At 41.3% G+C, this 72,089-nt stretch overlaps 2 protein-coding genes across 4 annotated transcripts; both read left to right on the top strand.

Moving 5' to 3' along the window:
* Positions 1 to 38,347: 38,347 nt before the first annotated feature.
* Positions 38,348 to 45,743, top strand: LOC114274647 (serine hydroxymethyltransferase 7). 3 transcript variants are annotated; one of them, XR_014360963.1, is made up of 5 exons: positions 38,348 to 39,699; positions 43,095 to 43,500; positions 44,623 to 44,724; positions 45,124 to 45,637; positions 45,679 to 45,743. XR_014360963.1 is itself a non-coding variant. In XM_028216616.2 (4 exons), the coding sequence occupies exons 1-4, from the start codon at positions 38,686 to 38,688 to the stop codon at positions 45,342 to 45,344; spliced, it is 1,743 nt and encodes a 580-aa protein (XP_028072417.2). In that variant the 5' UTR covers positions 38,348 to 38,685; the 3' UTR covers positions 45,345 to 45,743. The 3 variants fall into 3 exon arrangements, 2 of the variants coding, with proteins under 2 accessions (XP_028072417.2, XP_028072418.2); XM_028216616.2 differs by having other exon boundaries at positions 45,124 to 45,743; XM_028216617.2 differs by lacking the exons at positions 44,623 to 44,724; positions 45,124 to 45,637; positions 45,679 to 45,743 and adding an exon at positions 43,610 to 43,764.
* A 10,873-nt stretch (positions 45,744 to 56,616) lies between these two features.
* On the top strand, positions 56,617 to 57,267 carry LOC145813706 (uncharacterized). Its single transcript, XM_082909581.1, has one exon. It carries the CDS (start codon positions 56,617 to 56,619, stop codon positions 57,265 to 57,267), a length of 651 nt encoding a protein of 216 aa, XP_082765707.1.
* Positions 57,268 to 72,089: the final 14,822 nt, after the last annotated feature.

Below are 72,089 nucleotides of genomic sequence, written 5' to 3'. Positions count from 1 at the left end.
AGGTGGGACGCGTAAGATAGCGCGAATAATACAATGCACAAAACAGTGCGATACGCTAAACAGCGCTATTGATTTGAAATGCATAAGATAGTGCAAATAATAAACTGCACAAAACAGTGCGATTGAGGTGCTCAAAATAGCGCGAATGTAAACTGCACAAAACAGTGCGATTGAGGTGCACAAAATAGCGCGAATGATAAACTGCATAGAACAGTGTGATTGTGGTGCGCAAAATAGCGCGAGTGATAAACTGCACAAAACAGTGCGATGGCGGTGCGCAAAATAGCGCGAATGATAAACTGCACAAAACAGTGCGATTGCGGTGCGCAAAATAGCGCGAATGATAAACTGCACAAAACAGCGCGATACGCTAAACAGCGCGAGTAATTAGAAATGCACAAAACAGTGCGATACGCTAAACAGCGCGAGTGATTTGAAATGCACAAGACAGTGCAATTGAGATACAACCACAAGATGCACAAGATAGTGCAAGTGAGATACAAAGTGTAAGTGCACAAGACAGTGCGAGTGAGATAAAATGCACAAGAAAGTGCGATACGCTAAACAGCGCGAGTGATTTGAAATGCACAAGACAGTGCGATAAAATGCATCTTCTATGCAAGTATGGGGGCATTTTCCATGCAGAAGATACAGGCATTTTCTATGCAAGTATGGAAGTACATTCTATGCAATATTGAAAGCAAGCATATTCTATGCATGAAACAAGCAAAGCATATTCTATGCGGAATCGAAAGCAAGCATATTCTATGCATGAATCATAACGATGCGCGGCACGCATGCCACAACAGTGTATATGAAAGTTCACATTCTATGCAGTAGAGGAGCATCAAATATGTACTCTGGTGCCTCTGATTTACCTCTTAGAGGACTTTGCAACAGACTTAGCTCAAAAAGGGCACACCCTGCTCATATTGGTGAGAGATAACATCTGCTGCTGCTTTAATTGCCATTCTGACTTGAAGCATGCTTAAGCTTGGAGTAGAGGCACACTCATTCTTCGGAGCACTGAAAAGGCCTGAAGAGGTACATATGGAATGCAATCTTAGAATTTTCTGAAGGTGAAACACACTCAAATGCTCAAAATTTTCCCTCTTTTCTTTTGCTTTGCAGTCCGAAACTTATATAGCTTCAGATAGGTCCTTGTTTTACTGTTCACACTTATCGGGGGTGGACCCTGCAGTTTTATGAAAGAACAAATCCTGTTTTGCACAAATGTGGAGAATGTCACAGCACTCTGAGCACAAGATGATTTTTTGAAATTGAGAAATGAGTTCTCGATCGAGTATTGAGCCTACAACTGAACACAGCGAAAAAGACTCAATAATGGAAAAAAAAAGGTAAACAACCTAAACACATCGAGACACACTCGGACTGACTCAAAGCAAGAATCAAGACAAAACAAAAGACACAACACTCAGACGTGTTACAAAGACGAGAGACCTCTCAGTACGCGAGGAGCCAGTTTCTCCGGGTATTATTTCCCACACTTTTCTTATTTGTGATTCTCACATCACTCGGCCCTCAGGCTCTGTTTTTTCTGAAAAAGCCCTTTCCTCACTTTTTCTCTCTGCGCACATCTCTCTATTCTTCAATCTCTCATTTTTTATCCCTCCCCTGGGTGGTTGATGGATAAACAGAAAGTTGTGGGCTCTTGCCCCTAGCATTCCGCTAGATTCTTCTTCTTCTGCACGCGGCTAGTGAGTTTCTCCCACAGAGGGGCTGTGCTACAACTGGGTGTGTAGCAAATCTGCAACTAACATCGGTTGACGATGCTCTGCTGGGGAGTTTGGACGTGATCAGATCTGTCCAGATGAAGGAGTGAAATATCTTGATCCATTCCAGTTCGTGCTTCGCACTTGGCTTGATACCTCGTTGCTTGGCGGGTGAGAGAACTTTCAGCCCTTTTGCTGTTAACTTCAGTTGTGCCCTTTTCTGGCAGGTAGAGTGCCCTTCTTGGCAAGTATTGTGGCAATGGGGAAAAGACAGAACACCTGGCTCGACTGTGCCCCTAGTTCATCATTTCGACCATTTTTTGTTTTTTGGCTTTCTACTAAGACAATTTTGACCAAAATGAGAGTTTGATTAACATGCTTGTTCAATTTTCTGATTTAAAATCATGCAAGTCAGGTTATGAGCACTGAAAATTTTCCTTTTTTGGGTCCAAGAAATGGTCCAGTTTTGGAAAAATTGAATAATTTTTTAGAGAAAATTAGTCAACCTCATTAAAAATTCTCAAAAACTATTTTTGCAAACGGCCACTGCTCAACGGGCACGGAACCCGCTCTTGAGATGCACAACTTCAGATCCGAAGGAAAATTGCCCCGTGCTTGAAGAGAGCTTCCTGGCAACGGAAAGTTGCCCCTTGTTTGAACGGCACCGCAGTGTATTGAATCGCAACGGAAAGTTGCCCCTTGTTTGGATAGCACCGCGACGTATTGTAGTCAGTCCTCAGAGTGACGAACACAACCAAATTTTCGGATTCAGAGAAAGCAAAGGTGATCAAAACCATTACATGGACACAGTATTTTACGACTGGACTTCAGAATGAAGTTGCCTACGTATCCCAAAGATGGGAATCAAGCCTCACGTAGTTCGGGGTTAAGGTACACTCAGGTATTAACCTCTCATTTTTCGCTCTAACTTTTGCCAAGGTCGCCCTTTGCGGGTTTTCAACCTTGCGAGCTATGTTTTTCTTCTTTTCAATTTTTGTGTTATTTTCTTTCTTTTCATTTCTTTTTTGATTTTCTTTTTTTGTTCTTTTCTTTGCATTTTTCTTTTTTGTTCTTTTGTTCTTTTCTTTTTTTTTGTTCTTTTTCTTCTTTTCTTGCTCTAACTTTTGCCTGGGCCGCCCTTCCGGGTTTTCGGCCCAGCGAGCCTCTCAAGGGTAAAAGTATAGCTTTGTCCATGTTAAATGGTTTTGAGATCCCAAAGTCATCTGAATTCAGAAGAATGGCTGTTGTTCGTTGACGATGCAAGAGTCCATTCAATGGAGGGTGAATTTACCCCTAGTGTTTGTGGATAGGAACTCGGTTGTCCTTCAACAATGTCTTCTTCTTTCCTCCCTTCTGGGGTTTGGCATTCTTGCCGATCTTCATCTTGGACTCTTCGAGCACATTTGAAATTCTTGCCCCTAGTTCGAGGGGTGCTCCTGATCTGGCTTCGCAAGCTTCTTGATCTGACTTTGTTGCCGCTAATTCACGGGTTGCTCTGGATCCGGCCACACAGGCCTTACATTGTAGTTGACCTTTGAACTTTATGAGTTCTAGTCCAAGGTTTGAAAATGAGGAGTCGAGTCTCGAGGCTGAGAGCGATCCTAAGCTGCACAATCTCAAAAGCAATTCCACACAGGTCTTCGCAGGATCGCGTAAAACATTTTTTTTGAAATCTTTTAAGAAAGCGACTAATCGCTTGCGCTGAAGACGGTGTGGGACCAATTTGGATCAAGCCAGGATCCTTCTCAGTACTCACGTTAACAAACATGATTTCATTCATTAAGGGCTTAGCACGCCTCTCTTTCTCTCAATTTGATCAAAGTTTTGCAAATCCCGAGGAATTCCTTCCCCTTTGTTTTCATCACAATGTTTAAAAGGTTTTGAAAAACTTAGGTCAATGCAATGATTTTCAAAGCACAGAAAAGCAGGTGAAAAGCACTGTCGTTTCATTCAGAACTTCTAGCACAACTGGCACAAGGCAAAAGCGAACACAAGAATGTGAAAATCTCTGGTGTTCATTCAAATCTGTTGGCATTACTGGCTCCAAGACAGAAACAGACTCAAAAGAAAGCAAAAAGACAAACACAAAACAAAACAGTGATGCCCGAGGTAACACCCCCGGAATCACCTGACTCTAACAAAACAGGACTGACTCGGTACAACAAGACAGACCTAACTGACTCAGTAAGGAAAGACTGACTCTATACAAAACAACAAGACTAACTCAATGCCCAAGTTAGAAAGCACAAAAACTGGTGTTTGCGTATTGCTCAGAATAGTGCGTGCCATTCTCACGTCTGGAGTTTAATCGAGTGCCACCCGCAGCTGGTTCATCCCCCGATCATATGGTCACATTATCCCCCAAGTTCACCGATCCAGTGCCGATAGACTTTGCTGAGCTCGGCGGGAGGATGACCCTGTTGTCAATCAGATCTTGCACTTCGTGGTGAAGACGAGAGCAATTGTCGGTAGTATGACCAGTTTGTTGATGGTACGCGCAGTACTGGGTAGCATCATGTGTAGCCGGAAGAGGGTTCGGTTGAGGCCGAGGCTCAAGGGGTTTGAGATGGCCTTGTCCAACAAGGATCTGGAGAGCTTTGGACAAAGGCATATAGAGGGCATGGAAGACCCTCCGACCTCGGGGTTGGTACTTCAAGGCTTGTGGATTTTTACTGGGCGCACTAGCAAAGGGATTGGCAGGTGCTGACCTGGTTTGCCGATCTCTTCCGAGTGGAGGATTAAAGATAACAGGATCGTCTCTGGTATGACAGCCCTTCTTCCGATGTTCCCTTTGATTCAGACTGCCCCTAACTTGAGTAGCGAAAGTGTCATCCACAGCTTTTGTAACAACTGCGAGGACTTGCTCTTTGTTCAGTCCCTCAGCTTTCAAAGCCTTAACTGCGAACAGGAGATGTTCATGGGGATCCATGCCCGCCCCTACCTTGTTCTTTCCACTCGCCTCCACTTTGCCAAGGGATTGGCCTTCCTCAAATGCAGCCCGTCCCAAGATCGGGGAGCCTTTTGACATGAAGTTCCCGGTATGTGGTGTGGTCGATGATGGAGCCAATGTCCCGGAGGCCAGATCTGTCACGGTTCTTTGAAGACCTTTAATCATTCCCATCAACTCAGAAGTAGTGGGTTCACGGGTTTGAGATGGTTGAGGTTCAGGTGCACCCATCATGCATAAGTCCATGCTTTCTGGGATAAACACCTCAGGCTTGGGTAGATGGGCCGGGGTGATGTATATGCTGGGGTCATAGGTGGATGGCAGTATATGGATGAGATTGAGGTAGGCAGGAGATGTTTGGTCATTGGGGTTTGAAGGTGGAGCTATCATCTGATTGTCGATGAGATTTTGGATCTCATGACGAAGGCGGTAGCAACGGTCGGTGCCATGACCGCGCTGCTAATGGTACATACAGTACTTGGAGGGGTTATGTCTGGCTGGGAGTGGGTTAGGAAGAGGTTGAGGATCGAGGGGTTTGAGATGCCCTCTTTCCATCAAGGCTTTTAGTGCGCTAGTCAGGCTCATATAGAGGGGGGTGAAAGTTCTGCCTTGAGCTCGGGCTGGGCCGACGGTTTGTAGGCTTGGTTTGGCGAAAGGGTTGGTTGTGGTGACTGTATTGATTTCAGTGGGTTCGGGAATAGTGCTACTTCCAGCATTGGTACTCCTTGAAATCATCCTCTTTGTCGGTTCCCTTGTTCTGGGAATGATCCCACTGTTGAACGCATTCTCGATCTGAACCCCCAGTTCATGCAAACTTTTGAAAGTGAATAGCGGAGCGACTATCAACTTTTGTAACATATCATGCTCAAGGTTTCGCACCATCATCTGCACTTGATCCCTCTCAGAAGGGCGGCGATCTGTCATCTGTGTTGCCTTTGCTCTCCACCTCGCAATAAATTCTACAAAAGGCTCTGTTAGGTTCTGGCGGGTTGCTTCAAGCTCTTGGATGGTCATTTCAACTTGGGTATTATAGGAATACTGATCGACAAAGGCCTCAGCCAATTCTTCCCAATTTTGCTTCACCTTGTCCTCTAACTTAGCGTACTAAGTGGCTGCTACACCCGACAGGGTTCTTCCATACAGAGAGAGTTTCTGTGGCTTAGTTAGACCCATCGGCTTCAAGACATCCAAGAAAAGTCGGATATGTACCATTGGATCTCCAGACCCGTCGAAACGGTCAATATATGGCATTTTGAATCTGTCTGGGAGCCGTACGGCAGACTCGGTGTACCCATCCTCAATGTCGGGAATGAAGTTAAGGCCCTGTGCCTTTTTGAACTGCTTCTCAAGGTTCGCAATTTTCACTGCTGTCAGATCGAGGTCATTAGCATCAAGGGGATAAAGTCTCTCATTAGGCTGCACCAGGGGTCTGAAAACTCGAGCTTGAGCTAACCCTTCTCGAGGATTCGAACACTGCAAATCTTCAATTGGCGGAAGTGGGTCAAAGTTCGGCTGGGGTCCCAAAGCTGGATGTGAAGCAGATGCCCCAAATGGGCACTGCGTTTTGATACTAGTCTCAGCCTGCATGGCAGTTCCCTGATTTAACGCTGCTATCACGGCCATAAATTCTTCCGAACCCTGTGCCATCACGGGTCTGCTGATGATGTGACTGGTAACTGTCGGATCAGATGAACCAATGAGCCCTGTCTGGCCCTTCTTTGCCTTGCCTTAGCGAAAGAACACTGGTTGCCTTTGAATTGAATCTCTGACCTAACAAAGTCTATCAGCACTAGTCCAATGTACCCGGGGGATATCGGAGCCTTCTGAAGCTATGGTTCCCAGACTACCTTGCAAAAGAGAAAATATGCAGCATCTCAGCCTGATTTCACCAAAATAGATATGAGCATAACAGGATGACTGTGCCCTCTACTGAATTCTGCCCCCAAAATTCTGCCTCAAATCTGATACTCTTGGGTAAAATTGATTCTTTACATTCTGATGCCCGCAGGCCTGATACCCAGACTTGTAAACTGATACATGCTTTCCCGTAGAGACGCACTCTAAAAGCACATAGCAAGCAAGTGAGAGCCAAAACAACCCTATGTTGGGGTAGGGTTTCCCTGTCCTATTTTGTCAGGAGCTAGGGTTTCACTACGCACGCAGCGGTTTCAAACAACCTATATCGGGTAAGAAACCTGTCCTAGTTTGGAATGGTCACTATGGATTCCGAATATGCACCAGGTCGAAATGGTCAAAAGGGTGCCCCGGTAAAACCGGGGTTTGTGTTTCCATACTGGCAGAGCCCACAACCGGTTAGCCTTATGGTCATGTCTTGACAAGACAAGCCTCCGGCAAACCGTTCAGGAATAGCAGATGGCAAACACGGTGTCCTAGGCGTACCAATGCAAATGCAATGCAAAGAAACACATAAGTGTAGTCAAAACCAGATATCATGAGTTCGAGTCAAGTTCTCTAACTCCCCAGCGGAGTCACCAGAAACTGTAGAAGTCCCCGAACGCCCTGGGAGGGTGAGTCCCGTTCTGTCCGTATGGGGTTCACTACAGTTTGGACTCTCAAATTGTCACAATTTTAAATCTGAACCAAAGAGTCCAAATCCGGCAAATCATTTTGAGAAAATAGATTTTGAAAGAAGTGCCAAACATGGACTACTTTGCCAGATACAGAGTCGCCACCTAAATATTTTATTTTGGGAAAATTTAGGAAACCATGACTCGTTTGCCTAAGGCCACGTGTCCGTCATCACCAAAGTTGCCTCGGCTCGGGAACTTGGGTACGATTGGGGAAGGTCACTTCGTGAGCACCCCCGCTCGCCCGATCAAAGATCGGCCTCTACTAACCATGATATCTATTTTTTAAAACATTATGCGTTCTTATTCCGGTTATTAGCCTAGATTTACTATGTGATGCGCACAGCATACAAGTATAGACTGGATTGTCTGAATTGGAACAAAACATTTCATATTTATTTTTTTAAAGTGGTTTGATGGTGTTACCCGCAAGTATGTTAAGACGTGGATTTGCCGCCCTCGGGGGGCTTAGAAAAACATGATTTTGCCACTATCTAGTGGGCTTAAAACACACATTTGATGAATTGTTTCAATTCAAATAACCCAACCTTCACCCACAGTCATTCAGACAGTTATATCACATAAGCAATTAGCCTCATGGTAAATATGCTATCATGGCAGTCACTCACACGCATGCAAGGATGCTAAAGCATAAAACTTACCAAGTACTCCAAGCCAAAACAGAAGCTAATTAGAAATCCATGCATGATCCTAACTATACAAAGATGCCTAATGCAACACATGCAAAAATGTAACTATAGCAGGCTCGGCTATTCTAAACATGGCATATGAAATGCTACAGCTAACACGTATTCAACTTGGAATTGAAAATACGATGCAGTTAGTATGATGCGCCGAGCTCGGTGCATGCAAGACAGATGAATGAATGCAAACATGCTATCATACTGTATGCTAATTGAAACATGCCCTAATCTAACCATCATAAGCGGTTGGAAGACATACATCACACACATGCACACTTATTACAATATTGCCTTCGCGCAGAGGGTCCGAAAGAATAATACAGTCCCGAATAAATAATTACAGTCCAAATAATGTACAAAACCCTAATTAATTAACAAATTAATTTAGGAAAGCAATAAATTGGCATGCAAGCCAGGGACTGCCTCAACTCTGCTCCGGATGATGGATGATGCATGCTTGAGTTGCCTTGTGTGGAAATCCACTGCGATGCCCCAATTAGCCTCTGTTTGCAATTATTCTCGGGATGCGTGCCAAGCTTCGGAAGGCTGCTGATTTCTAATTTGCTACAACAGAGAGCAACAAAGGGGCATGGCAAAGTATTTTCACATATGTATGCATAACTACTCTTCAGGGAGTGTAGTCCTCGATTCTCGTGCCACCAATCACGCATCTCGATACATGATGGCCGAGGAGTCGATTTGCACGACTCAATATGAAATGAATGCACATATGGACACAACAAGGCCTAGACTCCATCATGGATAATCCGGAGCGTCGGCGATCAGGAATTGAGACACGTTCCGTCACTCGAAGTATGAAATGTACCTCGTTTCCCGTGCTTGGACTAATTCCTATCCCAAGCACAATGCAATATGCATGACATGCATGAATGCAACTAATATACAACCTAGCATGCACAATGCTATGAAATGGCATACACAATGCACGATGTAACATGGCATACACGATGCTCTAACATACTACCTAGCATACGCAATGCTATGAATTGAAATGGCATACACAATACACGATGGACTTACACCAATATGGGTGGACCTCAGCCGCATTCACATCAATGGCCATTAGATGAAAATGAGACACTCGAGATGCGTGCACGAGGACCGAACCTAAGGCACAAATGCCACTCTAACAAAGCATGGCAAGGTATGAAACATGATATGCAAACATGCAAATTTCAGTACCAAAATCTGATGCAAAACAGCCCCGAAACATGGAAACATGGCACCCGATGCATAAAATGAGACCCGAAACTCGAAACTAGGCGCATGGAATGACTTATAGCTATACAAAGCATGCATTATTTAAATATGAAGCATAAAGAAAGAATCAAGGCAGTTCCAAAACATGCATATTTCCAATTTTAAGCAAGGCCAAAAAGTGAACACAAATAGGGCTAAGTTAACATGCAAAAATGGCCCCAAAAGAGAGATAAAGAAGCAAGTAGCAGCTTCTGGCCCAAAAAATGAAGAGCCCTTTAACAAAGTTGAAGAGGGGCTCAAAACAAGGTATTTTACAGTTTATGGCCGAGCCCAAAACAGTGCACAAGTAAGCTTAAAATACTATGCAAGAAATAGGCCTAAAAGAAGGTTTAAACACAAAGTATAAAAAGGGAGCCTCAAACAGAAAAAGACCTTTGATCAAACATGAAGAGGGGATCAAAATATGACTATTTTCAGTTCGGGTTGGAGCCCAAAAATACAAGCACAAGGGGAAAACAAAACATGCAAAAATAAGGCCAAAAGAGGGATAAATAGGCAAGTGACAAAAGGAAGCCTTAAACAGTGAAGAGCCCTTCAACAATGTTGAATAAGGGCTTAAAATAAGCTACTTTTCAGTTTATAACCAAGCTCGAAACAATTTAAAAATGAGCCTAAAATACTATGCAAGAAAGAGACATACAAGAGAGGTAAAGAAGCAAGTGCAAAAAGGAATCCTCAAACAGGGAGAGGCCCTTAAACAAACATGAAAAGGAGCTCAAAATAATGCTATTTTCAGTTAGGTTCGGAGCCCAAATATGCAAGAAAGAGGAGCTAATATATTGAGCAAAAATAGGGCCAAAGAGAGGGATAGAAGACTTACCCTTGAAGACCAATGCTTTAACAACTCTTGGCTTGAGAAAATGTGCTCCTTGTCTCTAGAAAACTAGCTCCAAGTGTTGGAAAGGATGGTGGGGAGGTGGTGCTATGTGGTGGTGTAGAAAGGGGCAAAAAAAAAACAAAAGGGTTTTGATGCTTGGAATATAGAGAGAGAGAAATTAAATGCAGGAGGCTTAAAAAAAAAATTTTCTAACCCAAAATGTAGCTGGAGCTGCTGGTTTTATAGAGGGAGGAATGGAGGAAAAGGGGGGGGGGGGAAATGGGGGGGGAAATCAATTCAAATTTCCCCCAAAAAATAGGCCTAAAAGAGAGATAAAGAGGCAAGTGGTAGCTGCTGGCCTCAAACCGAAGAGAGCCCTTCAACAAAGTTGAAGAGGGGCTCAAAGCAAGACACTTTACAGTTTACATCAAGCCACGAAACAGCTCATAAATAAGCCTAAAATACCATGCAAAAATAGGCCTAAAAGAGAGTTAAAGAGGCAAGTGATAGTAGGAGACCTCAAACAGTAAAAGGTCCTTAATCAAACATGAAAAGGAGCTCAAAATATGACTATTTACAGTTTGGGTCGGAGCCCAAAAATGCTTGCAAGCAAGGCTTAGATATAGAGCAAGATAGGAATAAAAAAGAGGGAAAAGAAGCTTACCCTTGAAGACCAATGGACCAGCAGCTCTTGGTCTGAGAAATGGTGCTCCTAAGCTCTAAAAAACAGCTCTAAGTTGTTGGAATGGATGGTGGTGGGGTGTATATCAAAAACCGGGGCAAACAGAGGTGGTTAAGCGGTCCCGAACCGAGGCACACGGCCGTCGGCTCCGAAAAATCGGAAACCGGGCTCCAAACGGAAAAAATGGCCTACGACCACGAAACGTAGCCTACGGCCACTGAGAGATGATCTACGAGACCTCTCCCTCCCTTCGAAAAGAGAAAACAGAGAAAACGGAGCCTGGTTCGTAAACCGAGGTAGGACACGAAAGAGCCCGGAAGTCCGGAGGCAAGGCTCGCAGCCGAGACTCTGAAACCTCAGAACGAGCACAATATGCAACATCACCGAGCTCTCAATCGGTGACGTGTGAGTCTTAAGGTCGGTCAAAAATGGATTGTCTACACATCCATACGATTCAGTCACAAGTATCTCAACCATGCCCATCTAAGCCGTCCACACCAGCCAAACGGCCACATCAGACCGGCAAAATTAACTTTGACAACGCAGATCTGGAGAAGCTGATCCTCTCCTACAACGATGCTCTTGTTATCGAGTTGCGAGTAAGCAAATTCATTGTCGAATGCATTCTGGTTGACGAGGGAAGCACATAAGAGATAATGTACTACAAGACGTTTCTGAAACTTGACTTCACGGATTTAGATCTACTGCCATCAGCATATCCCTTGTTCGGCTTCAACGCGAATCCAGAATACCCTTTGGGCAAGGTCACGATTGCGGTACGTGCAGGCACTAAGACGTTCGACGTGGAGTTTCTGGTTGTTAAATTGCCATCGCCGTACAACATCATTATGGGAAGAACTTGGCTGCATACAATGCAAGCCGTACCAAGCACCTATCACCAGCTACTCTGCTTCCCAACATAACATGGCATTGAGCAGATTCGAGGCTCTCAAAAGTCAGCAAAGGATTGCTACCTTACTGCTTCCAACAAAAAGCCAAGGGAACTGAAGGTCAATTCAATTAAAATTCCAAACCGGGAGAACCTCGAGGATGTTAGAAAACCCCCCACTGATAAGGCAACTGAGGATCTCGTGCGGATTGAACTCGCGCATGAACTAAATAAATTCTTCTTGATCGACCCCTATCTGAATGTCGACGAACGCCAGGAGTTAATTTCATTCTTAATCTGCAATAGTGATGTATTCGCTTGGACGCCTTATGAAATGCTGGGAGTGGACCCTAGCATAGCATAACACCATTTGAATGTAGACCCAAAGGTTAAGCCTATCATCCAAAAGAGTCACTGATCAGCAACCGAGCATACTTCGACCGTTGTCGAAGAAGTTGACAAGCTCCTAGAGGCCGGCGCAATCCGCGAAGTGAATTACCCCACCTGGTTGTCCAACGCTGTTGTTGTAAAGAAGAAAAATGGGTCTTAGCGTGTCTGCGTGGACTTTACGGACCTGAATAAGGCTTTTCCCAAGGATTGCTTCCCTCTTTCCCGAATCAACCAACTGGTGGATTAAACTGTGCATCATCAACGTATGAGCTTCTTGGACGCATACAGGGGATACCATCAAACAGCCATGCATCCTGAGGATCAGGAAAAAATGGCATTCCTCACTCCGAGGGGCACTTATTGTTACAAAGTCATGCCCTTCGGCCTGAAGAATGTTGGGGCAACGTATCAGAGGCTTGTCACCACCATGTTTAAGGAGCAACTAGACCGTACCATGGTGGTGTACATCGATGATATGGTGGTAAAGTCCAAAGAAAAGCATGTCCACTTAGCCGACTTGATCGCAACCATCGACATCCTCCGAAAATACATAGTGAAACTTAACGCCTTAAAATGCATGTTCGGTATCGGATCTGGCACATTCTTGGGCTATATTGTGAACTATCACAGAATAGAGGCCAACCCGAAACAAATTACAGTAATCTTGGAACTTGGCTTCCCTCAATCAGTCAAAGAAGTACAGAAGTTGATGGGGATGACCACAGCCCTCAACATATTCATTAGCCGTTCTTCAGATCATTGCCAACCGATTTTTCACACCCTTTGACAGGGGAAAGCATTCCTTTGGACCCTCGAAGACCACCCTAGACGGCTTAAAAGCTTATCTCATTTCAATATCGCTCTTGACAACTCCGTCGCCGAGTGACACATGCATCCTGTACCTTGCGGTCTCAGATCGTGCAATCAGTGCCGTACTGCTCAAAGAAGAGCTAGGAGAGCAACGACCCATTTTCTACGTTAGTAAGGCAATGGTGGATGCTGAGACACGATACCTACCACTGAAAAAGTTGATTTTGGTCCTAGTGGTGGCCGCTAGGAAATTAATGCACTATTTCTAGGCCCATACAATAGTTGTGCTAACGGACTACCCTCTCTGAACAGTACTTCGCAGTGGGGAATCATCAGGGCGCGTCTCCAAATGGGCGTTAGAACTCAGCCAATATGACATTCAGTTTTCTCCTAGAACAGATATCAAGGAGCAGGTTTTGGCTGACTTCATTGCTGAATTTACTGGTCGTCACGCCGACTTAAAGCTAGAGCAACCGGCCTTCCAACCCCAACAGGAGTGGAGGATGTGTGTTGGAGATATTTGGCAGCTGTACTGCGATGGTTCATTCAACCAGCGTGGTTGCGGGGCCGGAGTAGTGATTATGACTCATGAGGGTGCCGTAATCGAGCATGCGGTCAAGCTCGGCTTCGACGCATCAAATAACGAAGCCGAATATGAGGCTTTGCTTATCGGCTTTCGTAACGCGCTTTGACTTGGTGCTAAACAGTTACAGGTTTTCTGTGATTCAAAGTTGGTTATCAATCAATTGAAGGGGAAGTATACAGCTGAGAATGACCGAATAACAGCATACATGAAGACGACAAACTCATTACTCGTGAAGTTTGACCACCATGAGCTGAATCAAATTACCCGCGACCAAAATACCCATGCAGATGCTCTTGCTTGCTTGGCTTCTGCCATCAATTTGAAGGTTAAGCAGACTATTGAGATGGGATTCGTCAATAAGCCGAGTATTGGTCTCCCGAATTTCGTTTGCATTAATGTTATTGACTTGGGGCTGAGTTGGATGGATCCAATTACCGTATTTTTATCTTCACAATAGTTGCCTGCGGACAAGAAAGAAGCCTATAAACTGCGGAATAAGGCCCTACGCTACTATTTGGACCCCCACGAAAAGCTTTACAAAAAATCTCTCTGAGGGCCATATCTGGAATGTGTGCACCTAGACTTGGTAGAGCATTTCTTGGCTAAAACACATGAAGGCAGTTGCAGCGCCCATTCTGGAGGGCGTTCGCTAGCCCACCGAGCTGTTACCCAGGGGTATTACTGGCCTACCATGCGGACTGATGTAGAGAACTACGTAAAGAAGTGTTAGCAATGCCAAATATTCTCTCCCTTGACTCATCTACCCACAGAAGAACTGAACTCCATCACTAGTCTTTGGTCTTTTGCTCAATGGGGTTTGGACATCGTCGGACCACTGCCAAGAGCTCCGGGAAACAAATGATTCCTGATTGTTGCAACGGATTACTTCATGAAATGGGTCGAGGCGGAACCATTAGCACACATCCAAGATGTAGATGTCAAACAGTTTGCTTGGAAGAACATTATAACCAGATTCGGCATACCGCGAGCGCTCATATCCGACAACGGCACCCAATTCAACTGCGGTGTCTATTGTGAGCTGTGCGACACATAGAGCATAAGACCATACTTCTCCTCACCAGCCTATCCATAGAGCAACGACTAAGTCGAGGCCTCCAATAAAGTGATCTTGGATAGAGTCAATAAACGGTTAGAAAAGGCCAAGGGCAAGTGGATTGAAGAGCTGTCTAGTGTATTTTAGGCCCACCGCACTATTCCAAGGCGACCTACCGGTGAAAAAATGTTCGTTTTATGTTTTGGGACTAAAGTTATTATTTCTTTTGAAATCGGCATGCCCACTCTAAGATCAAAAGCATTTGACACATGATAGAATGACATGATGTTGGCCTTGGATTTGAATTTGATTACGGAACACCGTGATCAGGCTCTTGTGCATATGGCACGTTATCAGCAATAGCTCGCCAAATCATATAATCAGCGCGTACAGCCGCGCCATTACGTCCCCGGAGAGTTGGTTCTCAAGAAAGTGCTTCTTGTCACTAAAAATCCGGCTGACGGCAAGCTGGGCTCCAATTTGCATGTCCCATATCAGATTGACTCAATTGCTGGGGTAGGAGCATATCGACTCTTGGACATGGTTGGAAAAAAGCTTCCCCGACCATGGAATGCCACAAGCTTACGCAAATTTTATCATTAATCGACATAGGAACTGTCCATGCTTTTTGGCTTTTTGAAGTATGTAGCAATCACGTGTTTATCTTTTGTGTTCCGCTAATATATACATATTTATTCTGTTCATTAATGACTTTTGCTTAGCTTTTATTTGCTTGGATCTTATACAAATGGCAAAAACGACTCCGAATTCGGAGCACCCCTCGTGCCTGGCACGATCGGCCGAATAAGACTCCGAATTTAGAGCGCCCTTTATGCCTGGCACGATCGGCCGAACAAGCCTTCGAATTCAAAGCGCCTCTCGTGCCTAGCACGATCGGCCGAATAAGACTCCGAATTCCGAGCGCCCTTCGTGCATGGCACGATCGGCTGAACAAGCCTCTGAATTCGAAGTGCCCCTCGTGCTTGGCACGATCGGCCGAACAAGCCTCTGAATTCAAAGCGCCCTTTGTGCTTGCACAATTAGCCATCAATTATAGACTCCGAACTCGGAGCGCCCCTCGTGCTTGGCACGATCAGCCGAACAAACCTCCCAATTCGGAGCACCTTTTATGCATGGCAGAATTGATCATCAATTAAAGACTCCTAATTCGGAGCGGCCATCGTGCTGGACATGATCGGCCGAATAAGCCTCCAAATTCGGAGCGCCTTTTGTGCTTGGCATAATTGGCCGTTGATTAGATACTCCAAATTCGATGCAATTATTAACCTTTCATAAATTGGCATGATGAAATTGACGGAATAACAAGTAATCAATTTTTTCTATTTTACATTCTATAAAGTGCTCTTGCAAGTGCCATATATCATATTGGATCAAAGAGACAAACACGATATATACCAAAGTCCATGACACACATTTATTAAAGTAAAATCAAAAGAAATACAAATGTCTAAATCCATTAAGCTGCTCAAGCTCTTTCAAAAGTCGCCACAGTCTCCTCGTCATCAGCCTCTCCTTCATCATCCGTTTTCTCGGCGTCATAAGCCTCAAACGGAAATTTGTAATTTTGGTACAGGGGCGATGCTGAGTCAATACCTGCAGCTTGAAGCACCTTGATCCATCCGTGTTTGAACCTGCATTTCTCACATCGACATAAATCATTGGCCAGCTTTTCCTTGTTCTTTACAATATCGATTTTTCGCCCATCAAAGAAACCTTGCTCATAGGCGCGCGATTGTATGGCCTCTTTGGCAAATACAGCTACCGTGTCTCGATCGGCAATAGCGTGATTAATCAGCTGCTGGTTCACTTTATCAGTAACAGCTATAGTCACCGATACCAAAGGTTGTTTTTCGGCAACCCTGGCTTTCTGCCATTCACTCTTAGCCTTCTCTGCATGACGTTCCAAATCACGAATTCGGCTGTCCTTCTGCGTTATCTCTTTCTAAGCGGTCCACAAGCGCATGTCGGTCTTGTATGCATAGTAGAGCCCTTTGAGGGACCCATGGACACCCTATCTGAACACTTCGTAGTCACTGCGCCTAATCATGGACTGCTGAACTTCGAGCAGAAATATTTTCCTAGCAAAATCCACTGTCACACTCGAATCATGAATGATCGAGTCTACCTCAGTCACGGATTTGTTGCCAATAAAGACAACGAAGCTTAAAGGGTGTGGCGGTTTACTTAGCTTGTGTCGGCCAGACCTTTCGCTACTTTTTTGTTGTATCTCACCTCTGTGCGTTTTCTCCGCCTCACCTCTCCTTGGTGATCTACTTCAACGACGAGGCGAGCGACGTCTCTCCCACTCCTCTGAAGGTACCATACTCACTCTGGCAGCATCACCACCCTCTTCGTGATTTATCTCTGCCTCTAGTTCTGCCAAACTTTTTCCTTTACCTTTGTTGTTAAAGAATAACCTACTAGACATATGTATACACTGTTCGCTGCACATGGCTTCTGCCTTCACTCTGTTCGCTGATCACCTCGTGGTTTGATAGTACAACATTTTTGGGGTTGCGCATTGTCTATTTAACGATGCCCCTTACATTAATGACAGTGTAGCTCTTACGATGTGCCCACGGTCACCGAAATGCACACCTCGCCATTACTTCGGCATTATGTGCGTCATTAATGATAGTGGCAACCCATGTTCAACTGGGGCAGAGGTAGATATATGAATCTATTTGGTCTCTTCCTTCATTCGCTGAATTTCTCCGCTGCCCTTAGCTATCAACACCACTGATTTATTCGGCATTACGTGCGTTATCAACGGCGGTGGAAACTCGTTCAACTGGGGCAGAGGCAGATATGTAAATCTATTCGACCTCTTCTTTCATTCGCTGTATTTCTCTACTGACCCACTTGAACGTTCACTGATCTTCCATTTATTCAGCACTACGTGCATCATCAACGGCGGTGGAAACCCGTGTTCAACTGGAGCAGGGGCAGATATGTGAATCTATTCGGCCTCTTCCTTCATTCGTCGAATTTCTCCACTGCCCCACTGAACTATTAAAGCTGCTAGTCTTGCACATATTCGGCACTAAGTGCATTAGGCACTCCCTATATTATTTGAACATGGTCGAATTAGCTACCAAGGTTAGCTTATACTGGGTAGCCTTGTTTATTCATCATTTAAACATTCATTAATATTCGAACAACTTGTTATCAAAACAGACATTTTTATTTATAAACTGTACTTCAAACATACGCCACTTTATCAATGAAATTGACTGACTTCTACAATAAAAAGCATACAAGTACAAAGAAAGCTTCAAAAACAGCATCAAAATGGCATCCTTATAGGAGAACAAAATAAAACAAAGTACAAACAAAGCTAAATTAATTATCTTCAAACTCCTCCGGATCGGATTCCAAGGGCTCCGCCTCCAACTGCTCATAAGGAATTAGTTGCTCAAGCGTTACGTTGGCAGCTACCAGTGCCTTCAGCCAGTCGTGCTTGAAGCTGCAGTTCTCAAACTTCAGTGCCTCGTCTGTATATAGCTCTTTTGTTGCCGTTTTTTCGGCTTCGTATGCTTTAGTCGTATCGACCTTCGCACGTGCCTGCGTTTCTTTCGATTTCTCCAACTCGGCTTGTAATTTGGTGTTTTCTTCCTTGGCCAACTTCAATTCGCGGTCTATATTGTTTGCCCTTTCTTCGGTGGCCCAAAAGAGCAGATCGGCGTGCTTCGTCCTCTCTTGTGCGGTGTCCGTTCTCATCTGTTCTTCATAAGCTCTTTTGGATTCAGCTTCTATCTTCTGTGTCGCCGTTAGAAAGTCGGCCATAGAAGTTTTGACCTTGCGTTTTTCCTTTGGAAGCTCGTCTTCCAAAACGTCGAGTCTCTCCATGGCGTTATAGTGTTGATGGCCAATTTCTGCGATTCTCCCTGCCGCCTACCAAACATGATATAACAAAGTTAGTAGTCGGCACAAGAACGATGTATACAATCTAAAGCGACTTACCAATATTGCCGATTGTGTCGCCAAAGCAATGGAAATGACGTCTAGCTCGGCACGAAAGGTGGCCCTGTCAGACGAAAATGAAAGCGCCGACGCAACCCTTAATGTGATGGCAGGATCTTTGATGGCTAATCCGTTGGCTAGAACTGGCAAACTCTTTATCCTGGGATGGATGATGAATGGCTCGGTTGAGTTCAGAGAAAATGCCTCAATCCTTTGGCATTTGTCAATTGGTTCTTTTGATGATTCAACAAGGGTTTCGGCGGGCCATTTTTTACCTCTTTGCTCAATCTGATCAGAGCCTGAAGTTTCCGTTTGTTGCTGACTAGGTACTTCGACAATTACACCCACAATCAGCTGTGTAGTTTCTGGAACGACCGCTGGAGGGGGAGTTTCCAGACCACTTCCAATATTGGCTCTCCTCCTTGCTGCCATTTTTTCGGCATTCATTCGTCTGGCGAATTGGTCAAGTGACTCTTCACCCATCTCTTCAGACTTGGCCCCAGGAAAATCTCCTAATTCAGTGAAAATATTGTCTTCATAGAGGCAACTGCAACTTGGCTAGAAGTAGAGGGTTGGCCGCTACCCTCCGGGATAAACTGCTCAAAGGCCAACTCAAGCTCCCTGTGTAACAACCTTGACCCATGATTAACGTTAACTCATGCTTAATTACGCCTAATAAATAATTGAAGTGAAATGTTGCATCATATGTTGCCTTGTGTGTGCATATATCTGTTTAACATAGAAAAATATGTTCATGTTTTCATTTCGGTTTGCAAATTGAAGGCCTTATCGGCATCCGATTTAGAAATTGACTTGATGTATGTGTTAATTAGAATTTTTAGAATTTTATGATAGGTTCAATTGAAATTCGATTTAGAACGAATAAATTAGAATGATTTAGTGCCCACTTATTTAATTATTCTCAAGTTAGCCTATATAAGGCTTCTTATATGCCTTTATTCTTTCTTCCTTCTTTATTCAACATAATTGAGCTCTCTCATACAAGAAAAACGTGAGAGGGTGAGAGAGAGAATGCAATTGAGATTAAAAGCTGGGATAGGAGAGAAAAGCCAAGAAGTATTGGAGATTTGTAAAGAATTTGGGAATTGAAGCTCCCTCACTTGTGTAATTCAAACTTCAGGTAAGAGAATTAGACTTTGATCTTGTAATGTAGTTCATTAATGTATGAAAACAAGTGAATCAAGTGAATTCAAGTAGGAATTGAGCTAGAATTGAAGGAAACTAAGCCATACCATGCATGTATGCATATTTTCTCACATTTTGAGTTTAATTTCCGAGGATTCCCTCATGCATGTCTTGAATTCACCTTAAGTTTAGGAAATGATCAAGTTTCATGTTGTTTTGTATGTAGGTGAGCAGGCACGTGACCAGGCCCAGAGTTGATGGCCTATGTTTCTGTTTTGTTAGCTAACTATCGTGCCTCCTGAGAAGGTTCCTTTTGAGAGGATTATGTCAAGGCTTTAGTTGAGCTTGTTTTGTATATCTGTGCTTGGGCTAAGTACCCTTTGACCCTATCTGTGTAATTGAGTGATGTAAGATTAATGTATTTTTGATGTCACATCTGTATATATATAAGTTTGTTTTGAAATTTTATGTCCCATGTATGTCTGTACAACTCTATGGACTATGTTAGTTTTGTATATTTGCTTTCGCAGCCCTTATCTTATGTTATCCTATTTAGAGGCCTTTGGTAATCCAAGAATTACTGGTTGGTTATGACGCTAAACCTATAGGGGCCGGTTTGAGTTGTGACACCCTGTTTAAATCTTGGTCTTCTAAATGGGCTTCTGGTCCAGACTCTTCGCCGTTTGCACCATCTTCTTCTAGACGGTATTCGGGTCCAGCCTCCTCGACGTCTGAACCTTCGAGGCCAATATCCCTAAAGCTTTTGAAATTAGGGAAAACAAGTGCCGTCAGTTGCTGTTCTCCACTCGGCATAGGAATATGGTCGGCGGTCGAAAACGTTGAGTACGTGGGATCGTACTTTAACAGAATATGAGTGGTGCATCCTTGTCCTTGAAGATTTGAACGCCCTTTTCATTTAAGGACCGTTTTCACCTGACTCAGAATGGCTTCGTCTACCGAACGAAGGGCTCTTTTTAAGTTGTTACCTGTACACAACAAATTGGGTGCACTGTATTTTCAAGCCGAATAGATCTAATTTTAAACCAACTGTTCAGCCACGTGGCTCGCCTTTTCGTGTTGGCACAGGGTCTTGGCGATCCTCTCCCTCGCCGAATTCCCAATTGCCTCAAACGGTGACCATAACATCGTCAACTCTTTTTCCAGAGCTGGCAAGCATAGTCACCAAGTGGTGATCTATATCCTTGGCTCTGAGAAAATAACACCCCTAACGACCGGTTGATTTCGCGATGACATAGCAGTGCTGAATAATCGGAATCCCCAGGTTGAGCCCAAGGAGGCGGTTCAGTTCTACCAAACTCATGATTATACGATAAAAGTTCACATTGGGTTGAGAAAGCAAGAGACCCCAATAGCGCAGGATAGTCCTAAGGAAATGGTGTAAAGAGAAACGGATCCCACCCTCAGCAATTGACATAAGGGGAAAAATGATGGTGTTTGCATCTGTCCTCTCCATATGTGACTCCCTAATTGTTTAATTAATAAAAATAAATAAATATATGTATATAAAAAAATAGTATATAATTATGTTAAGACTTGGGTTAAATAAATAAATAAATAATAATAATAATAATAATAATAATGATATTACAAATAATAAGAAGTAATAATGATAATGAGGATAAGAATACTAATAAGGTCAACTTAAGCAGCAACAATTAATGGAATAGATTTTCAAATTTCTGGAGCAGCGGTTATTGGGCCATCTGTGCCATCTAAGCACTTAGGGGAAGGTGAGTCATCAATCTTGATTCATCATCACAGGGTGAGTCATCACCCTGAGGCGTGTATAAAAAGGGGGAGGGGGCTGTGAAAGCCAGTGAAGGAGAGAAAAAAAAGAAAAAAAAAAAGAAAGTTCTCGAAAAGTCGGAAAGAAATACAAAAAAAATGAGGGGAATAGTAAGAATTAAAATAAAGGTGAGTTATATTATACATTGAGTCACTATAATATATTTCACGTATGTTTTGGGTTACCATAAATTATTTTACTCAATTTATGTTTTATAACTTATAGTTATATTTCAATTACGTTAATTATTTTCTAAACACCATTTGCTTAAAATGAAACCCATGGATATGTTTGTTTAAATTTTAGAAATTATTTGACAATGATTTTGTAAACAATTATTTTCTGTAAGTACCACTACAGAAGTCCCATGCCTTGGGGGACTTAAATAACCATTGGCCTTTATTTGGCCATTTTGTGGTCCTCTGTTTGTCATGAATCCATTGACCTCTGTTCTGATTGCCACTCGTGTGACCTCTGTTCTGTTCTGTTCTGTTCTGTACCATGGCTATGGTTATTTATTTGCTTAATTTTTGTATTTCAATTTCTGCTACTTAAATAATTTATTTATTCAAATTATGTAAATATTTAGCTTAACTAACCATCCATGGTTATTTTTGTGTTCCCAATACTCTTAGCATAATATTTCTCACTTTGTTGTGTGCTTATAGTTGTTACCCTTTTAGGTGACTAGATGTAAGGAAGACCCGTAACCTCATGTTGTGGAACCTGAACAAGAATTGATGCTGATCCATTATTTTTTATTTTTTTCCTTTTTATTTATTTATTTATTTATGTATGTATTTATTTATGTATGTATGTATTTATGTATGTATTTATCACTGCATAATAAAAAAATAAATAAATGCCCTATAGATGTACTTTCTTTTATCAAAATAGTCGAATGAAGTAAATTTTCTGTTTAATTATTTTCTTACTTCCATTTTGCCTCCGCCTGCACCATTTAATTTATTAAGCTTAGGATTACTTAGTAAATTGCGATTCCAGCTCTAAGCCCCTGGGATTGGGTCGTGACACCATATCAACCACACTGTCTACAACGAGGGACAGTTGGACGTCATCTGGAATGGAAAAGCGATGGAGGAAAGCGGCAATTCGCTCCCCAAAGAGGAGAGCTTTCAAATGAGTCGCCATTCCAGACGAAAGGAAAGATTGTCACGACCCAACCCCAAGGGCTTAGGGCTGGAATCACAACTCATTAATTTATTCTAATTGTGGCAAATTAAATGGTGTAGGCGGAGGCAAAAGGAAATAAAAATAATTAAACAAAAAATTTACTTAATTTTACTATTTTAAGAAGAGAAAATACATCTATAAGGCTTTTATTATTTTATTATTCAGTGACCGACCTTGAGTAAAACAAATGGGAGCAAAAATAAAAAATAAAAGAAAAACAAAATAGTGGTTCAATGTCAAATTCTCGTGCGGGTTCCACTACGTGAGGTTATGAGTCTCCCTTACATCTCGTCACCTGAAAGGGTAACAACTAGAAGCACACAGCAGAGTGAGAAATATTATGTCAAGAGTATAGGGAATACAAAATAACCATGGATACTTAGTTAAACGAAAACATTTGCATAACTTAATTTGAATAAACAAATTGTTTAAAGTGGAAGAAATTGAAATTCGAAAATTATGGAAATAAATAACCAGAACCACGGTGCAGAACAGAATAGAACAAAGGTCACAGGAGTGACAATCAGAACAAAGGTCAATGGATCCATAACAAACAGAGAACTACAAAGTGGCCAAACAGAGACCAATGGTTATTTAAGTCCCCCAAGGCATAAGACTCCTGTGATGGTACTTACAAAACGTAATTGTTTATAAGGTCATAATCAAATATTTTCTAAAATTTAAACAAACATATCCATGTGTTTCAATTTAAACAAGTAGAGTTCAAAAATTAATTCATGTAATTGAATTATCAATATAATTTATAAAACATAATTTGTATAAAATAAATTATGGTAAGTTAAAACATACGTAAAATATATTATGGTGGCTAAAGATGTAATATAACTCACCTTAATATTGACTCTTAGCCTTACTTTCCACTATCACAATCTTCTTACTATAAGTTCCTACCTCCAGTATCTTGCATGCCTTTCTTTTCTTTTCTTTTTTCCTTATGTTCTACTCCTCCCTATTTATAGGGAGGCAAATGTATCCTCAGGCCAATACGTGGCACAACTCAAATACCCCTTAGATTTGATCATAAATCACCATAGATTTATACTTATCTAATGAATATTTGTGATAAATGCAATTTAGCCCAATTCTCTAATATAACTATATAAACATATTAATTCCTAATTAAATTACACTTTATCGCATACCAACAGAAAATTAATTATTTATTGTACTACCACACTCACTATTATTATTATTATTATTGGTTATGGTATTAATTAAATAATTAGGGTGTCACAAAGATACACAAATAAACAAAATACAAAAAGGGATTGAAATGCGAATAAAAGAGAAAGAGAGAGAGAGAGGGACTTACAGGTTAAAGCGAAAGAGCGATAGGAAGCAAGAGTTGCAAATCGTAGGAGTCTTGTGAAGCAGGAAGAACATAATGAGAAATGTCAAAGAGCCAAGGTTCAACACATACGGAGGGACAATTTTTAAATCGCATTAAATGAATGTCAAAACACGAAGGGATGAGAAGCAATGATGATATCATATCTCGTCTGTTCTGACGCATCAACACTAAAAAGCGTGCAAGCGCCGTATTCCCGACTATTGAGGTTCGTCAAGTCTGTAAGCTGAAAAAGTAGACACCGACCATGCCAAATAACGAATGTTAATCGGATGTTTGGGGGGCAATTGTGGTGGCTGAGTAAATGGATTATTATTATTATTTTATTATTTATGATTAAGTGCAGGTCAGATGGCCGAATACAAGTCGGCCATGCCAGGTTAGGCCAGTGGAGAAGTCAAGTACGAACAAGTTATGAATGTCGTAGAAGTCGACTATACCCTTTCATATACGGAAGGCCCAGGGATAGGATCAAAGCCTAGAAAGCAGTGGGCCCATGGATGACCCCTAGAGGAATCATTATAAAAGGAAGAGCTATGCTCAGAAAAAGGGGATCGAGAAAAAAGTAATAGAGAGAAGATTAAGAGGTTCTGTTTGGACGAAAGAGTATTTCTAAATCCATTTCACCACATCTCTTTACAAATCCAACCATTGTCTCCTTTATTATTTTCAACCTCCCACTACCTCATTTCCCCACCTCTAGTAATATTTGGTCTCGTTTTTTTGTTTTCTTCTCATCCTTCAAACCAATTTTGATCCTATCTAACCTAGAGCTAAAAAGCTCATTTGGGTTTGATTTTTTGACTTTTGTAAAAGAAAAAGTAAAATAATTATAATTTGAATATGACATTTTTTTTAATTAATTTTTTAACATTTTTTATCTTTTTATAACTAAATTAACTTCTAACCTCAAAAAAAAAAAAAAAAAAAAACCCTCATGCCAAGGGAGGCTTAATAATCCTCTTGCCTTAACAACATATTTTCTTTTGCCGCATCCCATTAGCAACTCCCTTTCTTGAACATTGTTGCGATTTTTTTTATTTTTTTATTTCCTTTTTCCAATCTTTTGCCGCCACCTTCTTTCAGTCCCAACAACCCCTCCTCCCAATTTAAAAAATGCTACAAATGTGCATTTGTCATTATAAGAAAAGTTACGTTTTTTTTAATAAAAGTTATGATTTTTTTATGATAAAAATTATAATTTTTGTAATAAAAATAATGAATAATAAAATTATGATGTGTATTTAAAAGTTATGTATAATAAAAATTATATTTTTGATAATTAAAATTATACATTTTATGACAAAGCTATACATTTTGCCATAAAATTTTTACTTTTTGACGTTCCCTTGGATTTTTTATTTTGAGAAATACTAAAGCCTCACACTTTTAGACACATAATTTGAGAGGCAAATTATCAACACTCCTGGAGCTTTTAGTAAAATACAGATTTTTTATTGAGATTTGAGAAATTACAAATTATTTTCGGAGGTTTATATTTACTGTGGGGATATATTTTCTGAATACCAACACGTGGCATGGTGACGCCGACGTGTCAGCCGAGGTGCCATGTGCCCTGGTAGTTAAGCCGAGGTAATCTCAGAGAAGCCGAGGTCATCTCCGAAGATATCGGAATCCGAGATAAGGGACAAGAGTCCTAAGGCAAAAAGGGGACTTAATCAAGATAAGGATAAAGCTCTTAGGGAGTTTATCTTTATCTCTTAAAGAGTCCAGAATAAACAGTAAATCAGAGTTCATAGAAGTCATACTTCTAGTGGGACTTGGATTGAGTATATTATAAAAGAGAGGCACCCCCGTGGGTCTAAGGTATGTAATATATACTTTGAGTATTCAGTTTAGTACTTGATTATCTTTGAGAGATATACTGACTTGATCGTCGGAGTGCCCCCGGGTGGAAGAACCACCGCCGGAGCTTTTTCTTTCTGTTTCAGGTTGCTTAAGCCATCTATTCTGCTTGTGCTCTCCAGCTGATCACTAGACGGGCAGTGTGGTCAGATTTTCACCCACACAATTTGGCGTCGTCTGTGGGAACGAAGGAAGAATAGATGGCCAATAACGGACAACAGGAAAATATTGGGGATGACGCTCCCACTGGGAGTGGCAGACCAATTAACCTTGACATCGAAGGAGATAACCACAATGCAGAAGCCCGTGGCCAGGGTCACAGAGAGAACAACATCATCCCAGAAGGCGACACGTCAAAAAGAGCAAACCAAGGAAAGTACTACAATGAAGATAACCTCCAGGTATGGAGGGACAGGTGCCTCCGGAGGGATGAGGAAGTGAAAGAACTAGCAAACAAGTTGGCGGACCTCCAGTCAGTCGTCAACTTCATGATACAGAATAATGTTATGCAGCCACCATACCCGCTGCAAGATACGCCGATGCCGGCAAACAACACTCAGAAGGATGGAAGAAAAACAATCCCCGAGGTCCCTCAGCATACCAGAAGCGGAAGGCATTCTCACCGGCCTTCCAGGGAAATCGGACGGGAAAAGCCGAGGCAAGAAGAGTCCCGAAGGACACACCACATGAAGAATCCAGACCCCAAAGAACATCGACATGTTCAGGGGCAAGTACTCCATTTTGACACATCCCATGAAGAAAGATCCAAACGACCCCACCACGAGGCCGAAAGCAGTGTACCAAAAAGACTAAAATCCAAAGACAGCCGAGCTCCAGGGAGGAGCAAAGAAGACTTAAGGGACTACCTCAAGAGGAGGCAGCAGAATGCAGAAGCCGAGGTAAACTCCCCAGTAAAACCGAAGACGGCCTTCTCGGTGGAACTGGACAAATTCGAACCGCCCAAAAGATTCAGTATGCCGAGGTTTCAAATCTATGATGGTAAGTCAGATCCAAACTTTCACGTTGGGCTATACCTGAATTCAATGGCGTTATATAGCGGGAACGAGCCGTTGCTCTGCAAAGTATTCCCCTCATCCTTTGGGGAAATTGCATCTGATTGGTTCCACAAGTTACCAAAAGGAAGCATAAAGACATGGGAAGGCTTGGCCGAGATGTTTGTGGCCAGATTCGTGACCAACAAGCTGCAACCCCTGAGGGTTGATGCTTTAATGGCTCTACGAATCACCAAGGAAGAAGGCCTCAGGGCCTATGCGAAGAGGTACTACGAGGTGTTCAACCGAATACCCGAATGCAACCAGGAAGTAGCAGTCGTATCCTTTAAGAACGGCCTGAAAGATGACTGCCCTCTACGGAAGTCTTTGGCAAAAACATTGCCAAAAAGCATGGAAGAACTCATGGCAAGAATTGAGAAATACGCCAGGGCCGAAGAAGATACATCGGGAAACAAAGAGGTGAAACAAGAAAAGGGAAACGGCTCGCCAAAGCGAGGCCGAATCAACAATGGGCCGACCAAACAAGAAATAGAATTAAGAAATAAACAGGCGGTAACCACAGTATTCCAGATCCCAATCCATAAAATCTTGGATCGGATTCGAAATCAACCTTATTTTAGGGCTCCAGCAAGAGCACCAGGGGAATTCATGGGAAGGAACGTTGGTAGACGTTGTGCCTACCACAATGAAGAAGGGCATCCAACTCAAGGTTGCAGAGCCTTAAAAGCACACTTGGAAGACCTAGTAAGACAAGGCCTTCTGAGGGACCTGGTCGATGAGGCCAGAACAAGGGAAGAACAGGCAAGGTTGCCTCAAGCACCAGCGGCACCCCCTCTCCCAGCACAGCTACCACAAGCAGGAGAACCGAGGGTGGTTAATGTGATCCACTCAAGGGTCAACGAAAACGAAGTAAGAGGAGAAACACAGAGGGTAAGACATTTACAGCATATCTATCAAGTCGGGGAAAAGAGACATCGGCCAGAAGAATGCCAAGGGCCAATGATAGCCTTTACTGAAGCCGACCTCGAACTGGTCCAACATCCGCATAATGATGCCTTGGTAGTATCCCTCCAGGTTGGGGAGTGCCAAGTTAAACGCATCCTAATAGATCAAGGCAGCTCCTGTGACATCATGTATGTCAGATGTTACAAAGAGCTAGGCCTTCACCCCGATGACCTAGAACAATCAAGCGGCCCGATGGTCGGCTTTAACGGAACGCCGATATGGCCACTGGGTGCAACAAGCTTAGAAGTACAAGCCGGCACTAAGAAGATCAGGACGGAATTCCTGGTAATTGACACACCCTCACCATACAACATCATACTGGGAAGGCCGTGGTTGCATGCAATGGGGGCAGTTCCCTCGACGCTGCACCAACTACTCCGGTTCCCAACAGAGCATGGGATTGAAGAAGTCAGAGGGGATCAACTACAAGCCAAAAATTGCTCCATGGCAGCAATAAAGTCCACCTGTAGTATACGGGAGCCAAAGAAAGCAGAAGTTGAAGATGAGGACATGGAAGTCCTTGAAGACGTCGGGAAAGAACCAGCCGAGAAAAGCGAAGAGGCGCTAAAGAAAATCCTCGTCCAGGAGGGCGACGAAGAACGATTTTTTCTTCTCGGCTCAGGCTTAGCTAGAGAAGAAGAAAAAGAACTGGAAGATTTTTTAAGGGCAAACATAGAGGCATTCGCCTGGACACCTTATGAAATGCCTGGCATTGACCCCGAGGTCACTTGCCACAGTCTGAATGTCGACAGATCGGCAAAACCTGTGATTCAACGAGCCAGAAGGCCGACGTTAATGCACGTCGAAGCAGTCGAGGAAGAGGTAGACAGACTCCTTGAAGCCAGGGCCATCCGAGAAGTCCAGTACCCAACGTGGCTGTCCAACACAGTAGTAGTAAAAAAGAAGAATGGCAAGTGGAGGGTTTGTGTAGACTTCACCAGCCTCAACAAAGCTTGCCCGAAAGACAGCTTTCCTCTGCCCAAAATCGACCAACTGGTAGACGCCACCTCGGGACATGAAAGGATGGCACCACCAGATTGCTATGTACCCACCAGATGAGGAGAAAACCGCGTTCATCACCCCGAAAGGCCTGTACTGTTACAAGGTAATGCCTTTTGGGCTGAAAAACGCAGGAGCAACCTATCAGAGGTTAGTGACAAAGATGTTTAAACATCTAATTGGTAAAACGGTAGAAGTTTACATCGATGACATGGTCGTAAAGACCAAGAAATCAGAGGGTCATCTTGCCGACCTAAAAGAGGTCTTTGACATACTCAAAAGATATCGGCTCCGACTCAACGCCTCAAAGTGTGCCTTCGAAGTTGGGTCAGGTAAATTTCTAGGATATCTGGTAACAAGAAAAGGCATTGAGGCCAGCCCAGACCAAATCAAGGCCATCCTGGAACTACAGAGTCCAACATCGGCAAAGCAAGTTCAAGTACTCACTGGAAGGGCCGCAGCCCTAAACCGATTCATCAGCAGAAGCTCAGACAAGTGCAGACCCTTCTTTAACCTGGTGAAAAAAGCCACAGACTTCCTATGGACGGAAGAATGTGAAGCTGCCTTAGCCGACCTAAAAAAGTACTTGACCACAACCCCGGTCCTCTCTAACCCAGTCCCAGGGGAGGAATTGTTTTTGTACCTAGCAGTCTCTGAACACGCAGTCAGTGCAGTGCTAATCTGAGAGGAAAAAGGGGAGCAGAAGGCTGTCTATTATGTAAGCAAGACTCTGGCTAACGCAGAAACAAGGTACCTACCACTGGAAAAATTAATGCTAGCCTTGGTAATGGCCTCAAAGAAATTGAGCCATTACTTTCAGGCACACAAGATTGTGGTCCTAACAGAGCACCCACTGAAGTCCTTATTACATCAAGGAGACTTAACAGGAAGGATAGCAAAATGGGCAGTAATACTAGGCCAGTTTGACCTAGAATTTAGGCCAAGAACAGCAATAAAGGGCCAAGTTTTGGCCGACTTCGTCGCAGAACTCACACCGGAAGCCATCACACCTCGGGCTCCGTCGAGCCAAGATGAGCATCGGCCCAACAAGGAAAAAGAATTCCAGTCAAAGACAAAAAAGCAAGAGAAAGAAAAACTTAGACCATGCAGCATCTACATCGGTGATTCATTCAGACTATTCGTCGATGGAAGTTCAAACCGCCAGGGAGCAGGAGCAGGAGTACTGCTGATATCTCCAAATGGAGAAATTGTAGAACAGTCCATCCGTCTGGGGTTCAAAGCCTCCAATAATGAAGCAGAATATGAAGCATTAATCGCACGGCTAAAGCTAGCAGCAGCAGCAGAGGCAGACGAGGTAATTGTTTTTTGTGATTCACAATTGATTGTTAACCAGTCAACAGGAGAATTTGCAGCCAGAGACGAAAGAATGTCGGCATATGCAAAGGAAGTCATCCGACTGGCAGCCCTATTCCAAAACTGCAGATTACTCCAAGTAAGCCGAGATGACAACACCCACGCCGACGCGTTAGCCAACTTGGCCAGCTCAATTCAAACTGGAAAAACAAGGACAATCATGATCGACTACATGTCGGCCCCGAGCATAGATAAACAGAGCACCGAACAAGAAGCAATGTGCGTGGGCTTTGGACCAAGCTGGATGGATGCAATCATCGCATTCCTAAAAGAGGGGAAGCTGCCAGAAGACCATAAAGAAGCACATAAAATTAGGCTGAAATCGGCCAGATTCAGTCTAACAGCGGAAGGCCATCTCTACAGGAGGTCCTTCACTGGACCACTTTTAAGGTGCGTACATCCTTTGCAGGTTGACGATTTCCTTTACGAGATTCATGAAGGAATTTGTGGAAGCCATGCAGGGGGCAGATCGTTAGCCCACAGGGCCATTACCCAGGGGTATTGGTGGCCCTACATGCAAAAGGATGCCGAAGCCTATGTAAAGAAGTGTGAACAATGTCAAAAGTTTGCACCTTTGATACATCAGCCAGCTGCCGACCTAAACCCAGTATCCAGCCCTTGGCCGTTTGCCCAATGGGGCATGGATCTGGTTGGACAACTTCCCCAGGCAACTGGGCAGAGAAAATACTTGCTGGTAGCAACAGACTACTTTACAAAATGGATAGAGGCAGAACCTCTTGCCAAAATCCGAGATGTGGACGTCAAGAATTTTATTTGGAGAAACATAATCACCAGATTTGGGATTCCAAGAGCAATTGTTGCCGACAACGGGACACAGTTCGACAGCAAACTCATCAAAAACTTTTGTGCAAAATTCAAGATCAAGAATTATTTCTCAACACCAAGTTTTCCTCAAAGCAATGGGCAAGCAGAGGCATCCAACAAAGTAATCCTGGATGGAATAAAGAAGAGGCTCCAGACAGCAAAAGGAAAGTGGGTGGACGAATTGCCCAACGTACTTTGGGCATATCGGACTACGCCGAGAAGATCAACAGGAGAGTCCCCCTTTGCCATGGCCTATGGCACAGAAGCAGTCATCCCATTAGAGATCGGCATCCCAGGGATCAGAACCCAGAGAGTAGAGAATGGCACCAATGACATACTCTTAGCCCGAGACCTGGATTTATTGGAAGAACGAAGAGAGAAAGCTGCAATTCAGCTCGCAGTATACCAGCAACAGCTTGCCAGAGCTTACAACAAGAAGGTTAATCCAAGAGATTTTCAAGTTGGCGACCTAGTCCTAAGAAAAGTCGTCGGGAACAAGAAGGATCCCAGGGAGGGTAAGCTTGGCCCAAACTGGGAAGGACCCTACAGAGTTACTTCAGTACTAGGCAATGGAGCATATCGGCTTGAGGACAATGAGGGCAAAGCATTGCCCAGACCTTGGAATACTTGTAATTTGAAATTTTTCTATCATTAGATAAAACATCAATGTTTGGCCGATATCATCAATAAAGTCTTTTTCAGAATCCTTTCAACATGTTTGATTGATAAAGTTATGCATATTGAAGACATATCAAACTCAGGCAAAGCCAGGCCGAGCTGATTCCTTATCTTCACTTGTTGAAATTTGTCGCAATTTACAAGTTGAAGTTAAGCCGATGTTATTCCTTAATTCACTTGTTGAAATTTGTAGCAATTTACAAGTTGGAATTAAGCTGATTCCTTATCTTCACTTGTTGAAATTTGTAGCAATTTACAAGTTGAAGTTAAGCCGATGTTATTCCTTAATTCACTTGTTGAAATTTGTAGCAATTTACAAGTTGGAATTAAGCTGATTCCTTATCTTCACTTGTTGAAATTTGTAGCAATTTACAAGTTGAAGTTAAGTCGATGTTATTCCTTAATTCACTTGTTGAAAATGTAGCAATTTACAAGTTGGAATTAAGCTGATTCCTTATCTTCACTTGTTGAAATTTGTAGCAATTTACAAGTTGAAGTTAAGCCGATGTTATTCCTTAATTCACTTGTTGAAATTTGTAGCAATTTACAAGTTGGAATTAAGCCGATTCCTTATCTTCACTTGTTAAAATTTATAGCAATTTACAAGTTGAAGTTAAGCCGATGTTATTCCTTAATTCACTTGTTGAAATTTGTAGCAATTTACAAGTTGGAATTAAGCTGATTCCTTATCTTCACTTGTTGAAATTTGTAGCAATTTACAAGTTGAAGTTAAGCCGATGTTATTCCTTAATTCACTTGTTGAAATTTGTAGCAATTTACAAGTTGGAATTAAGCTGATTCCTTATCTTCACTTGTTGAAATTTGTAGCAATTTACAAGTTGAAGTTAAGCCGATGTTATTCCTTAATTCACTTGTTGAAATTTGTAGCAATTTACAAGTTGGAATTAAGCTGATTCCTTATCTTCACTTGTTGAAATTTGTAGCAATTTACAAGTCGAAGATAGGCCGATGTTATTGCTTAAGTTTTCATAGCAATATGTGGGTTGTTTAAACCCAAGGGAAGATGCTTAACACTTGTTGAAATTTGTAGCAATTTACAAGTTTATGTTAAGCCGACATACGATCACCCGCTGAGGTACACAGAAAGTTACAGGTTAAAATAAAGGCTAAGTATATTGCTCATTACTTGTTGAAATTTGTAGCAATTTACAAGTAGGTAAGACTAAGATAACCGTTTAAAACTTGTTGAAACGTAAGAAGAAGCTTGCAAAAGTTTACATTCCGAATTATATGTTCTATACTTGTTGAAATTTATGAAAAGATTGCAGGACAGTTTCTTGCCGAAGTAAAAGTTTTATGGTTATACCCGAGGTATGTAACCTCGAGAAGATTGCACAAAAGATTTTTTTCTAAGTACAAGACTATGCAGAAATAGTCAACAGAATATCACAAGATTGGAACATCCAGAGGAAGAACTGTTGCAGTTACATATTGAAGAAACCACGTCGGCCAAAAGAAAGAGTTTTGCATTAATCCAGAAAGTAAAAAAGGACAAAGCGCAAAAAAACAGAAAAAAAGAAGGAAAAAAGTACAAAGGACAATTTTTTCAAGATTCTTCAGTATTAGCCACTGCAGGGACTGGGACCTCGGATGACTCTGGTGGTACCTCCTCGGCCACTTTCTCCGCTTCTATCTCGGCATCAATCTCAGCGATTGTTGACTCAACACTTCTTTCTACCAAGAGAAGATTGGACGATAGTTGCCCAGTGGCAGTCTCCTTGGGTGCCCCCTCAGCCCCATCACCCTCCTCATCCAAAGTCAAGTCCATAACCTGCTCAGCAGGAGGAGGGGACTTGGCTTCGGCAGCATTCTTGGGTCTTCTCACCAAGGCGTCACCATCATCTTTTTCTTCATCTTCATCAACGGCCTCGGCCTCAGACTCTGATTCACCTTCAGAAGGAGGAGGAGGAAATGGTAACGGAATAGCGTCGGTCTGACGCAATGGCGAGTCAACAGGAAGGTCAAGCTTCTTTATCAAGGACATCCAACCAAGGAAAAATCCCCTGTTGCATGCCTGCCTGACTTGAAGCTTGTAGTCTTCTGCGACGTCGGCCATACCTTGATCATAGGCCTTTTCGTCGGCCTCTTTGATTTCGGCCTCTTTTGTGGCCAGAGCTTGCTGGAGTTCTTTCTCCGCTTGGGCCTTCTGAACCTCGGCCTCTCTTTTCTCGGCCTCAGTAACTTTTCTAACGGCCTCAGCAGCTTCGGCCTTCTCAAGAGCTAAAGTTTGAACTTTAGTTACAGCCTCGGCTTGATCCTCCAATTTTTTCATTTTTGCTTCAAGAGACTTGATCTCTCTCTTCATAGAAGATGCTTCCCTTTTCATATCAACCAACCTTTGACGATTTTCAAAGGATTGCATGGAAAATGAGTGGGCATGCTGAATGGCCTGCAGAAAAACAGAAATGTGAGACAGTACTCTCAGTGAAGAACAGAAGAAAAAATCACAAGTACAAACAGAAATACTTACTTGAGCGGAGTGTTGGAGCATAAGAGCGTAATTTTCATACTCACTAAGCTTGTCATTTCGCTCCAAGTCATTTGGTAGAAGAAGAGCAGTGCTAAGGGCGACAGCAACATTAATGTTGTCAGCACTTTCACTAGCCATAATGGGCCTATCCTCCAGGGATAGATCAGGGGCCCAGGGGACGTTGGGTTTCTTCGAAGCCGAGGTCGTCGCAGACGATGACCTTGGCCTCTTTGTTTGTGTAGACCCTGAGGGTTGGCCCTCAGCAGACCTCTTGGTTGAAGTAGAGGCTGATTTTTTGCTTTCAGTTAGCTTCGAAATCGGCAGAGCATCCTCAGCTTCGGCATCTGTAGCCTTGGCCTTAGGCTGAGCCTTTTTTACCCTCTTTGGTTTGGGTGGGAGCATTGATTGCGTTGGTGCGGCTTCGGCGTCAGTTGGAAGGTCGGCAAGAAGGTCTTGGACAACAGGCCTTGGACGAACCATTTCGGCAGTCTTTACAAGCTTTCTTCGACGTTTACGTTCAGAAATTGGTATTAAGTAGGGGGCCGAAGTTGATGGAAGATCGGCTGGGTCAGATGTGGACTCTTGATCTGTTCGGGATGTAGAAGCAGTTAAGGTTGTGGCTGTAGGTGGAGAGAGACTCTTCTTCCTTTTTCTTGGGACGTCGGGTAAGGTGGATTTGTATGTAGGAATGAAGTTTAGTAATACTGGGGCTTTTCGTTTATGGATTGGAAGGCCAAGAAGTGTTTTCAGATCTGTTCCTGGGAAGAAGGATTGACGAAAATTTTTCGGTGGCTGATGAAGATCTGCAAAGAAACAGACGTCAGAAACAAAAAGTATTAAAGTCTTAAATAAAAACAACTAAGTGTTGACTCAGGACTCTTACTCTTGCCCTCTGTAATTGTTCGAGGAAGAGGGTAGAGGTGGACATCTTCATCTGGGCCAAATTCCCAATTTCCAGAAGCAATGAGAAAATCATCTCCAGCCCCCTTGTTGGAGTCTGGGAGGTCGGCTATAATTTTGTACTGAGTGGATCTCGGCTTAAGGTAATAGACAAAACCCCTATCCTTCAGATCAAGAGGGCACATGGTATAACAGTATTGAAGGTCGGCTAGGGTGATTCTAAGGTTTTCTTGCCTAGCCAAGGCTATAATACCGTTAATTACCTTATAGGAATTGATAGTAAGTTGCATAGGGTTCAGCTTATAGAAATGGAGAACTTGATGAAAAAGGGGATCAAGTGGAAGCCGAAGTCCACATTCGGTAAAAGCAACTATTGGAAAAGGCATTGTATGGTCTGTGGGCACGATGGTATCATTATCCCCAGCCAGCTTAAGATGAACGTCGGCTGGGATAGAAAATTCTTGCCTAAAGTATTCAAGTTTTGTTGGGGTATTTACCCTATGCCTCCACATACCCATTATGTCGGCTTAAACTAAGAGGAATATGTTTCAGAAGATGGGCGTTTTTCAGGTTTCCCTGAAGATTAAGGGTTCTACAGACAAATCCCAAATCTATGAAGTATGAAGATAAAAATTGAGGGCACAGATCTGGGGCAGATACAAAAAAGAGAAAACAAAGACGAAGTTTCAGATTCAAGAACAGAGGTATAGTTCTCAGAAACAATAGAGATACAGAAACAAATCAAGAACAGCGGCAAGGAGAATGATAAAAAAACATAGAAGTTCAAGGCATAGCCACAAATTCAAGATACAAATAAATTCAAGACCTCGAACAAAGATCAGTAATGGCAACAGACAGACAAAAGCACATAAAGAGAATGGAAGACTTAAAGAAGAGGGTCTTACCAGGACAAATGAAGCCGAGACAGTGCTCGCCGAACCCAGAAATTGATTACAACAGCAAAGAAGGCTTTGCAAGAATGAGAGATTAAGCGCAGTTCCAGAAGAGAAATTGAAGCGATGGCAGATTCAAAGAAGAATGAACTTTCAGAGAGAAAAAGAGCAAGAAGACGAAAAAGTGAAGAAAAAATCGAGGCAAAAGAAGAGTTTTGTCAAAAATTTGAAACGGCGGCAAAAAAAAAAGAAAAAAAAAAGAAAAAAAAAGGGGCAATTATTGCGCCTAGAGCAACGCACGCGTCAGACGGCGCAGACGAAATGAACAGACAGCTTCAGGCGCGTCACAGACACGCTCCAATCAAAACAAAGCACGTGAAAAGAAACAGTTAGATATGCATGACAGCTCATGCGTATGGGAGAGTACGACCGAAGCCTTGTTCTCCGAAGAGAACACGTCGGCTGAAAGTAGATAATCTTGGCTAAAGTAGTTTTTTAAGCCATTACTCAGAAAAGAAGTGACAAAATTTCGAAATAGGTTCCATCACCTCAGAATGCCGAGGTAATAGAACCTAGGGGGCAGTTGTGGGGATATATTTTCTGAATACCAACACGTGGCATGGTGACGCCGACGTGTCAGCCGAGGTGCCATGTGCCCTGGTAGTTAAGCCGAGGTAATCTCAGAGAAGCCGAGGTCATCTCCGAAGATATCGGAATCCGAGATAAGGGACAAGAGTCCTAAGGCAAAAAGGGGACTTAATCAAGATAAGGATAAAGCTCTTAGGGAGTTTATCTTTATCTCTTAAAGAGTCCAGAATAAACAGTAAATCAGAGTTCATAGAAGTCATACTTCTAGTGGGACTTGGATTGAGTATATTATAAAAGAGAGGCACCCCCGTGGGTCTAAGGTATGTAATATATACTTTGAGTATTCAGTTTAGTACTTGATTATCTTTGAGAGATATACTGACTTGATCGTCGGAGTGCCCCCGGGTGGAAGAACCACCGCCGGAGCTTTTTCTTTCTGTTTCAGGTTGCTTAAGCCATCTATTCTGCTTGTGCTCTCCAGCTGATCACTAGACGGGCAGTGTGGTCAGATTTTCACCCACACATTTACATAACAAACAAGGAGGTAATTTGTTATACAAATATAAATTTCAAGAGACAATTTGTTATGTAAATATAAACCTCAGAGGGCGGAATGTAATTTCTCAAATCTCAAGAAAAAATTTATATTTTAGTCAAATCTTGAAGGAGGTATTAGTAATTTACTCTAATTTGCGTTATAATAATATAGGACCCTATATATCATTATCAACCTTGCTTCATACACCCAGTGGGGGTCGCGCCCCCAGTGACGTGGCGCGCCCCCACTGGTCAGAAATCAAAAAAAAAAAAAAAAAAAAACAATTTTTTCCGGACCAACCCCCAGCTGACACCTCACTGGGTGTCACCCCCAGCTGGGGGTAGCAAGCATTTTTCATATCATTATATAACAAATCAAGAGTTTACGCATATATTATTATTATATATATATATATATATTTTTATTATTTTGGCTGGTTGCACTAAAGTGGCAATCAGTGATCAGAGTTCCGAAAAAGAATAATATTAAGAGATTGTTTGAGGTGTTCTAAATAAGTATATTTTTTGTCTTTTTAGACTAAAAAATTGAGGTTGCAAATATGGATGTTTGGGTTAACTTTTTGATTTTTTATGAAAAAATGTGTAATAAAAAATTGTAAAAATTGATTTGTAGGGAAAAATTCGAATTGAAAGTTGAGCAACTGTAATTGTTAACTTTTGATAAATAGTGTTAATTTTTTAACTTTTTGAATAACTTTTTGCTATTTTTATAATTTTCCAAACTTGGCCTAAAAGATGTCAATAATTTTATCAAATATTTCATTTAATGACAATGCTACGTAACTTAAATTTTGTGGCTCAAATGGCCAAAACAACGCCGTTTTCAGTACAGAACAACATAAAAATGGCCAAAACGACGTCGTTTTGACCATTTAAACTACTTTTGATTTTGAGCCACAAAATTTGAAGTACGAGACATTTTCTTTCCTTTAATGTGAGTTTTATGCGTGTTTCGCACTCTGATACGAGAGGTATTTAGGCTAAGTTTGGCATGACCTAAATAATACAAAAAGTCAAAAAGTCACTATCTTATTTAAGTCATATCATCTTATTTAAATCTCATCATCTCTCTAACACATCACATCAAATCCAACCCATATAAGCTAATAAGTCCAAAATACACTTTTTTTTAAATATTCCAAACCAACCCTTAATAAAATTTTTGGTATAATTTTTGTGTCTAACATTTTGTCCGGAAAAACATCTCGTAGGCTGACAAACTGGTCCAGATTCATTCCCCCCAAATAAAACGAATCTAACCCGTCTTCGTCAATTCCACGCCTTACCCTCATCTCCATTTGCATCGTGCGATTGATTTTGGGCGATTAGGGTTTTACAGATTTCCATGGAAGCTTCGACCACAACCTCAACCTCAACCTCAACCTCAACCTCACGACGATCCAATTTGCGATACTGTTCTTGTAACTTCTTCAAACGCTCTTGTCGCTGTTTCTGTTGCTGCTTTTATTGAAACTTCAATTCAATCTCTCATCTAGGGTTAGGGTTTTGTGGCCATGGATTTATCGCGCTCGCAGTCGAATCTCTCTCTCGGGTTACTCTCTCATTCGTCCGTGCCTTCGACTCACCGGTCCCAAATCGCCGACGATTCTATCTCGTTTCAGGTCGATTCGAGCTGTAGCGATCGCTCGATTCCGGTGACGTCGATTCCGCTGCAATTGATGGAGCCGCAGACGGAGAATTACGAGAATGAGGAGGGGGAGAGTGAGGATGAGGAGTTTCGGATTTTGGGTCATTCGATGTGTTTGAAGAGGAAGAGAGATGGGGAATCAGCGTCGGCTTCGTCGTCGTCTTCGAAACGGGTTTTGATCCATCAAGGTCTGGAATGGCGGAGGAATTCGGTTAGGGCTTGGGGGAATCAGCCGCTCAGCGTTGCGGACCCTGATGTTTTTGGGATTATGGAGAAGGAGAAGCAGAGGCAATTCAAAGGGATTGAATTGATAGCTTCTGAGAATTTCGTGTGCCGGGCAGTAATGGAAGCTCTGGGGAGCCATTTGACGAATAAGTATTCTGAAGGAATGCCCGGGGCGAGGTATTATGGTGGTAATCAGTACATTGATGAGATCGAAACTCTCTGTTGCGAGCGGGCTTTGATTGCTTTTGGTCTTGATTCGGAGAATTGGGGTGTAAATGTTCAATCATATTCTTGTACATCGGCCAATTTCGCTGTTTACACAGGTTTATTGTTACCAGGGGATCGAATAATGGGATTGGATACTCCTTCTGGTGGAAATACTAGTCATGGGTACTATACACCTAATGGTAGGAAAGTTTCTGGGGCTTCAATCTTTTTTGAAAGCCTCCCATATAAGGTGAACCCACAGACTGGGTACATAGATTATGATAAACTTGAAGAGAGGGCACTTGATTTTCGCCCAAAGATACTTATTTGTGGTGGGAGTTCGTATCCTCGGGAGTGGGATTATGCAAGGCTTAGACAGATTGCTGATAAATGTGGAGCTGTATTATTGTGTGACATGGCTCAAATTAGCGGTCTTGTTGCGGCTAAGGTGAAAATTTTGCTACTTATCTTTAGTTTCTTATTGAGTTTCTACCTAATATCCTTGTTATGTTTCTTTTATGTTGGTAACTGTACCTGCTTGTGCGCTTTTTCTATTTCACAGATTCGAGTTTGTTTTTTTCCTTGAATTAGGCGCATTTGGTTTTGGTTCTTCATGTTAGTGAACACTATCGATGAAATCCTTGGAATTAAGAATGCACCTGGTGTTTTGTGGTAGAAAAGACTTGTCTTTATTGTGCTTGACTATGAGGCTGTTATGAAGTTAAGTTTACAAATGTTGGGAATTTGCTCCCTTCTCATATGTCATTGTCAACCATGTTATTGTGGTTGTCTTCCTCCTTTGGATGCATCTCTTATTGTGGGCTAGATAACAATGGGGAGATGAGATGCCAATAGAAAACTGATAGGCTTGTTGAATTTGGCTAAACTTTTGTTGCTTCAGAAGGTCAACTAATTTAATGTAGTCTGCAGAAGTTGAAATGCTTGAATCCCAAATTTTAAGGCATTTCAAAAGGACATGCAATTGCTATTGCATCAGGGAGACGCAGAGAGCATGCATAATAGTTTGTTCTCCATTAAGGATTCGTAAGTTTGTAACAATATATATTTGGAATGGGCACATTACCCTTTAAGAAGGATTTGTGCTATCTATTTACGTGTAATTTGTGTGTATAAGGAATTTGCTTATTGAGCTTCACATTCCCTTGCTTGAAGTGTGACTTGTTGTTGAAGATGGTTCCTCTGCTCTAAGAGTTACTTTTTCCAGATTTGTTACATGTTATCTAGAAAGCACGAATTTGCCAAAATGGTGTCGTGCCTGTGTCTGACTGATGCAGACGTGGTGTGGACACTTGTGTCCATGTGTTAGACAAGACACGCAGCGTGTCAATTTTTTTTATTCCCTTTGTCTCAAATTGTTTGTTTGGCAGGGAAAACGAGAAAATTTTAATTTTTTAATTTCACCAATTAAGAGATCTCTGTAAGTACTTTCGATTTGTGAAAATAAATTTGAAAAATTTGACACGAGAATTCATTATTTTTAAGTTCTTGTTTTTTGTGCGGGGCAAACAATTTGGTTTGTGGGCTTTTTGTAAATAATTTAGAAAGTTGATTTGGGGTTAAAACAACATATATGGAAACAAAATGGCTGAAAGTGATAAAAAAAGAAAAATATCCCTACATACATACGCATCTATGCCCACTTATATCTTTGTGCCCTAAATTTATTCTAGAGAGGCAGAACAGGGTTGAGAGACGATACCCACAATTGATCATTTTCAGTGAACCTCCATCTGAAAAATACGCCACCCACCGACAATCATTTAATATGCTTGTAATAATTTAGAATCACTCAAATTTCCTAGATACTTGTTTAATTGCCTGGAAAACCCCCCCCCCCTCCTCTAAGATTGTAATGATGTATTGGATGATATCTTATTTGTTTTGTGTTTTTTTGTAGTTTTGATGAATGATCTATTTATTATGGAACTTGAATGCTTTTCATGTTGAATTGGTGTTATTTTTTCATTATTTGTGGATATTATATTCATATACATAGAACATAAATACATATAAAAATTAATTTTTTGCCACATCCCTGCTATGTTCGTAACTTGGTTTTTTAAAAATCGTTGTCCAGTGTCCTTGTCCGTGTTCGTTCCCCTGTCCCAGTCTCTGCTGCTTATTGCTGCTTATTATGTTTTATACATTAAATAGAAGCATTGTCATCCTCCCTTCTATGAGAGATTAACTGATTCAATTTTACAGTCTGATGTGCTCTTCTGGCACTTTCTGCTCTTGCAGCAATAAGGTTGTTTACTGAAATCAATGAATATTATTATTATTTTTTTGGTTACACCATTCTCATTACATGAATTTTTGTATTTTGAGAGATCAACAATTGCATATCATGGCTGTGGTGTTCAATATGTTCATAGAAAAAACTATTTTATGGTCGCATGTTATATGTTCCAAAAAAAGAACAAGTATGGGTGTAATATATGATAGTGTGATCATAAAATGCTATTACCGTATTTGGCCTTGATCTGCGAATCTGGTTGTGCTACAATCAAGCATACTATTCGTTTGGTTTCTCTTTATTTATTTATTTCCAGTTGAAGAATGTTAGGACTTGATTTATGATCGTCATAACTAGTTTTTTAGAATCATGTTGTTGTGATCTAGGTCTTGATCTGAAATAATGCCATGTTTCCCCACACAATGGAAGTATGTTCTTTTGTAATCATTTTTCAACTGAACAATATGAGAACTAAACCCTAAACCCTAAATTTGAGAGAAAAAAAGTGTCATAGGTTATTGGCAGAGTATTTTCTCTCTCTCTCTCTCTCTCTCTCTCTCTCTCTCTCAGGATAAAAGCAAGCTTATTGGGTTTTTTGGGTCACATCACCTCTATATTTTTTTGCACGTTTTTTCAAAAAAAGCCAAAAAAGTTAAAAAAAACAGCTTTTAACCTACTTCTCAAAATAGGCCAAAGTTGCTTTTCTTATTAAAAACGTTAAGTGCATCTGCTTTATGAATCTTAGTGGCATGCATTGCTGGTTTGACTGCTGGGGATGCAATATATTGTTTTATATTTCATACATTGTAATAGCTACATGATGTTGTCATAATATTCTCCATCCAAAAGCAGGGAGGGCTTTTGATGTCAATTTTTTTTATTTGTTTTTGACTAACGAAATGGCCTTGGATAGAGTCGAGTGGAGTCGTTTTTGACCAATGAAATGGCTTTGGACAGGGTCGAGTGAAGCAGAAGGATTTATGTAGCTGACCCTATTTGATGGGATTTAAGGCTTGGCTTGGTTTAGTTTGGTTTTTTAAGAAGTGAGAATTTCTTACAAAAAAGAAAAATGTCCAAGATATTTGCTAATCATAATTTTAGGCTTCCCTCTTTCATGGTTAATATGCATGCATGTAGTGTGTTACAAGTCTACTGATGTTAAGTGATGGTACTCTTTCTCTGTTCTATGCTTGCTTCTTTATTGTACCAAAATTAATACAATATTTTTGTTGGATATGATAGTGCATTTTCATGTTAGCTGTCAGATGATAAGGAATTAGTGGGATTTATTACATGGTTATATACTCCGTCTCCTAATGTTATTAGTCAAAGCATGTTCTTATTTTTCCTGTTACGTATCTTCTGGTTTTTGGGTCTAGCTTTTGCCTGTTTTTATTTCTAAGATTTGCTCACACCATGTTAACTTGATATATATTTTCTATTCTTCTATTTCTGCTTATATATATATATATATATATGTCATCTTTAATGAACTTTTATTCATGAAAGTGGTTCTGTTTTTTGCTTTCAAAATTTTTTCCCATTAGATTTTCTTCTAAGAGCGTGTATGGTTGATTTTTCTGTAGGAGTGTGTAAACCCCTTTGATTATTGTGACATTGTTACCTCAACAACTCATAAAAGTCTACGAGGCCCCAGGGGAGGTATTATTTTCTACAGAAAAGGTTCGAAGCCAAGGAAGAGAGGGATGCTTTTGAATCAAGGTGATGGTAGTGACAGTTATGACTTTGAGGAGAAGATAAACTTTGCTGTTTTTCCAGCCCTGCAAGGTGGACCACACAATAATCACATTGCTGCCCTTGCTATTGCCTTGAAACAAGTGGCTACTCCTGGATACAAGGCATATATGCAACAAGTGAAGAAAAATGCTCAGGCTCTGGCAGCTGCTTTATTGAGGAGAAATTGCAGACTGGTAACAGGAGGCACTGACAACCATTTGGTACTTTGGGATCTAAGAACTCTTGGACTAACAGGTATTGTTATCTTCTTTGATGGGAAAATTAGATGTTTTCATATCTGGATATACAAATTCATGTTTATTTTGGGAAAGCTAAAACCGGTTTGCTGTGGTTTCTGTGACAGGTGACATGATATTTATAGATTATTTGTAAGTAATTTATAGATGAGACAAGAGAAAGTAGATACCGAGCTATGTCTAGCTGCAGTACAACTTATGTCTCTATATGGTTTCAACCACCCCTCGAAAGGAAAGGGAGAAAAGAAATAAAAAATAAAAACCAGAATACATGAAAGGGGTTGAATAAACTGAAAGATGACATTGCTGTGCTCTAATAAACAGAAAGGTGGACATTCCAAAAGCAATTATACATATTTTAAAATTGCGAGCGTGTGTCTATTAGTGTCCATGAGGTGATGTTCATTGTGTGCGCGACATGGATGTGGTACCTTCATAGAAGTGCCCTTGCTTAACTTTTGTACCTTATTTTGTTTTTTGGAAAAAAATGTCCCCAAATTTCGGATTTGCCGAGAATTGTGATAAATTCAATACCATTTAGAGATGCTAAAAGTGTTCACAAGCATTTGATCACCACCAAGCATTGTGATGAATTCTGTATGTAGTCAAATGTGCTAATCCTAAGGGGTCTTTTGGGAAGTGGGGTATAATCCAATTCCCAGATTATAACCCACTTCCCTCTCTCACAAAAAGCTTATTATAATCAGCTTTTAACCAAAAAGATGATTATAACCATCTTCCCAAAGAGTAACTTATAAACTTGCAATTGACTCTGAATCCAAGGGAACAATCTGGAAATTGGGATATGTCTTCTTGTAACATAAATGTGTTGTATTATTTATAATGATTTAATCCTTGTAGATGAAATGTTAGAGGAGAATGGTTAACAGATTGTGGGGGGCAAGAACTTGAGTCCTTTATAGGTCGCATTTCACTCCCTGATGATTGATGGGCCCCTTCTGGTTGTTGGGGCTGCTTTATTGCACCCTCTCTTTCTGGATGTGTTTTTGTGTGCCACATGTTGAGACTAAGTTAGCTGCAGTTCATTATGTAGCAATTGTTTCTGTAATTTGATGCTTTGTCATCTTAGCAGGTCCTAATCTTTTGTATCCATATATAGGTAAGAACTATGAGAAGGTCTGTGAGATGTGTCACATTACTCTCAACAAAATTACTATATTTGATGATAATGGCACTATCACGCCGGGAGGTGTAAGGATTGGTAAGCGAAGAAAATCTTATTGCATATCAAATTCCAAGTTATTACTCCCTCTGTCTCAAAATAATGGTCCCTTTTGGGGAATTAAACTTTTTTTGGTAGTACAATTATTGTATTTGAAAAAAGTTGATTTTCCAAAATCACCCTTTTGATAGTACATTTTTTAGAATATCAATGTCATAATTGTACTTTTTATATTGTTTATTAATTTAAAAGAAGGACAAAATAAGAAATTTATATTATTTTTATACTTGATTTTTGAAGAGGGACTAATATTTTGAGACAATGAAAAATGGAATAAGAGACTAATATTTTGGAACGAGGGAGTAAATTTCTTGTTTTACTCTTTTTATAAGATACTTGTGTTCTTATCATTATTACTTTTCATGTTTATGCCCTCAGGAACTCCTGCTATGACATCAAGAGGTTGCCTAGAGGCTGATTTTGAGGCAATGGCTGACTTCCTCCTTAGAGCTGCACAAATTACAAGCACAGTGCAGAGGGAGCATGGGAAGTTGCAGAAAGCTTTCCTGAAGGGTCTTCAAAACAACAAAGATATTATTGAGCTTCAAACCCGAGTTGAAAAGTTTGCAACTCAGTTTGCAATGCCAGGGTTTGACTAGTAAAAATGCTCGTCTTCCTGCTACCTGGACCGATCTTCACTGCCATGGGCGGAGCTATGCATACAGTAGTGGGTTCAATTGAACCTACTAAACTTTGCTTTATTTTTATTTTTATAGAATTGTGTAGTATGTAAATTTTTTGAGAGGTTTTTATAAATTGACACCATTAAAAAAAAAAAAAAGATTTATCAAAAAAAAAAAAGTTTAAAAAATAATTGATTCTATGCTTATCATTCTTTTATATCATTTTTTGTTTAGCACCTAACTATTAATGGTGGAATATGAATATGAATGTTTAGCACATAACTATTAATGGTGGAATATGAATATGAAGGAGACTTGTATGGATATTATTATATTAACAGTTATGTATGTCACACATTAAATAGTAAGGGGTTATTTGGAGTGTTTTAAATAAGTATATTTTTTGACTTTTTTGGATAAAAAAATTGGAGGAATAAAAGATAGTTGTTGGGAATAATTTTTTGACTTTTTACAAAAAAATATATATTAAAATATTGTATAAAATAATAAAATTACGTTATTATCCCTCTGTCCTATGCGCACTAACAGTGTTGATTGAAGGACAGTATGGATTGCTTTCAACATGGTGATAACTCTAGAACATATATGTATATAGGATGAGGCTTCACGGGTACTGTTGGGCCTGTGGGTTCACTACGGGTCCCGTTTTGATCATTGAAACTGCTGAATGTGTAGAAATTATCTAGTACTATATGCTTATAAAAAATCACATTGATCGAATATCGATAACTATCTGATTGGATCAGTTTTTTGTCAGTCATTGATTTATTCACCGTTCATTTTTTTGATACAAAGTTGATTTGATTATATAGTTATCGATATTCGATCAACATGATTTTTTACAAGCATATAGTACTCGACGAATTCTACATATTAAATGGTTCAGATTATCATAACGGGACCTGTGAGGGGCCCCCACAGGCCCAATAGCATTATCCTGTGTATCATGACATGAGAAGTGCATCCGCTTGATTGTTTGTACCATAACTGCAGTCTGCAGACAACACATCACTTCATTACAAAAGTTGAACTTGACTTGTATTTTTTTTTGTATAAATTTTTTTATATATATATATATTTTTTGTGAATAGTGATAGCTTCTTGCCTTCTTGTCTTTATTAAACTATGCCAAACCAGCCCTAAATAAAACATGATGTAAAAATATGGTGATGGTAGTCTTATTGACATAATAAATATCATGATATCATTTTTTTTTTGAATAATGGTATAAAAATAAAAAAATATAGGGTAATGCACCAATAAATTCCAAATCATAAAATTTTGAACCATTTAGTCTTACCTTTTATTTATGCACTGATAAGTCTCATTTGAGTGGTAATGACATTTTTGTACAAGGTGTTAGTGTGTGATGTTCCAAATGTTATGAGTAAATTAGGGATTTGGTGATGTGAAAGTTATGTTTGTGCCCAAAAAGCTTACTGTAGTCTTTTTTTTTTGTTTTCTCTCAATCCTAATCAAAACGGAAGAGACGAAGATGGAAACATTGTGGATTCCCCATGTTAATGGGTGTAGATTGCTTTGTTTGTTATTTATCTGATTTTGGCAACGTTAAACCCTATCTTTGGGTTGCCAATTTTGATGTTTGGTTCTCCCGAAACCCTAGAAATACACCACTTTTGTCAATACAACAATTAAGATCGAGAACTATGTCATTCTGTCGTTGGGTTAACATTACCGATGTATAACCGGCGTGTGTACATTTCTTATTGCGTCGGTGGCAGCATCAGGTATATGTTTCGATGTTATTATTTTATTTATTTAATAAATATTATGATTGGATTGTCGACATTGTTGCCTATTTTTATATGTAATGTTGGGTCAGTAATGTTATAGGTTCACATCGTATTGTTGTTGTATGTGAATGGTAATGTGGGTTTGGAGTACATTGGGGTTTTGGTAGTGTGGTCATTGTTCTATTGTGGATTCTGCATGTGTAGAAATCATTTGGCAAGTTGATGTAATTTTGTGTTGCCGAGCAATGATTGTGTTGTGTAATGTTATAGTTTTTGTTAGCCGTATTTTGTCATTGTGATGTTTGTGTTAACATGTGTTTTGTATATGAGAAATTGTCCCTGTTTGTTGACATTGTTATGGTTATTAGGGGTATAGTAGTGTTAGTTAGTGATTTGAGTCATTTGAATGTTAACTAATGTCAATGGTATAATGTTAATGTTATAATAGAGACGGACACCACAAAAAGGAACGAACACCACACTAGTAACACCGTAAGCGGGGTAACATCATCCACCCACAAATCACTCCACTAAATTCGCACAAAAAAATTAGAAACATAAAAACCTATCTTACTCATGCACACCCAACATTAGGAAAAAAAATCGGAACAAAATCACACACAAGAGCAAATAAGTAAACTATCAAGGAAATACAACATACCCAAAATAAAAATGACTAATTGGTTTGAAAGAAAACTTCTAGGACTAAATGAAACAACTTTTCTCCAAATGGGATTTATGAGTAATTTTTTCAAAAATTTATACATAATTTATGTATAAAATGATGTAATTTAATATAGACTTTTCACTTTAAAATAAAAATTTAGATGCTTTTTATTTATGAAATTTTTTTTGTAAATTTTTTTTGGGTATAAATTTTATACATAAATAGAGTTTAAAAGAAAGAAAAAAAAAGAAAGAAAAAAAGAATTCTTTTAAAACAAATTTTTTTTAAAGCAAAAAAAGGGCAATATATTAAAGGAAAAAGATTTCTTGTAAAGCATGAAATTATTAATTACTTACAAATATATATATATATATTTTTCTCAAGAACAATCGTTGTCTCTTCTCTCTATTTGATTAATTGAAAATCGCATTGTCTTTAATTTTATTGACGAAATAGTATATTAGTGTATATAAGTATTGTTGTGTAATTTGACTAATTTGAATTACTTTATAATATTATTATACATGATGCTTCAGTATATTTACAGTAGACATGTGAAAATTTATATTGATAAGTGTTTTAGAATTAAAAATATGATGTAATGATATTGCTGATTAAAGAAATTTTTTAATTATGCCACTGCTTATCCAGAATCTCCACTAGAAGAGGATTGAAATATTAGAGGTTAATGAAGAGGATTGGAATTTGGAACATTGGAGGTTCATGAAAGATTCCAGAACCTCTCAAAAAGTTTGAGAGGATACAAGAACATTGTACACAATTCTACAACTTGTATACAATATCCAAGACCAAATTCTACATAGTTCTGGAAATGTTAGAAATGTTGTGAATGGCTCTAAGAGAATTTCACACACCCATAGCTGTATATTCTAGATTATTCTTAGGGTAGGCAATGTTGCATATATAAAAGGGAGGGCTCATTTGGCCAAACTAGGGATGATTATTTTCTTTCCCTTTGCTCCACTCCACCCCTGCCTCTCTTGCCCTGCCTCGCACAAGTTCTCCCTGCTTCGATGACAAAGTGGAGTTGGGATAGATTTTGCTTCTCCTAACCCAATTATATTTATAAAATATATTTATATGTATATAATATATAATTTAAATGATATTGATAATAACTGATTAAATGACACTTTCTAGCCACGTCACTATTCACTAAATAGATTACCGATTACCGTGGATTTGAGAAGTAATTTTCTCATAGGCTCCCTAAGTTTTTTGAATATTGAATTTTATTACACTAGAGATGGAAAAGAAAAACCTGAAATTTTTTGGGCACGGTTCTTTATGCACTTGCTAAATTATTGTTGTTATATACAAAATCATTTTTTCTTGATTCTAATTTAGTTGACTTGAGATCTGTGGATTTAGTTATTGAGACTTATGTTATATGGCTTACTGTAGAGAGAGATGCGTATAAACTTGCGACCAATGTTTTTTTTATTATAATTAGAATCATTTTGCACCTCGAGAATCTCATTGGGAGCTGAGTTTGATTAGTTTTCGCTTATTTCTTCTGCTTAGGAACTGATCACAGAATCGAACATAACCCTTTACCCATGTGAAAGGGTTGTGCCTGGCTCTATGATGACTTTTTCCTTTTGGCTGCGGTTGTTTTGTTCAATTGGGGTTAGACTAGTAAATTTTAAAAGGTCTGCAATGCAGACTTGAGTTTTGTGGTTGTACTTGGTTTGTCTTGTAATTATTTAAGAATTTGGTAACTTAGTAATTTGACATGGTAGTCCAGAGCTAATAAGAGTAATAGTGGTATGCATGTGTGTAGCCGACTTGATTTACTTTGGTCGGTTAGATCAGATACAAGCTCAGTCCTATTAATCTCATATTGCATGATATTGGCTGGAAACACTATAAATTTTACAGTGATGTCTTGGGATTATTGAGAATTTTTCTTTATGCACAAGGAAAAAAAGTTAATCTTTATTTGTTGTTATTGCTGCTAGGTGACATGAGACTTGGCACTTGGGAGGCAGAATTCTGGAATTTTCATATTTGCTAGTTTCAAAACTCAAATTCAAACCAACAAAACATATCATTTTGGGCTCAAAACTTGAGAAAACACTTGTAATCTTTCAAGACATCAAAAATTAAAAGTCATTTAGTAAAATCAAGGCCCACAAGTAAATCAATTGTCCAAAATTTAACTTAAACTTTGAAAGCATTGAATGCATTCTCAGCAAATTTGTTGTGAAATCTTGTTTTAAGACCTTGATTGTTGGAGGGAGTTAATGACTATTTTGTCATTCTTTCAGATTTTCTACCTTTACTCATTTTCAGGAATAGGTGCATTTTTTTGGGATATTGGATGAAGTAGAGTTTTGTTCTCAAGATTTGACCAATTAACCACTTAGATGGGGTTTTGGTAATTGAGCTTTTAGGTTTTTTATTTTTTTTTAGATCTAAAAAAATTGATGTGTTTAGTAATTATTAAAAAAGTTATTTCTTTTTCAAAATTTTTTTATGGAGAAAGTTTTGTTGGTCCTTTTAAATATTTGTTTTTTTTTTTTTTGTGTTTTTAATTTGGTGAAAAATTATCATATTACTTTTAGGCCAGGTTTGTTTGGCTCCATAAGGGGGGATTAGACTATCAATCGTGTGGGTCCTACATAGCCCATGTTTGGTTGACAAAAATAGAATGGGACTAATAGTTCCATGGGATTATGAATATCCTCACATGTGGGGATTAATTTGGGTGAATTTTAGGTGAGATTAGGAAAATAGTGAAGAGATTAAGTCTATTTTATATAAAAATTTTATTTTATTTTTACTAATTGCAACTGTTTGTTTTAATATTTCTTCTAATTTTTTTAATATATAAATAATTTATTTATTTATTTTATATAAAAATAATTTAACAATTTCATCACTAATCATTTCTCATACTATCTTCAAAACAAATATACTTTTACTTAATTTCTTTACTAATAATCCCCACATAAACAATCTTTTCATTAACAATTATTTTACTAACAATTCCATCCAATCTAATCCGCCAAACAAACGTGTTAAAATAACCAAAAAGAGATGGCGAAAGTTTTTTTTAAAGTATTTGGTTTTAAACTCACCCTTGCAATAATTTTGTATTGGCGACTTGAGAATCCAAAACACAACACCTTTGCAAAGTTAAACTACCCATAAATAAATCACTCAATGATTGTGTTTTTAATTGTATACGATCTCACTCCATTCTTTAGTGAGTATCATAATTAATTTAAGAACATCAGATCATCTATTTGTTTAGAATAATGTTATATGCATTAATTAATATACTAACTAGTGTATTAATTGATAATGTGACATAATTTAAGAAATTTTTAATATTTATAATATAATTAATGAGTGAAATCAATAATAATGTCATAACTGGTATTGGTACACTAATTGGTGCATGTAACACCACCGATTTGGTTACATGCCCCGTTGTTGTTAAAAGTATTCTAAATTTATTACTTGCCAGGATATTATAGAGAATCCGAATAAAAAGAAAAAGAAATACTTCTGAAATTGCAGAAGAATTTTATTAAGACAACTTGATTTTAAGAAACACTAAAAGATCTTTTTCTACTGTTGTATGAGAATATCCGATTTTTATTAATTTTACAATGAAGATTTTCTTCTCGACCTAAAAAAAAAAAATTGAAAAATATTATTACACTTGAGAGGGAGGTTTGCGATCTAATATTGGGCTAAGTCGGTTTGGGCCGGAGTCAAGAGCCCTTGTTCAGTCAAGCGATGGGTGCACACTGGACCGAGGATTTAGTCCAGTTGATTTGGAGCAATTGTGGATTGCCAGTCTGGACTGGATGTGCGCTCTACAGGGTTGGACGGGATTAGTCCTCAAAACATTAGGATAAACCGAAAAAGAGCTCGGTCGTGGCTAAGAAGCTCGGTTGAGCCACGGTGCAGAGCCATCGATAAAACCAGACAAGTAGCGCGGGCGTGAGGTGACGGCGTGGCGCTGCACTAAGTGTAACTCGATGAGGAGTATTACGCAACGCCGCGAGTCTGCATGGAGAAGATCCCACTGTCCGTACGCGCCAACCGTTTGACGGTTTCGTTAGGTGATGTTTAGTTGTATTAGCGTTGACGCGTGAGGAAATGTGAGAGGAGAGCAGGTCCACGCGTCCCAAGAGAAAAGCGCACACAGAAAATAGATAAATGAAGCTGTGCCTCTATATAGGAAAAAAAACATCATTTTGGTTAGATTCAACTACCACTTTGTCTCCTCTCTTTTCTCTCTCTAAGTGTGCTAACTTGATCGTTGGAGGGATTTTCTGGCAGTACACTGCCAGGTAGCTCACCCCTATTGTGTTCTCAGGTCAATCAGAGTGAAGCGCAGCTTGGACACGAGGAGTACGAACAACGTCGGATATTTGGCTCCCGTACAATTGGCGCTGTCTGTGGGAAGCTTGCCGACAGACAATACCTTGTCCTCTAAGCTCTTCCGATCATCTTCCATGGCGAACTATGACGGCGCCTCATTGTCCGCCATCGACGGTATCACTCCAGAATTTGTTCGGAAAAGAGATGGTCTTCCCGCCATCCCTGCCATGGCTAGTCTGGAGACCTCTCCTAGAGACACGCGAGACAAGCGCGTAAGGAGTACTGACCACTCACAGAGTCCCGATAGGCACTGGCGGCAAACAGAATTACATGCTCAGCGCCTGGAGCATAACCTGAGAGACCCAGACACCATCATTCGAAGGATGGCGGCGGAGATGGAGGCGCTGAAGAGGCAGATCAAAGGGAAGGGTGTTGTTGAAGTAGGTAACCACAGTGAGCGCACCCAACCCGGTCACTCAGGCAGCCAGAACCAGCGGCAGACACCCTCTTTCTCCATTACCAGAAGTTATGGGTTTGGTGACTTTGACCCACGAGTAGAGAAGTCTTGTGCGCAAGACAGCAGTTATCGTCCTTCACGTCCGTTGACGACGTTGAGATATTCCTATTCCACCGGTTCGGAGGACCTGAGGGATGTCTTGGAAGAATGAACGCGCTGGCAGGAGGCGTAAAGGGTGTCGGTGCTGCAGTAGTTATCCCGTGGGGGTCGCGCCAGTGAAGAAGTCGTAATGCCGCCACCATGTCCAGGTACACATGCCCCTTTTGATAGAGACTTGGCAAGACTGAGAGCCACCCCCTTCTTCTTTGAGATAGAGACCATACTGCACCAGCCCAAGTTTACGCTCTACGACAAAAAAATTGATCCATACATGCACATGAGCCACTTCCGGCAGGTTATGGCTAGATACAAGCGTAATGATGCCCTCATGTGCCTTATTTTTCCGTCGAGTTTGGACGAGTTGGGCCTGAAGTGGTTCGAGAAGCTGTCGGAGGAAAGTATCGAAAGGTGGTAGCAGTTGGCGGAAGCATTCGTGACCCGATTAAAGACCAACACCAAAACGCCAAAGAAAGTCGACCACCTTCTGGGTATCAAGATGGAGCTGGGCGACTCTCTCAAAGCATACAACGCCAAATATTGGAAAACCTTCAACAAAATCCTTGATTGCCTGACCAACCTGACAATCACCTCATACAAGCGCGATTGACTGAGAGACTCGCTTACCATGAACCAGCCGGTGACCATGGAGCTACTGATACAGCGCATCAACGAGTACATCCGAGTAGAGGATGATGCTATCACGACCATCGCGAAGGCGAATCCGGTGGCAACGGATAAAAGAATGGCTGGCAAGGTTCACGCGGTCGGACATGAGGTGAACCATCCGAGTAACTGCAGAAGAGAGTAAGACCGCGATGTAGACCGCAGCAACTGAGGCAAAGGTCGTCGCAACGACCGAGCAGATTACTCTCGTGACGCCGTGGAAGATGCAAAGAGGAAGTTGAACGCCCACATAGGTATCACCACGGTTTTCAAGATCCCCATCTACTGTATCCTTAGCAAAATCCGTGACGAGATGTACGTCCTGTTTTCGAATAAGCTGGGTGACATAGAGGGGGTTCAATCCGCAGTATTGCAGTACCTTTCATGGCGAGCGAGGGCACCGTACTAAGGACTGTTTGCCCTTAAAACAACATTTGGAGGAGTTGGGCACTATTGGTCACTTGGACTGTTATATTGACGAAAGCGTCAAGTCCGCGCCCCATACTCTGGATGAGCCAAACGATTTGGCCGCCCTAGAAGTGCCCCCCCAAGGCGTGATTAACGTGATCCATGGTATCATTGAGCCAGCACGGGTATGTGAGCTCTGAGGGATGATTAAAAAGGCCAAGCATATGAGGGAAGTCCTGTCAGTCCAACCCGCAATCAAAAAGAGTAAAACCGAGGTAAAAGATGTGATCAACTTTTCAAGTCGAGATCTTGAACGGATTCAGACGCTGCACAATGATGCGTTGGTGGTCACCCTTCGCGTCAAGGACTTTGACGTTCGGCGCATTCTGATCGACCAGGGAAGCTCAGTCAAAATAATGTACTACGATGCCTTCAAGCAACTCAAACTCAGTGATAAAGGCTTGGCACCAACGATCTCGCCTCTGGTTGGTTTCAACTCGTAACCGGAGTGGCCCATGGAAAAAATCATCCTACCGGTTAAAGCCGGATCCGTGGTCAAGCAGATGGAGTTCTGGTTGTTGAAGGTACCTTCTACATACAATCTAATCCTAGGCAGAGGATGGCTTCACGCCATGCCAGTGGTGGCCTCAACCTACCACCAAGTTATGAGGCTTCCCTATGCTACGGGAGTGATAGAAAAGATTTGGGGCAATCAGCTCATGGCCAAGCAATGTTTCGTGGTCGTGAATGAGAGCCGAGTAGCCAAAGCATTCGTGCAAATGATTGAAGGACTGGAGGATCAAAACATCCTGAATGATGTGGGTACTAAGGCCGAAGAAAAGGCTGTTGAAGACTTAGTAGAGGTAAGGATCAATGAAGCTAACCCTGAGAAGTTCTTTCTGTTGGGGTCCATTCTGACCGCCCAAGAACAGCTGAAGATGGTGGAGTTCTTGGTGGCAAATATCGAAGTGTTTGCATGGACGCCTTACGACATGCTTAGCGTCGATCCAAACTTTATTTGCGACCAACTCAATGTCTTTCCAGATGCCCGGCCTGTCATTCAGATCAGCTCTTCATCACGCCAAGGTAGTTACAGAGGAGGTCAAAAACTTGCTTGAAGCAAGGGCAATATAGGAAGTGCACTATCCTCGGTGGGTTTCCAACACGGTCGTGGTGCCAAAGAAGAACAGCAAATGGCGAGTTTGTGTTGACTACAAGACGGTCAACCGTGCTTGCCCTAAAGACAATTTTTCCTTATCCAGAATCGGCCAATTAATGGATCTTACTACTGGCCACAACCGACTTAGCTTTTTGGACGCTTATTGCAGTTATCATCAAATCGCCATGCATGAGCCTGACCGGGAGGTTACTTCTTTCACCACACCAAGGGGGTTGTTCTACTATCGAGTTATGCCCTTCGGGTTGAAAAACACCGGGGCGACCTTTCAAAGGATGGTCACGAAGATGTTCGCTCCCTTACTCGGCCAAACAATGGAGGCATATAAGGCATATATCAACATCATGGTTGTAAAGAGCAAACGTAAGGCCGACCACTTGTCTGACTTGGCGCAAATGTTCGCCATTCTCAAACAACACAAGTTGCGTCTGAATGCATCAAAGTGTGCCTTTGGCATGGGGTTAGGGAAATTCTTGGGCTTTCTGGTCACTAATCGTGGCATCGAGGCAGATCTCTCTCAAATCAAGACCATACAAGAATTGAAAGCAACCCAACTCGGCAAAGGACGTGTAACATCTTGCCGGGATGGCAGCCGCACTTAACCGATTTATAAGCTGGTCATCAGATCATTGTCGCCATTTCTTCCGAGTCTTGAAGACCAAGTTTTTCATGGGATGAAGAATGTGACAGATCCTTAGCCGAGCTAAAGACATACCTATCTTCTGCACCACTCTTGGTCACGCCGAAGCATGGCGAAGAACTCTATATTTATCTGGCTATTTCTTAACATGCCGTAAGTGCGGTGCTTGTTCGGACAGAAGGCATCTAGCATCTACCGATCTTCTACGTGAGCAAAATCTTGTTCCCGGCAGAGTCGAGATACTTGGTGCTGGAGAAACTCGCCTTAGCACTGATGATGGCCTCAAGGAAATTGGCACACTACTTTCATACTCACACAATCATGGTGTTAACCGAATTTCCTTTGAAAGCTTTGTTTGAACGAGCAGACTTCTCCGGTCGAATCCTGAAGTGGGCAGTCGAGTTGGGGCAATTCGACGTCAAGTTTCAACCCCAGACTGCTATCAAAGCCCAAGCATTAGTCGACTTTGTTGCTGAGTTCTTACCAGGAATTCATTCAGTTTGCTTAGTGAATCTTATTGGTGCAACCGAGCTGCAGAGGATAGGCACGGCGAAAATTGCACAGCCTTCCATCCAATCGAATGTTAAAGGCGACGTAAAAGTTATGCGCTCGTCTACAGACCCATCACTCGAAGGCCCACTTTAGCTTGGCAATGCGCCGTCGGATTTGGGAATAACAGGGCAACCTATTAGATCCAATGCTGCATCGCCACTGGGGGATGAAGACATGTTTGTTGCAATCGTCAACGGTACGCTCACCGCGGAACTAGCCGAGCATCCGAGCAATTCTGATCACCTAGACCTTTAGACCTCCCAGGACCCCGCTGAATGTTGAAAGCTTTTCGTCGACGAAATGTGAAAACTTTTTGTCAATGGCGCCTTAAACCAGGCTGGGAGTGGTCTTGATCTCCTCAAACGGATTGACTATTGAACATTCCATCATGCTAGGATTTCCTGCGTCAAACAACGAGGCTGAATATAAAGAGTTGCTAGCCGGGTTGAAAAACGTGTTCCAAATACAGGCATCTGAGCTGATGGTTTACAGTGACTCCCAACTCGTAGTAAGCCAAGTTTCTGGGGAATATGAATCCAAAGATGACAGGATGGCCAAGTACCAAACTTTGATAAGAGAGCAAATCTGGAAATTCCAAGCCATTAGAGTTCAACAAATTGGTCGAGAAGATAACTGTCGGGTAGATGAGTTGGCCGGATTAGCTTCCATGGCTGACAAATCAACCGTCAGCCGTTTCTTGATTAAATTCCTCCCAAGACCCAACATTAAAGACTCAGCACAGATGGAAGTTCTCTGCACCAAGCTCGGCCCTTCTTGGATAGACCTTATCATCATTTTCCTTAAAGAAAGAGTCCTGCTGACCGACAAGAAAGAGGCGCACAAAATTCGGGTAAAGTCTAAGCGGTTTTGGCTCTTTCCAACCGGCGCTTTGTATAAGAAGTCGTTCACCGGTCCATACCTCAAGTGCATTCACCCAAACAGAGTCGATGCTTTCCTTTACGAGATCCACGAAGACATGTGTGGAAGCCACATCAGCAGAAGATTTTTAGCCTACCGCGCGATTTCGCAAGGATACTAGTGGCCGTGCATGCAGGCAGATGCACAGAAATATGTGAGGAAATGTGAGAAATGCCAGAAGTTCGTCCGCCAAATTCATCAGCTAGCCAGAGAATTCTTTCCTTTCACAAGTCCTTGGCCCTTTGTAATATGAGGGCTCGACATAGTGGGACCACTCCCAACCGCACCGGGCAATCGCAAGTTCTTCATCGCGGCGACAGACTACTTCACCAAATGGGTTGAGGCCGAGCCCCTTGGCGACAATTAAAGAAAAAGATGTAAAGAAGTTTGTCTGGCAGAATATGATAACGCGGTTTAGAGTCTTCAAAGCTTTGATCTCTGACAATGACACCCAATTTGATAGGCGGTTGTTTAGAGGATTTTGTGAGGAACTAAAGATAGAATTCTATAATTCCACGCCTGCCTACCCTCAATCCAATGACCAAGCCGAAGCATCAAACAAGACCATTTTAGATTGGCTAAAAAAAAGATTAGAGAAAGCCAAAGGAAAGTGGGTCGAGGAACTTCCAAATGTTCTTTGGACTTACCGAACAACACCAAGACGCTCGACCGGGGAGACATCGTTCGCCTTGGCATATGGCGTGAAGGCAGTCATCCCTTTGGAAATCGGTATGCCTACCGTTTGCAGCGAAAATTTTGAGCCCGACTTGAACACCGAAGCCATTGCTTTAGAATTGGACCTAGCAGAAGAATGCTGAGAAAAGGTCCTGATCCATGTCGTAGTGTATCAACAAGAACTATCCAGGAAGTATAACAAATCGGTTCACCCCAGACCGTTCAAGGTTAGGGATTGGGTTTTAAGGAAGGTGATGGACAGTACTCTTGTGCCAGGCGAAGGGAAGTTAGGGGCAAACTGGGAGGGGCCTTACAAGATAACCGTTCTGGCGGGCAAAGGAGCATACCATCTAGAAGATTTGGATGTCAAAGATGTACCCTAGCCATGGAATGTAGCCAATCTGAAGTTATATTATTTTTAGTTTCAATCTTGGAATGTAATTTTTTGTAAGGGACTAGCATTCCCCTTCATTTACCAATATAATTTTTTCAGTCACTATGTGAATTCATGAATGCTATATGTAATAGAAATGAATTACTGTACATAGAAAATTTGTTATGGATAAAGAATTGCAATAGACAAGGGGCAACTGCCCCCAAAGCCGAACTGATTTTGACCGGCTTAAAGAGTTGATCAGTTGTTCAACTCTGAGCCTTTAGCTGAGATGATTTTTCTCAGCCATCGGAGTTAATGAATTGTTGTTCAACTCTATTCCTGAAACCGTGATGATTTTGCTCGGCTATCAGAGTTGATGAATTGTTCAACTCTACTATTTTAGAAGGGATGCTTTCGCTCGGCCATCGGAGTTGATGAATTGTTCAACTCTGTTTCTGAAGCCGAGATGATTTTGCTCGGCCATCAGAGTTGATGAATTGTTCAACTCTATTTTTTTAGCTGGGATGATTTCGCTCAGCCATCAGAGTTAATGAATTGTTCAACTCTATTCTTTTAGCTGAGATGATTTTTTCTCGGCCAGTAGAGTTGATGAATTATTCAACTCCAAGCTTTTAGCCGAGATGATTTTTCTCGACTAATGGAGTTGATGAATCGTTTAACTCCAAGCTTTCAGCCGAGATGATTATGTTCAGCCAGTAGAGTTAATGAATTGTTCAACTCTAAGCTTTCAGCTGAGATGATTTTGCTCGGCCATTAGAGTTGATGAATTTGTCAACTCCAGGCTCTTAGCCGAGATGATTTTTGCTCGGCCAATGGAGTTGATGAAATGTTTAACTGTAACATTATAGTCGAGATGATTTTGCTCGGCTGTTAGAGTTGATGAATTATTCAACTCTACGATTTTAGCTGAGGTGATTTTGCTAGGCCATTGAGATGGTTTTGCCTGGTCAATTTCAAGTGCTTGTTTCAGTATGTGTTGCACGGTTGCAAGGAAGAAACACTATATTGCCAGAATACAAGAATGCAAGAGATAAATTGGAAAAACTTTCATTAATTGAGAATTTCAATACAAGAGAAGAGGCTTGTAGCTCGGTTACAAAAGTTCAAAGCAAAAAGATGAAGAATCCATGACTAGACTAGGGAGGAGAGGCCGACGAATTCGTCCCCGGCTCCCTCTGTAGCGGCCTCCAGGTCAACTACGACAGCTTTTTCTTTGTCGCCGGTCTCTTTCTGGCCAGCCTCATCCTCTGCCTCTTCTTCGGCTTGCTCTTGCAAAGAGTTGAAGACTTCATTGGCGTAAGAAATCAAATAGACCGGCAAGAAGGCAGGGGGATGAGAGGTGAACACCTTGGTTTCAGATCCTTGGCCAAATTTTTCACAAGCAGCCTTCCAACTGGACTTGAAGTAAATGTCCTTAGTAGCTTCAACTTGCTTGATGTAGTTATCTTCGGCCTCCTTGAAGCCGAGGTTGTTGGCCTCGTCCACGGCTTTCTGTCTCGCTTTTTTTTCAGCCTCTAGCTTGGCTTTTAAAGCGTCCCTCTCTTGTTCGGCCCTACCAAGCTAGCCGAGAAGCCTGACATTATCAGCGTTGGCGATCTCGAGGAAGGCCTTAGCTCGGCTGAGCTCAGCCAAGACATTCTTGCTGGCGTTATTTAGCTCAGTCACTTTGTGCCACAAATTGACAATACGGTCCATGATGAGATGTTATTTTTGGATGGCCTGTAAGAAGTAAGAAGGAAATTAGCCCAAGCAAAGAAGTAAACTGAGCAAAGACTTGATTAAATTCTAAATCATTCCCTAGTTATGGACTTGACTGCTAATTTCACAAGCCGGGTGTCGAGAACATGATCACTCCCGGTCACGTCGCTTGGCAGCAACAACGCCTTCGATAAATCAAAAGCCAAGAGGTGCTCCTTGTCCTCCTTGACGGATGCGGTGGCCTGGATCTTTTTACCCCGGTGTTTAAACTTCGGCCTCCACAGAGGAGCGAGCTTGACATCCTGCACTGGCTGTTCAGTGTTTAGCTTGGCCGCAAGCTTGGCAGAGGAGTCAGCTGACCGGTGTAGACACCCCATTTTTGACCGACCTTGAGACTCAGACGTCACTAGTTGAGCACTCGATGATATTGCATATTGTGCTCGTTCAGAAGTTTCAGAGTCTCGGCTGCGAGCCTTGCCTCCGGACTTCCGAACTCTTTTGTGCTTTGCCTCGGTTTGCGAACCAGGCTCCGTTTTCTCTGTTTTCTCTTCCCGAAGGGAGGGAGAGGTCTCGTAGATTATCTCTCAGTGGCCGTAGGCTACGTTTCGTGGTCGTAGGCCGTTTTGCCCGTTTGGAGTCCGGTTTTTGGTTTTTCGGAGCCGTTGGCCGTGTGCTTCGGTTCGGGACCACTTAACCACCTCTGTTTGCTCCTGTTTTTGGCATGCATCTTATTTACTCCCTTTTGAGGGACACTGTGGTCCGAGAGATCGACTTCGTGGTCGAACATCACTCCCGGTGCCTAACAGTCAGTTTTCGGGGCCTTGAGCTGCGCGTTTCGGCCCCCGAACCTTCATTTTGCATCGGTTTGAGTTTATTTTTGGCAGGGACCTCTGTTTCATCGGTAAGAAGGCTGCAGAAGGATGGGAGGCCAGTAATTTTTTTGTCAGCCAACTTTATCCCTTCATCACCCTTCGTCGCCCGTTCTTTCTCACTTCAAAGCCAATGTTGACCACCCTTGGGCCATTTTCTTGCACCCTAAACCCCATATTTATGATGTACACATCTGGGAGGCCACCAATATTTGGTGGCCGGCGAGTAATTCTTTCTGCCCCTTTTGAACCCCTCCTAAAAGTGGGTTGTTCTCTCTCCTGGTTCACTATGTCCAGTTTTTGACCACATGATTGTGTTGTGCACACATGGGAGGCCACCAATTTGAGGTGGCCGGCCACTAATCATAATTGAACCTTTTGACCCTTGGCCGGCCGGCCATGGGGAGGGCCGGCCGGCCACCTACAGTCTCAATAACTGGCCAGCCAGAATCCTTGCATCAAGTACAGTGCAGATACACCCTTATTTTCCCCCCAGATTCTGTATCCGGGGGGGCCAACTTTTGGAGGGAAACTTGGCTTCATTTCCCTCCATTTTCCCCCCCTTTTTCCCCCCTCTTTTGCCTATATAGCAGGCCTTCCAGCTGCATATTTAGGGTTACAAATTTTTCCCCCAAGCCTCTTGCCTTGTATCTCTCTCTCTCTCTCTCTCTCTCTATATTTCCAAGCTCCAAACCCTCAAGCCCTACACCATTTCCACACCACCACCTAGCACCACATCACCATCATCCATTCCAGCAGCTTCAGGGCTATTTTCAGAGCTAAGGAGCCACCAAACTCAGGCCAAGGAGCTGTCAAAGATTGGTCTTCAAGGGTGAGTCCCTATTCTCCTTTTTTGTGCTTCATTTTGTTCAATACATTAGCCATACTTGCTTGCTATTTTGGGCTCCGACCCTAACTGGAGCAAGGCTTATTTTGAGCTATTTTTCATGTTTGTTTAAGGGCCTCTCACTATTTGAGGCCTCCTTGTTGCACTTGCTTCATTGCTTCTCTTGTATGCCATTTTCTTGTGTAGTATTTTTGGCCTATGTATAAATTGTTTTGAGGCATGTCATAAACTTTAAAGTGGCTTATTTTCAGCCCTTATTCAACATTGTTGAAGGGCTCATCACTATTTGAGGATTCCATTTTCCACTTGCCTTTGTATCTCTCTTTTGGCTCCATTTTTGCATGATTTGTTAGCCTCTTATGCTTCTGTTTTTGAGCTTTGGTCCGAACTATAAATGGCCTTATTTTGACCCCCTCTTCATGTTTCATCAAGGGTCATTTACTGTTTGAGGCATCCTTTTTGTACTTTGTGTTATAGCTCTCTTTTTGGCCTTGTTTTGCATAGTGTTTTGAGCATGCTTGTGCACTGTTTTTGTCACGCCCCAAACCCGCCCCTAGAAGTTTGGGCATGACCACTTTAGAAACGGACACTTAACCTGTTTTATATCTATATATATATGGGGCCTGAACGGAAGCACTAAATATAAAAATTTGACACTGGAAACAAACTCCATCGAGCTACTACTATCATGCCAGGATCACAAACTTTTAACAAACAAATAAAATCTAAAACATACACCTGAACATCGGTTATATACATACATATATAAAGACCCAACCCTATTATTGGGCATATACAAAAACATGAGAGCTATATACATCACTCTTAGATAGACATTCAAAAAGCAAGCCAACATCTTATCAGCTTAACAAAATCAATGACTGTGTATAGTGCGTGGACACACGAAGGTTGACAAAAGAAGGCAGCGTCATGGCTAGGACTGACCATCTGATTGGTGACCTACAGAAACAGACATAACAGAGAGTGAGCCGGACTCAGTGAATAGTAATACATAAATAAAACGATGCTTAATTTGAAACATAACACAGGGCAATGCATATAAAGATGTAGAGTTCACATAGTTAGTCTGATTCTGAGCTAAGTACATAATGGCCTTAGGTTCAATCTTGCAACATAAACATGGTGGCTATAAGCCCTTGAAACATGTGGCATGAAGCCCTTATAACATATGGCACTAAGGCCCTTGAAACATGTGGCATAAAGCCCTTGTAACAAAGAACTTGTAACATCCTTGAACTTGTAGCAGACTTAAACTTGTAACATACATAAACTTGTAACATACATAAGCTTGTAACAACATAAACTTGTAACATACACTTGAAACATACCTGAATATACTTGAACTTGTAACATACTGGAAACATGCCTAAAACATACTTGAACATCATTCATTAATTCGAACGGAACATATCATAACTAGAGCATTTCTTGTTGTATCATGTCATTATCGTACGCTTAACAATGAGAGACTAATTCACATTCTCATGAGGGTCACACAATGATTCTAAACTTTGCGCTTATAACGTAGATTCTGAATAACTTCCAATTTATAAGTATCATAGCAAAATAACTTCAATTCATATGGATGCACATAGCTACTATTATATTTACTCAGAATCCATCATTCAAGAATGAACATAAGTTCTTTTGGGTAAATGACTTACTTTACGTGCTCTATTAATCAATAGCATACACCTTTGTTTAATCATTCTTATATGTTAACATAGTTGCCTTGCCTTGTAATTAACAGAGTCCTAATGGTAACCGTTACATCATTCCCATGAGTTGACATAATTAACGTAAAGTTGACAGGACATTCCTGATAATTAGTAACGAAAAGTAAGCATATTTTCATTAGATTACAGATGACTTTATCGGTTTCACAATTTCACAGTTCGGCCCTTGGCCTGAGAGGTTCTCACATTCACATTAGCCTTTGGGTTTCATAGAGTCACAACTTATCACATCGGCCTTCGGCCCTTTGGATTCACAAGTTCACAAGTTTGGCCCTTGGCCTCATAGCTTCATAAGTCACAAGTCGGCCCTTGGCCACATAGGTTTGATCTTCACAAATGGCCCTTGGTCACATAACTTCATATTTCACAAATGGCCCTTGGCCACATAGATTCATAATTCACAAATGGCCCTTGGCCACATAGATTCATAATTCACAAATGGCCCTTGGTCACATAACTTCATATTTCACAAATGGCCCTTGGCCACATAGATTTATAATTCACAAATGGCCCTTGGCCACATAGATTCATAATTCACAAATGGCCCTTGGCCACATCGTTTCATATTTCACAAGTTGGTGATCCATACTTCACAAATTCGAGATGCATATTTCACAAATCCTTTTTGATGTTTCCATAATTTCACAATATTCCTCATATAGCATACACCTTTGATGTTTTCATAATTTCACAATATTTACGTAGCATACATAACATACATGTCAACATAATTCTTATGACGAAGATCATAACGTCAATGACAATAATCATTACCGGTTAGAGATACATCGAAGTACTACTACTCACAGTGCTATAACGGAGTGCTTGGCCGTCCTGAAGTGTGCCCTGTACACATATATAACTTAGTCATTAGTTCTTTTTCCTTCCTTCATTATTCTTCACAAGCCTACCATTATCCATCCATTATACCACAATTTCCTCCATCTCAATATATCTATATATAGAAATAGAAGATTACCATTCTTGCAAACACAATATGGAATTTATAATCAATCACCTCGATTTCAAGATAGGAAGGAATTGTATGGACATCTTCCACATTTTTCCAAAAATAAATCATTCTCTTGATTTTAATAACTAAGCAAGCCCACAAGTATTTAGCAAAATAATTTGGGATTAACCCATTTTGAAAAACTCCACATTTTAGGTCACAAAAATCAAAGTCAACATAGTCAATACCATCTCACATAATCACTACAATTCAACATAAGCAACATGATTCAACTCAACATCATTAAATATAATTTAACATAATTCAAGAGGAATTCTTAAATTCCATTTCAACATTCCATAACCGAGTTTATGTCATCTATATCATTAATAAATTATTTCCTCCAATTTCCTTCTCATTATAACATGATTTACATTGCTCATAACAAAATTCATTCGCAAATTTTAAACATAATTTCCAAGTATCACCAAATTCCAATTAAACTTGTATATACATAATTCAATACCTCAATTTCATTATTCTACTTTCAATTTGGGTTAAATCTTTGGTTATCATCTTTAATCAACCTAGGGTTTCAAGAAAATATGGAGATTTCAAGAAATAATCAAACTTATTAACCCAACACTTTTTATTCCAACTTTTCCATTGATTATACACTTAGGACTCATAATTCACCATTTTAACCCATTAATTAACTCCCAACATCTTCAAACCATAAAACCCCAAATCTCATACTATACACTACATGCTCTAAATATGGAAATTTTGTATTTAGATAATAAAATGTCACAAATCTATCTATGGATATAAGTATTGAAGAGTATTCAAACCCTTACCTCAATAATCAAGCAAAGAAGTGAGCTTGAGAAGAAGCCTTCACAAATCCAAGTTCTAATCGGGTAAAAACATCGATCCTCCCTTGTTCTCCATCCTTGATGCCAAAAACCATGGTGGATCATGAGCAAAGTAAAGGAATTGAAGGATTTGGGGCTAGGGTTTCGGACATGGAAGAGGGGAGAAGAAGAGAGGAAAAGAAATTGCAAGAAATGGCCCAAAAATCCCGTTTTTAGAGCTGCTGTCCCGCACCGACCGCACGTGCGGCGCTATTCCCCGCACGTGCAGCTCTGCTTCCAGCACAGATGTGAAAACTTCAAACGGGTATAACTTTCTCATCGGAACTCCGTTCTAGGTCGTTCTTATGTCCAAATCGAAGCCCCGGAAATAAGCTTTCCAATGGTTCTAACCTCACATTCAAATTCCAAGTGTGGAAAAAGAAAAGAACAAATGAATGACGGCTGGTCGTAGGTTAACTGTTCGAATTAAATTCGTTGGTCCAATTTTACTTTACCATCATACCACCACCTTAAACAATACCCCAAAATAAGGTAAGAACATTCCAAATACACTATTAAGAATGTCAAAAATGAGCCCATGCTCGAGCGGAGGGTAAAAAAATTTCAAGCCGATACAATAAAGGTCGCCATAACTCAGCAGATAATTTTTCAATTCCGATAGATATAGTTGAATTAAAACACATTAACCCCTAATTAAATAAGGATGACTTTCTATACGCATATTGGGGTCATTACAGTTTTGGGTTTGATCATAAGCTGAAAAATGCCATGTTTTGGGTCCCTCTTCAACATTATTGAAGGTCCCTCTCGTGTTTGAGGCCAGCAGCCATGACTTGCATCTTTATCTCACATTTAGGGCCATTTTCGCATGCTAGCTTAGCCCCATTTGTGTTCATTGTTTGGCCTTGCTTAAAACTGTAAACATGTTTTTTTTGGGGCTGCCTTGAATCTGTCTTCACATTTCATGTTCAAATAATGCATGTTTTGTATAGCTATAGGCCAATGCATATGCCTAGTTTCGTGTTTCAGTTTCATTTCATGCACCGGGTGCCATGTTTCCATGATTCGGGGATGTTTTGCATCATATTTCACTTCTGAAATTTGCATGTTTGCATATCATGTTTCATGCCTTGCCATGTCTTGTTAGAGTGGCATTTGGTGCCTTAGGGTCGGTCCTCGGTTTGCGTGCATGCGTGCACGCATCTCGAGTGTCTCATTTTCATCTCATGGCCTCTTATGTGAGTGTGGCTGAGGTCCGCTCATGTTGGTGTAAGTCCATTGTGCATTGTGTATGCCATTTTATTTCATAGCATTGCGTATGCTAGGTTGTATGTTAGCGCATTGTGTATGCCATGTTACCTCGTGCACCGTGTATGCCATTTCATAGTATTGTGCATGCTAGGTTGTATATTAGTTGCATTCATGTATGTCATGCAGATTGCATTGTGCTTGAGATAGGAGTTAGCCCGAGCACGGGAAACGAGGGACGCTTCGTACTTCGAGTGACGAAACGTGTCTCAATTCCCAGTCACCGACACTTCGGATTATCCATGATGGAGTTTAGGTTTTGCTGTGTTCATGTGTGCATTCATTTCATATTAAGCTGCACAATTCGACTCCTCGGCCATCATGCATCGAGATGCGTGATTGGTGGCACGAGGATCGAGAACTACATTCCCCGAAGGGTAGTCATGCATACATATGTGAAAATACTTTGACATTCCCCTCTCTTGCTCTCTGTTACAGCAAATCAAGAGTCAGCAGCCTTCCGGAGCTTGGCACGCATCCCAAGAATAATTGCAAACAGAGGCTAATTGAGGCATCGCAAGGGATTTCCGCGCAAGGCAACCCGAACATCCATCATTTATCATCCGAAGCAGCGTCGAGGCAGTCCCTAGCTTGCATGCTAGTTTACAGCTTACCTAGTTTAATTTGTTAATTAATTAGGATTTTGTAATTATTTGGACTGTACTATTTATTTGGGACTGTACATTATTTTATTCGGACCCTCTGCGCGAGGGCACAACTGTAATAAGTGTGCGTGCGTGTGATGTATGTCTTCCAACCCCACGTCTTTCTCCCTTTTATTTACCCGCTTATGATGGTTAGATTAGGGCATGTTTCAATTAGCATACAGTATGATAGCATGTTTGCATTCATTCATCTGTTTTGCATGCACCATGCTCGGCGTATCATACTAACTTCATTTGTATTTCAATTCCAAGTTGAATACATGTTAGCTGTAGCATTTCATATGCCATGTTTAGAATAGCCGAGTCTGCTATAGTTGTATTTTTGCATGTGTTGCATTAGGCATCTCCGTATAATTAGGATCATGCATGGATTTCTAATTGGTTTCTGTTTTGGCTTGGAGTACTCGGTAAATTTTTATGCTTTAGCATCCTTGCATGCGTGTGAGTGACTGCCATGAATAGCATGCTTACCATGAGGCTAATTGCTTATGTGATATATCTGCCTAAATGCCTGTGGGTGAAGGTTGGGTTATTGGATTTGAACAATTCATCAAATGTGTGTTTTAAGCCCACTAGATAGTGGCAAAATCATGTTTTCTAAGCCCACTCGAGGGTGGCAAATCCACGTCTTAGCCTACTTGCGAGTAGCACCATCAAACCATTTTCAAACAAACAAACATGAAATGTTTTGTTCCAATTCAGGCGATCTAGTCTATACTTGTATGCTGTGCGCATCACATAGTAAATCTAGGCTAATAACTGGAATAAGAACACATAATGTTTTCAAAAATAGATATCATGGTTAGTAGAGGCCGATCTTTGATCGGGCGAGCGGGGGTGCTCACGAAGTGACCTTCCCTAATCGTACCCAAGTTCCCGAGCCGAGGCAACTTTGGTGATGACGGACACGTGGCCTTAGGCAAACGAGTCAGGGTTTCCTAAATTTCCCAAAAATAAAATATTTAGGTGGCGGCTCTGTATCTGGCAAAGCAGTCCATGTTTGGCACTTCTTTCAAAAATCTGTTTTCTCAAAACGATTTGTCGGATTTGGACTATTTGGTTCAGACTTAGAACTGTGACAATTTGAGAGTCCTGAACTATAGTGAGCCCAATATCGAACGGAACGGGGGACTCGTTCCTCCCGGGGCGTTCGGGGGACGTCTATAGTTTCTGGCGACTCTGCTGGGGAGAGATCAGCAAACCAGGCCAGCACCTGCTAATCCCTCTGCTGGTGTGCCCAGCAAAAATCCACAAACCTTGAAGTACCAACCCTGAGGTCGGAGGGTCTTCCATGCCCTCTATATGCCTTTGTCCAAAGCTCTCCAAATCCTTATTGGACAAGGCCATCTCAAACCCCTTGAGCCTCGGCCTCGGCCTCTCCCGAACCCTCTTCCGGCTACACATGATGCTACCCAGTACTGCGCGTACCATCAGCAAACCGGCCATACTACCGACAACTACTTTCGTCTTCGCCACGAAGTACAGGATCTGTTTGACAACAGGGTCATCCTCCCGCCGAGCTCAGCAAGGTCTATCGGCACTGGATCGGTGAACTTGGGGGATAATGTGATGTGATCAGGGGATGAACCAGCTGTGGGTGGCGCTCAATTAACTCCAGATATGGGAATGACACACACTGTTCTGAGCAATATGCAAACACCAGTTTTTGTGCTTTCTAACTTGGGTATTGAGTCAGTCTTGTTGTTTTGTATAGAGTCAGTCTTTTTGTTTTGGGTCTGCCTTGGTGTATCGAGTCAGTCCTGTTTTGTTGGAGTCAAGTGATTTCGGGGGTGTTACCTCGGACATCACTTGCTTGTTTTATGTTTGTCTTTTCGTTTTCTTTTGAGTCTGTTTCTGCCTTGAAGCCAGTTGTGCCAACAGATTCTGATTGAAATAGCAGTGATTTTCGCACTCTTGTGTTTGCTTCTGCCGTGTGCTAGTTGTGCCGGGATTTGAATGAAACGGCAGTGCATTCCACCTGCTCTCTTGTGCCTTGAAATTATTGCATTGACCTAAGTTTTTTAAAACTTTTTTTGAACACTGCGGTGAAAACGAAGAGGAAGGAATTCCTCGGGTTTTGTAAAAATTTGATCAATTGAGAGAAAGAGAGGTATGCTAAGCCCTTAATGAATGAAATCATGCTTGTTAGTGTGAGTACTGGGAAGGATCCTGGCTTGATCCATATTGGTTCTACATTGTCTTCAGCGCGAGCGACTGGTCGCTTTCTTAAAAGATTTCAAAAAAAGTTTTGCGCGGTCCTGTGAAGACTTGTGTAGAATCGCTCTTGAGATTGTGCAGCTTAGGATCGCTCTCAGCCTCGAGACTCGACCCCTCTGCTTTCAAAACCTTGAACTCGAATTCAGAACGTTCAACGGTCAACTACAATGTGAGGCCTGTGTGGCCAGATTCAAAGCAGCCCTCGAACAAGAGGCAAGGAAGTCAGATCAAGAAGACCAGATGTCATCAAAAGAAGCTTGCGAAGCTAGGTCAGAAGCACCCTTCGAACTAGGGGCAGAAAAATGTCAGACAGCTCGAAGAGCCAAAGGTGGATCATTCCGCAAGTCAATGAAGATCGGCAAGAATGCCAAATCCTAGAAGGGAGGAAAGAAGAAAGTATTGCTGAAGGACAGCCGAGTTCCTATCCACAACACTAGGGGCAAATTCAGCCCCCATTGGATGGACTTCCACTTCGTCAGCAAATAACAGTCATTCTCCTGGATTCAGACGACTTTAGGATCTCAAAACCATTTGACATAGACAAAGCTACACTTTTACCCTTGAGAGGCTCGCTGGGTCGAAAACCCAAAAGGGCGACCCAGGCAAAAGTTAGAGCGAGACAAAAAATGCAAAAAGAAAAGAAAAAGAAAAATGCAAAAAAATATATCAAAAAAAAAAGAAAGAAAAAAAAAAGAACAAAGCTCGCAAGGCTGAAAACCCGGAAGGGTGGCCTTGGCAAAAGTTAGAGCGCAAAAGGAGAGGTTAATACCCGAGTGTACCTTAACCCCGAACTACGTAAGGCTTGATTCCCATGTTTGGGATACGTGGACAATTTCATTATGAAGTCCAGCCATAAACACTTCCAAATCGACTGTGTCCATGCGATGGTTCTGGTCATCTTTGTCTTCTCTGTATCTGAGAGTCTGGTTGTGTTTGTCGCTCTGAGGACTGACTACAATGCGCTGCGGTGCTATCCAAACAAGGGGGAACTTTCCGTTGCCATTCAAAACGCCGCAGTGTCATTTCAAACAAGGGGCAACTTTTCGTTGCCATGCAGTGTCCTTCAGACAAGGGGCAATTTTCCATTGCTATGGGTCCGAAGTTGTGCATCTCAAGAGTAGGTTCCGTGCTCGTTGAGCAGCGGTCGTTTGCAAAAATATTTTTTGAGAATTTTTACTGAGGTTGACTAATCTTCTCGAAAAGTACTCCATTTTTCAAAACTGGACCATTTCTTGGACCCAAAAAAAACAAAAGGAAAATTTTCAGTGCTCATAACCTAACTTGCATGATTTTAAATCAAAAAATCGAACAAGCATGTTAATCTAACTCTTATGTTGGTCAAAATTGTTTTAACAGAACGTCAAAATCAAAAATGGTCAAAATAATGAACTAAGGGCAAAGTTAAGTCAGGTGTTCTGTCTTTTCCCCGTTGTCAACATATTTGCCAGAAAAAGGGCACTCTACTTGCCAGAAAGGACACTCCACCCGCCAGAAAAGGGCATAACTGAAGTTAACAACAAAGGGCTGAAAGCTCTCTCATCCTCCAAGCAGCGAAGTATCAAGCCAAGTGCGAAGCACGAATTGGCATGGATCGAGATGCTCCATTCCCTCATCTGGCGCATCGACAGATGTCACTAGAGGAAATAGCCGCGAGCTGATTATGTTGGGCGTGAGCCCGCAACTTCCTGTTCATCCATCAACCACCCAGGGGAGGGATAGAAAATGAGAGATTAAAGAATAGAGAGATGTGCGCTGAGAGAAAAAGTGAGGAAAAGGGCTTTTTTCAGCAAAAACAGAACCTGAGGGCCGAGTGATGTGAGAATCACAAATGAGAAAGGGTGGGAAACAATACCCGGAGAAACTGGCTCCTCGCGAACTGAAAGGTCTCTCGTCTTTGTGTCGTGTCTTTTATTTTGTTTGTCTCGATTCTTGCTTTGAGTCGTTCCGAGTATGTCTCGATGCGTTTAGGTTGTTTACCTTTTCTTTTCCATTGTTCAGTCTTCTTCGCTGTGTTCAGTCGTAAGCTCAATACCCAGTTAAGAACGCATTTTTTAATTTCAAAAAATTGTCTTGCGCTCAGAGTGCCGTGTTATTGTCTTGCGCTCAGTGTGTTCAAATTGAGCAGTGTTATGTTATGAGCTGCGTGTTCAACATGAAGTATATGAGCTGTGTGTTCAGAATTGAAGTGTGTGAACTGCGTGTTCAACATGAAGTATATGAGCTGCGTGTTCAGAAGAGGAATGTGTGAGCTGCGTGTTCAACATGAAGTATATGAGCTGTGTGTCCAGAATTGAAGTGTGTGAGCTGCGTGTTCAGAAGAGGAATGTGTGAGCTGCGTGTTCAACATGAAGTATATGAGCTGTGTGTTCAGAATTGAAGTGTGTGAACTGCGTGTTCAACATGAAGTATATGAGCTGCGTGTTCAGAAGAGGAATGTGTGAGCTGAGTGTTCAACATGAAGTATATGAGCTGTGTGTTTAGAATTGAAGTGTGTGAACTGCGTGTTCAACATGAAGTATATGAGCTGCGTGTTCAGAAGAGGAATGTGTGAGCTGCGTGTTCAACATGAAGTATATGAGCTGTGTGTTCAGAATTGAAGTGTGTGAGCTGCGTGTTCAGAAGAGGAATGTATGAGCTGCGTGTTCAACATGAAGTATATGAGCTGTGTGTTCAAAATTGAAGT

This window comes from Camellia sinensis, chromosome 2 (genome assembly GCF_055761805.1).
Source record: "Camellia sinensis isolate YWXY chromosome 2, ASM5576180v1, whole genome shotgun sequence".
Classification (NCBI taxonomy): Eukaryota; Viridiplantae; Streptophyta; class Magnoliopsida; order Ericales; family Theaceae; genus Camellia; species Camellia sinensis.
The sequence above is the reverse complement of the archived record's forward strand: the minus strand, read 5'-3'. Positions and strand labels throughout refer to the sequence as shown.

Bases quoted from the DNA above. Each gene is read 5' to 3' on its own strand.
- LOC145813706 (XM_082909581.1), top strand. From the start codon at position 56,617: ATGCTAGGATTTCCTGCGTCAAACAACGAGGCTGAATATAAAGAGTTG.
- LOC114274647 (XM_028216616.2), top strand. From the start codon at position 38,686: ATGGATTTATCGCGCTCGCAGTCGAATCTCTCTCTCGGGTTACTCTCT. The intron at 43,501-44,622 runs GTATTGTTATCT...ATCCATATATAG, and splicing joins AAGAACTCTTGGACTAACAG to GTAAGAACTATGAGAAGGTC. The intron at 44,725-45,123 runs GTAAGCGAAGAA...TTATGCCCTCAG, and splicing joins GCCGGGAGGTGTAAGGATTG to GAACTCCTGCTATGACATCA.